Genomic DNA, 72,089 nt, shown 5'->3' with positions numbered 1-72,089 from the left:
TTGGTGCCCTTGGGTTCTGCTTTGTAGTAACCACACATCTTGTGCTTTGCATTGAAATCCCCGGTTATAATTAGTCGATCGCGGTGTTCCAGCATTCCCTGTAGCTGCCGGAACCATGACACAGTCAGCCTTTTTGCGCGGAGAGCGGGACTGTACACGATGCATACAACTTGTTTTGGTCTCCCCTTCTTGACAGGCCATATCGTGATGATTAGATGTGGGATTTCCTCACCGGGGAGTACTGTCAGAGTTGTTGCCAAATCTTTGCGGACGAGCGTGCCCACCTTAGAGTGGCTGGGGTCGTACTGTATTTTATACCCCATAATTGGCTTCGCTTGCTCTCCCGCCTCTTGCAGGCAGATGATTTCCAGGGGGACTAGCGCCGCCTGTACGTATAGCGAGAGGGATGCGTGCTTGCTTTTAATGTACCTACAGTTCCAGGACCAGATCGTGATGCTTTCGCTTTCCATTTGAGTTTTATGGGCCATGATGGGACTCAGACGGTATTGTGCTGTCTGTGTCGGAAGTTAACATGCTACCGTCCTCGGCCTGAGAGTGAACCCAATCGTACGTTTCCGTTTACGATTGGTTCCTTGTTTAGGGATTCGTTAACGTATTTCTTTATTTCTTGAAATTCCTCAAAAACCTGTTGAAATTGTTGCTGTATGTGTTGTATTATTTGTTATTGTCATTATTGTAGTGCTTGTTGCAATTGGTCTTGGGTTACCAGGTTTCTCTCAGACGGTGAGTGCGCCTGAGGCTGCTTTGGCGGTGTTGTTTGGGGGAAGGGGGCAGTGGTATTTGTAGTGGTGTATGCCCGGTGAGAGTGCTTAGCTGTGGTAATTGAGATTGGGACGATCGCTCACGGGTCGCAGCCTGTGCCGAATCAAGCATGGCCACTCGTTGCATTAAAGTTTCGATTTTGTGCTCGTAGTTGGTTAGGCGCGGTTTTTGCTGCCTATTTGCCTCAATGACTCTCTGGTATTCCGGACCTTGTGTGATCGGTGTGGATGTGTTTCGTGGCTTGGGAGAGACTGCTTCCCCACAGCTTACCTCGTGTGATGGCTTCTGCTTCCTTGCCGGAGGCGGCAGGTTCCTTTTGGGTGTCGGTGGTGCCCGATGCTCCCGGCTAGCTGACCGGGAGTGGGAACGTTGCTCGGTATTGACCGGCCGGCCGCGAGTGTCCGCCCTGTAGGTCTCTTCTTCGTTTTCCGAGGCGAACCATCGTGAAACTTTCGACTTCATCGGAGCTGACGATGGTGTGGGTTGGGGTCGAACCGGTTTGAGTCGCTGCTTGCATGAGTGGTCACCGGTTGGGAGAGCCTCCCCGCACGAGGCACAGTTTATCTCGCATTTGTGTCCATCGGTTGGATTAAGCAATCCGCACAATCTACAGAAGGGTCTTTCCGGGCTTGGACCCACGTCGGTACGGTTGCCTTTTTCCCTGCAGATCTTGCAGACTTGGAGCGTCGGTCTAAATGGGTAGCAACGAAGTTCACCTCCATAGTAGTACAAAAATCGTGGTAGATGGAAACCAATAAAGATCAGAGCTGCACTTTTAGTGGCACCGATCATGCTGGGTGTAAGGATTTCCGCGCCTTGTGTTCTCACTCTGAGGTGGGTCATGAGGGTTTCGGTGGTTGTGCGCAACGATATTCCATGTACCACTCCCCTAAGGGTGCCCTCTCCTCGGGCGGTGTATGTGCACACTGCGTGACTTCTGCCCTTAACTGTTAAGGTGGTGTGAATGTGTCGTGCTCTTTCGGCGACCACTTCGTACTGGGTCGATAGGATGGCCATGTTGGATCCCGGGTTGATTCTCAGAATGAATTTGTCATCCGTAAACACGTTCTGGCTCGTGTCGATGATCGCTCGTGCGAGTGTATGAGTGAGCACGTTTCTTATAGGTAGTCCTTGATTTGAACGAATGATTATTTTGGAGTCATTTTCGGGAAGCGGTGGAGGTCTAGCGACTCTCCGCGTTGTTGATGATATGTTAGTGGTGGTTGCAGGGTCTTGGGGCTTTACACTGTCGCGTCGCCTCTCCAAGGCTTCTTGCTTGAGTTGCTTTTGTGTTCGTACTGATTACCAGTTAATATCTTCTCTCGCGGTGTTTGGTACAGAGTCCCTTGGCTAACCGGTTCGGTAGTCTGGTCCATGCGTTCTTCTTCGGGTCCTCCAGAATTTCTATAGAGGGGGTCAACGATCGTAGTTGCTTCGTTCACCATGGTTAGGCCAAGTGCCGCCGCGGGAGTCCCCGTCGGCGAGGCAAGCGGCTGCCGCTGCCGGTTAGGGTTAGCGGCTCACCCGTGGTGATGAAACCTTCAAGAATCCTCCTGGGGTCGCTGCGGTGAACTTATAATGAACGTTACCCATATCGGTTCACCGCAGCGAATGTTTCGTCCTGTATCACCTCGCGCCGATAATTCAGGGCCGGATTAAGAAAAATAGGGACCCTGGGCTAACGCCCATGCAGGCCCCCTTTCCCTATACTAACCCCCCTGTCGCCTGCTACGCTACTGGAAATATGTCATGTTTCATTTTAATTCCACCAAATTAAAGAGAACGAAGTGCGATGAACTGGATTAATATTAATAATATTTGGGGTTTTACGTGCCAAAACCACTTTCTGATTATGAGGCACGCCGTAGTGGAGGACTCCGGAAATTTTGACCACCTGGGGTTCTTTAACGTGCACCTAAATCTAAGTACACGGGTGTTTTCGCATTTCGCCCCCATCGAAATGCGGCCGCCGTGGCCGGGATACGATCCCGCGACCTCGTGCTCAGCAGCCCAACACCATAGCCACTGAGCAACCACGGCGGGTATGGATTAATATTATTGTTATTATTATAAGGAAAACAACAAAACTTGCTTGAAACGCGGACTGTTGTAAACACCAACACATATGTTCACTTTGTGATTAATCTGCATTCTGTTTTCAGCAAAATCTAAGCATTATGGAAAAGTTTAGTGCACCCAAGACGAACAAGAACGTAGTAAAGAGAACACAGCTCAGATGTCGATCCTTCTGAAGCTAGGCTTTGTTTGCATAACTAAGTTTAATCCCGTGAGGGGACGCTTGGTTCTATCCAGAACATTCTTTATTAAAATTCAAGCATCAGACTACAGTAATCGTTATACACGTTACTCTATAAATATGCAATAGATATATACAATATTAGAGGCAATAGAAACACCACAATAATGCACTAGAATACAGATGAAAATTACCACCTGTAGTTAAGAAACATTATTTGAAAATATTTTCGTTAAAGGTAAGACCCCCCCCCCCCCCCAAGCAAGGACGACACCAAATAAACATGGCACTATCAAAAACAACAAAAATACAGTTCTTTATAAGCACGCTAAATATCACAAGAAGAACAAACAAGAGACGAGCAACGAAGACTTGCGTATCTTGAATTACACTGCTCAGCGTTTCATTGGCAACGTGGAGGCTGGGAGGTGGCACAACTAACTTATTGGAAATATTCATGCATAGCGCAAACAGTCCTCTTTTAAAATGGCATCTTTCGCGCCTTCGCTTTGGCAAAATCAGATATACTCTGTTCGAAGGAGAGATCGCGGAGGAGGTCACTTTCAATGGACATCATAGCAAGCTAGTTCACCTTGTCGTCAAAGTGGCTCGAACGAAGGCGATTTTTGATCAGCGACAACTTGAAAAACGATCGTTCGATCTCACAGTTTGCCACGGGTATGCTTAAGTACATTCACAAAGCAATAGAAAGGTTCGGAAACACATCACTAAGCTTTCTTTCGTGCAGTGACTTCATTATTCCCAGGGGACTCGTGTCCTGGCACACAGAGTTGTGCAGAGAGTTCGCAAACTGAACGATTTCAGCGGAAAATGCTGGCTCCAAATCATTTTTGTAGGTTTTCACCAGCTTCTCAGCCTGCTGTGCCAGAGAGGCCTCGCTCCCAACTTCTGTCAGGAATTTTAAGAATCCGAACCTACCGCAGAGTTCAGTGTAGGCAGCCTTTCGCACTCGCAAAGCAGAGCCTAGACGGTCAAGTACAACATTGTAAGTCTCTACGATAAACTTTTTTCTACCTTGTAGCGCACTATCGCTTTTGCCGTCCGGGTGCTTACTCAAAACGATGCGTTTGCCCTCATCCTGATAACATTGATTGGTACTTAGCGTACTCTCTTCGAAGGTATCAAAGAGAGGTCGCAAAGAATTAACAAAGATTTCTAGAGAGCTCAGCAGGTCTACAGCAGTTGAAATGTCTAGGCCTGGTTTCTGAAGTGCTACGCTCGTTTTCTCAAAGCCCTCCAAGATTTCACTCCAGAAAATCGCCATGAATGCAGTCTCTAGTATTGTCATTTTCTTGAATAGAGAGTGCACTTCGTTTCTAGTGCCACCGTTTTCTTCCTCGCTCTTTGATATAGCTTCAATTTTTCAGAATGGCCTTACATGATTCAGCGTGTCTGGACCAGCGCTTCTCAGAGAAACATTTTAAAACAAGCTGCTGGCCAGTTCCGCCCATGCTGTCCAAAGGATACCTCCATCGCTTAGGTGAGGCAGCAAAGAACACATACAGTCTCTGAATTACAGTGAAAACTTTGACTGCCTGTCAACTCTACACGCGTCAATTAAGTTGAGTGAATGACCAGCACACGGGACGTAGACTGCCAAATCATTCAGGTGTTTGATTTGAGCTTGCGGTCGTTTGTATTTTCTTGACGTATTACTCGCATTATCGTAAGCTTGGCCCCAACAATCATCAGTTGAGAGGCCATTGGTCGTCACTAGGGACATCACTGTATCGAAAAGATACAAGCCGGTATGCGATTCAATTGAAACAAATCCAAGAAAGCGTTCGTACACTTTCCCATTTATATAGTATCGCAAAACAACTGACAGCTGATAACGTGAGTAAGGTCTGGAGTCGAACCAACAATTAAATAAGTATTTTGCGCGTTTCACTTCGTCAACGAGGCGTTCCTTGACAGCCTTTGCCATATGCTCGATAAATTCATCACAAATGGCTTTTGACAGATACGATAGGTGAACTTTTCCTTTGTTCTCGTAGCGTTTGATGTGCTCCTCTAGAAATGGATCAAACTTGGCAATGGCCTCAAGCACTCCCATGTAATTGCCATTTCTCGGTGAACCAAAAATGTCCTCACTACCCCTAAACACTAGGTTGCGCTCAGCTAGAAGCCTAACTATAACGACTACGCGCTTCAATACCTCTGTCCAGTAAGCGGTCTCAGTGACAAGATGCTTAACCAACTCCTTGTCAATTGTGCTGCTCGAGTTAGAGTGGGCGAGCCATGCTACCACGTAGTTCCGGTGCTCGACGCTATTTTCATGTGCGCCAACCTTTTGTTCCGCTTTTTTCCAATCACAAAAGCCGGGCGTGGGGTAAGCACTGGGGTTGCTTAAAATCGAGAATATTTTGCACTTGAAACAGTAAACGGAAACTTTGGACTCCGAGTACATTAACTAGTGTCGCTCGTACGCCTCCCCATTTACAGCCTTTCGCACGAAAAGATGAGGTGACATATAGGGTGAGTTTCGTATTGCCTTTCGGAAGACGGAAAATTTTCTGCCCGATTTTGAAGATACAATGTCCCTTTCTCAAAGCATACACTCCGGAAGCTGCCAGTAATAACGTCCGGCCGCTTAGCAGGGTCACTTCGGAGAACCTCGAAACGTACCTCTTGCTGCGGGGGTGTCTGTACTTCTCTGTTGCCGCAACGACAAGCCGTCTCATTCGTCCTCTTGAGGCACACTTTGTGGGTGGGAACATGATTATTTGAAGCCAAACTAACAGGAAACAAGTGAGTCGGTTCTTGGAGTGATGTTTCCTGGCACTCGTCAGTAGAAGGAGGCTCATCGGGGAAATTTGGCACCTGTTGATCAGCAGTAGTAGAAATCGGGCGTGGCTGACCGGACACCTGCAGCTCTGTGGCAGGGGCCCGGCCGAGTAGCACAGATGTTGCTGACTTAGGAAAGGGACAGGGCTCGGTTAGTGTCGGTTGCTCAGAAATATGGAGGACCGAGGCTGGCACCGTTTTCACAGGATCCAGACAACCAAGATGAGTCAAACCTTGCTTCTTGCCAGGAAACCGTGGTGATGGAGTTGGCAAGTCCTCCACTGAAGCACAGTCGGTACTATTGGTAGTTTGACACGGACTCTGGGTAGAGCGATCATACTGCTCCGCGGAAGCTGCATTCAGTAGGTACTTTGTCATCTTTGGTAGCTTCTTTTCACGCTCTTCTCTTTCTGCGTCTTTCGTTTAAACGCACCACTTTGATGCTTCCGACCGAGCATTTTCGCATGAATGGATGCTAATTGTTCAATGGGCACTTCGTCAGTCCGACGCGACCGCAGGTGTCCAACGGTGGCCGTCCCGATGACTGGCGTACGCTGCATGGATGGTTCGTGGCTGGCCGAGAGTGGTGCGTCCGCCGGGAGCTCCTCAGCGGGCGGGCTTATGCAAGCTTAACCGGCGGCTCGTGGCTGAATCGCAGCCCGCGATCTACTTCCGTTAATAGACGCGCGCCGCGTCTGTCTGTTACTAGCGCCAAAGCTGGCGTTCACGTACGCATAGAGTTTCTGGTAAAAATTCCCTCCTCCGTACAAACTCACTCCTTCTCCCGTTACGGTCTCGTCTTCCTATTGGCTAGGAGCAACGTCTGTTCTGGGAGATTCTCGATTTTTCTTTCGCTCCGTCGACGCCGAGCGCGAGAACGAAGGGAAGAGGGCGACTCCTGGCGCGGGCGAAATTACGCGCTCTCCGTCGCTTCTGCGTCATCTTTTTCTACTTCTTTCTGGAAAGTTTGGCGGCCAGTCTGACTTACCTTTTCCGTCGAGCGCGCGCGAGGGTGCGCAGCCAGTAGGCAGGAATATGCCCTGGGGACAAGCCTTTGTGTCCAGCTCTCCAACTTCCCCCTTCAGTCTTCGACAACCCTAGCCCGAACAGTGAACATTCCATGCCCCACGGCACGTGGACAAAAGCACGTGTGATGTCTTCTTTCCTTTCCTGCCTAGACTCTGCCATCAGACTCATCATCATCTGCTATAAGACTCATCCTCCCCCACCCAAATTACCATCACGGTAAAGAAAAGTCGAATGGGAGGCACTGTTGGGTACTGCAGCACATCCTTTCTATGAGAAGGACAGCGGCGGAACTATTTGAGAGGTGGAGGGTGGCGTGGTGGTGCCGAGGGGCAAGGGAGATTTAGGTCCTCATCCCACATTACATGTTTTAGATGTTTCCCCCTTGTCCGGCTCTCCTCTTCAGACAGCACTGGACAGACGGACTGACAGGAAACCACAAAAACTCTTCCAAGCAAACGCACCTCGCTTCGTAACAAAGAGGGACCGCCGGTTGGCGAGGGATTCCTGTTTTTGCAGCTCGACAAGCTCTCCCCAAATGATCAGGCTAAACGCATGCTGTTACATTAGGCGGGGGGCACCGTCTGCTCGTTCTGGTTTTCTCGCTTCGTACATGCCGCTCGAAGTTCCTTTGCCCATGGTTCCATATACTAAGCAGGTTAGAATAAATGCCCCCCCCCTTCTCCTACTGTTCGAGGTGAGGCCCTGGGCTGCAGCCCCCTTACCCCCCCCTTTAATCTAGCGCTGCGCCGATTACGTAACAAAGCTTTTATTTCCAGTGTTATCACGGACAACACGGCGAACGTTTCTCACGACGGTAACTCCCTGGTGCAACAGGTTGATTCATACTAAATTGGAATTGGAGTCGGTCCAAACGACAATTAATTGTTTATTAAACGTGCATAAAAGAGGGTTACTTAAGTACTGCTGCCTGACGGGAATGCGTGCGTGTGACCTGTTCGCTTTTTTTATGCGACCGGGCAGGCTGTGCGTTTTTGTAGCTTTGCACGTTGCATACGCGTGAGGGCATTGTCTCGAAGCCACAAGGTTGACGGTTAGAAGAGCCTTCGCGCCCATATTCATATAAACTACCGTTTTCATCCTCCCCCCTCCCCCCCCCCACCAACTCGACACTTTCCTCGGCTTTTCCTTTTGCTACCATTCACCTTTACAGCCCAATGCCGAGTACCAGATCAGAATTTTCATTCAGGCCACTTTCTCAGCTTTGGTATCACACAAGTGTTTTTCTCTTACACTTGCGGTAATCTGATAGCGCGCCAGTGGAGTTCAACGTTCTTTTGTGAGGGCGGCTATATGCACGTTTCATGCGATGTGTTCAAAAGGGATGCGCGGTTTGACACCAAGACAGCTAACGGATAGTTATAGACGTCGGTTAACCTCCCTGCCTTTCCTTATCTCCTTCTCTCTCTCTCTCTCTATCTATAGACGTCGGGAGTGGGGGAGCTGCGGTTTACGGAGAGCGCGTAAGCGGGCTGACTGTGTGAGTTGCAATTTTCGCCATTTGGTTCGCGGAAGCAGTACCGTTGGCTTTGCAGTCAGTCCCTCGCCGGTGTACCGCACCCATGCCGAGTAATTGCGCGAACGGACCAGACATCCCAACAGGCTTGGAAGTGTATTCTTCGGGGGAGTTTGTCTTGCGAGATTGGGAGACAAGAGAGCCGTTGCACTGTAAAGGATTTGTGGCAACAGCCTTGACATATTGGAACACCGCATAGTGTCAAACTGGAGCAACGTTGTGTGCACACTGTGTGCACCGAAGTGTGATTGGATGAACGATGGGGTGAGGGTAATCTTGTGGATGCTTTTAGGCATTCGTCCTCCAACGTGCAGGGCTATTGGAGGGGGATTCCGTGGAGATTCGGCTAACAGAAAGAAGACAAAAATTGTAACTCCATTGTAACTTTTCACTCGTAGTCTTTTGATGTTTGTGTAAATAGTTTTCATTCTATCGCTTTACTATGCCAACTTAATAAACAGTTCACCCCTTGCAATCAGCGCCACAGCCTTGCCTACTGTAATGTGACTTCGCGACATCCACAAAAATTCAAGTTTCGCTCACCGAAATTGAGGCGAACATCAGTTCCGCCTTTGTCTCTTTCCGGCGTCACATTTCTTTTTGTCTCTCTTTATGCCCTATGGTTAGATTTCATCTTTTAGACATTGCTTTTGTGCGATCGAACAAAAAGTCTTCTTTTTCTAGAGCGTAGGCGCCCGTTCCTGTGGCGTGAGCCGGCGTTGCCCTAGTAACCGAGCGAACGAAGACAGCGAAGGATGAAAGCGAGCACAGAGCGCAGCGGAAGATGAAAGACGGCGAGAGCGGAAAGAGTGCGAGGAGCAAAGTGAATGAGGAGGCTGCAGTGGAACCATGAGGAGGAAAGCGGAGGAGGAGGCTATGACGAAAGCGTGAGAAGAAAAGCGTAGTGCCGCACAAGACGGCTTTGCGGGGAGAGTGGCTACGACATAGCGCCAGAGCAGCATGCGTTGTCTGTATGAAACCAAATCGCTGCACGAGCGGATGTCTGTCTGCCGCGGCTGCTGTGAATCGTGCCCATGCGGAACCCACGCGTATCCTCTGGCGAAGCAATGGTGCCACGCGAGACAGATTGTGCGCGCCAGGCAATATATTGCGAAACAAAAACACGCTTACAGCTGCGCTGCAATTTCGCATTAGGGCGTAGCGTAATCGTCGGTGAATATTCTTGTGCATATACAAGGCATTACATTTTTCGCACAACTTTTCACGCGACGGAGCTGGGCTACTCGCCAAAGAATGCTTACACATTAAAAAGCAACGCGTGCTGTACGCGTGCTGCACTCGAGAACCATATAACCGGGCGCCTGCAGTGTCATCCAAACAGCAACCATGATGGAGCTCTGGGCGGCTCCTGCGCGCCTTTACACGCACATAAACACACACGTTTTCTTTGCCAAGAGCTTGCGAGAGCCGCATTCCTCAAGGTGCCAGTGCCATCTACCGCACGTATTTTACGCCCAACGTTTCATCTGCTGCGTGGCGGACATGCATACTTCAACATGTGCCTGTGTCATTGCTAGCTCACGGAGCAAGGGAGAAGGCGTGGGCCCTAGATGCCTCAGAGTTCCTTTTCATGCGAGCACGTTTTACGTCATTGCCAACGACCGCATACAACACAATGTGCTCCCACTGGCAACGGAGCCGAATATATCTCGCCCTGTTAACGTATCCTACCTTAAAAACCCTCCATTCTAGTTCTGGTTATTTGTCAACATTTGCAAGCGTTTCAAAATAGTGTTCCGTACAAGTTCAATATGCGTATTGCGCTCTAGAGTTCGTTAACCTTGCTCCATATTTTTAAGCTAACGTCTTTATGCAAAGTAAATGTATGCCTAAAACTGTGCCGTTGAAGTGTTAGCTACTAAAGGATCGAGAAAGGAGCTGGTGTGAGGTCAAGGTTGGAACTTGTTTTTATGAAGTGAGCACCTTTCGGCCGCCTGCTCTCATTGTGAGTGCCTAAGCGCAAGAGTTTGAAGTTAGTTCACAGTGTTATTTATTTAGAAACCCAGTATTGGCCGGGTACTCATGCCAGATGCGATAAAGACAAAGCAGATAAATTATTATGGTTTGAATAATTGCTCTTGCATTCAATATACAGTAGACAGCCGTCGACCTTGTGTGTTTTGCGTTTGTGTCTGTTGCGGTGTTTTAGAGCGCAGCTCTAAGGTGTCCGCTCTTGTGTTGAGCGTCGGCGTGCTTCCGCGGCTCTCGTAACCGAGAGAACGCACATAGTGAAGAAGGAAAGCGCGAATGCAGAGCGCAGCGGGGGATGAAAGACGGTGATAGCGAAGGAAGAGAGAGAGAGAAAGAGATTCTTGGTTGGTGGGTGATAGGTGCGGCTGAGTGCATCCCGGTAACTGTGCGAGTAACCATGAGGCGGAAAGCGGAGGATGAGGGTAAGGAGAGAGCGTGAGAAGAAAAGCGTAGTGCCACGCAAGACGGATGCGTCGGCGACGACCGCTACGACATGGCGCCGGAGTAGCGCGCCGTCGTTTGTTCACCGATGGCATGCTGCGGGAACTGCGATCGATACCATATATGGAAACAAAACGCTGCATGAGCGGAAGCCTTTCTACGGCGGCTGCTGTGAATCGCGCCCACGCGTCACCCGCGCGCTGTCTCTCGAGATCTCCCGATTGGCGAGACAGTCGCGTCACACTTCGCTCCGTTCGCAATGAGCCGCACGACACAGATTGTCCGCACCAGCCAATATATCGCGAAATGAAAACATGCATAGAGCCACGCTCAAATTTCGCATTAGGGAGTATCGTAATCGTCGGTGAATTTTTGAATGCTTTTTTCATAGCATCCTATAGCTCTTACTACGTACTTCTAACATAGAGTAGCATTGTAGAACTTTAGCAGTAGATGTGTCCAAAAGACGCCACTTAGTTTTGCCTATATCCTCTAAGAACCTTTACATGATTTTTTTTTTCACATGTGCTATGACAGGCCTCAGGTATATGCAAACACAGTATATAACAATTATATCGCGAGTGCTAGGGAGTCTGGGGCACAGGATACGTGTCACTAGTGAGGTAAATAGCCCATAAGGCTTCCCAGGCTCGAACCGCTGGCCGCAAGCAACATCCCCTGCTCGTATTTACCCTCCTCGAGATACAAAATTGATGTGTACTGACTTTAATACTTCCATTTTGCTTCTCACAAAGGCCTCTAAGGCAAAGTGAGAATAAAGAATAGCCTTTTCATTTGTTTTCTTTAAACATATATAGCTCGCTGTTTTTAGATTTTGAACTTCGCCAGTGAGGAATATGAAAATATACGTCCATTTGGAACCTGCTAGCTAGCAGATGGCTCAGAGCTCATCCACTGCTGAGCACGAGGTCGCGAGATCGAATCCCGGCCACGGCGACCGCATTTCGATGGGGGCGAAATGCGAAAACACCCGTGTGCTTAGATTTAGGTGCACGTTAAAGAACCCCAGGTGGTCGAAATTTCCGGAGTCCTCCACTACGGCGTGCCTCATAATCAGAAAATTGTTTTGGCACGTAAAACCCCAGAATTAATTAGAGCTCATCCACCGCATGTTTGTCATAGCGGGCGCATATTAGAGAGTGACTACTGTAGAATTTATTTTGCACTTGATGCATACGCCATCAAGCAAGAAAAAATACGCCCAGCATACGAAATATAAATCATTTAGGAACTAAAAGAAAAATATAAAACAAAGGTGCTCCAGTGGGACTGGCTGTTCATCGCGAGGTTCAGTGTTCTGTATGTTGGTGTCTACAATTCACCTCTGAATTTCTTGTTCTCTGGCACTGCCGAACGTCAGTTCTTCGCTAGTTACGTTCATTGTGTTTTTTTTTCGCAAAGGCCGCAAGTAAGAAAACGCGTTTGATACTGCCTCTGCTAACTTTAACAAATGCGCAGCCTTTTGTTTTGTAGCCAAGAAGTCGTTTTTATTGGTGTTTACAGGTTATATAGCAACAGCGCCCATTCTTCGTGCGCGATTATGAACAGGCTTTGGCTGTACGCTAGGACACTGCTTTCACTGCATATCGCCGCTTATATTTCACCAAAATTCACATCCAAAAGCCACGCCTGCGCATCGTGTATGCAGCAATAGTGCTCTGTCAATTAATTTCGAAAACTACAGGGCTAAAGCACGCCCCAAAGTAAGCAGTGCACTGATTTCTCGCTGTACACCGCATTGTAAATTGAGGCTGGATGCCGATGAAAGCGTAGAACCTTATCTTTTATTATTGCATACCAGCTTCTAAATAACACAAGCAATTGATTAATCTGTTCTGGTTATATTTACGTACTCACACTCCTATAAGTACTACACATTTTTTGCGTATTTGACCAAATGCTATATTGACAGGTGTACATGTTTATCTTTTTCGGGCGACCACGTTTCACCGCTTAACAAATGTTATCGCACAGTGCAGGACGCGCCTGCATGTATCGGAAGTTTCTGGAATGTTATCGATGATTCTATCCGCTGTCTGTTGTCGCCGAACCTTGTGTAATCTGATTGCATGTATGTGCGACGCGAATAGTGTAGAACTTTGTGGAAGGCACGCGGGTCCCAGCGATTACTCTGGAACATTCGACGACTGATGCATAAAAGCTGACGCGCTCAACCCGCTGATCAGATATTCGACGATCGCCGACTGTGTTCGCCGCTATCGTTGTGCTAAAAGTGTGGCCTGTACTTCTGGGCACAGGTTCACCCAATAAAACCTAGTTTTGTCTTTTACAGTATTGTTACTGTAATCTGCATCGTCACCACCACGTGACATCTGGTGGAGGTGCTTTGCGTTCATGTACCGGACGCCACCACAAATCCGTGACCCAAGCCCGCACGCGGAAGACAACACCAACGTCGCCAAGAACCAGCGAGGTAGCCGCAGGCTGCAAAGACTGCCCCCAGAGCACGGACTTTTGCCTGAGACGACCAGGAAGATCGTCGCCCAGTCAACCCCAATGGCAGCCCCAGTGTCCCCCATCGTGCTGCAGCAGCCCAGGGAGCCTCCGACGTTCCGCGGTTCGACATTCGAGGAGCCGGAAACCTGGCTTAAGACATACGAGAGGGTCGCTGCTTTTAACAGCTGGAACAGCGACGACAAACTTGGACATGTCTTTTTCGCATTGCAAGACGCCGCCAGAACACAGTTCGAGAACCGAGAAGCCGCCTTAACGACATGGGACCTGTTCCGAAGCGGCTTCCTGCAGACATTCACAAGCGTCGTACGCCGAGAACGAGGCCAAGCAGTACTAGGAACCCGAGTGCAGCTGCCTATTCCGACCACCGCGGTCTTCACAGAAGAGATAAGCCGCCTATTTCGCCATGCCGACCCGTAAATGTCAGAGGAGAAGAAACTCCGCCTACTGATGCGTGCTGTAAAGTAGGCACTTTTCGCCGGAATGGTACGAAGGCCACCGAAGACTGTCGACGAGTTTCTTCGCAAGGCCACTAGCATCGAAAAGACACTGGAAATGTGGAACCGGCAATTCAACCACCGCACCAAGTCGACAAGCTACGCCGGAGTTCAGTCACTGGCCACCGACGACCTGCGCGAGACTATCCGAGCGGTCGTGCGGGAGGAGCTACAGAAGCTGTTCCCGTCATCACAGCCTGAAGTGGCTTCGATTGCCGAGGCTGTACGTGAGGAGCTCCAACAACAACTCTGAGTGGCCCCTGAATCGCCGCAGCCTCAGCCGTAGGCGATGACATACGCCGCTGCAGCCCGCCGTCAACGTTCCCCCTCTGCGCCCGCAGCAGGGCCCAGTGACGACACAGTTCCGTCGTCCACCACCACCCCCGCCGCCAGCACGCCAACCCGTTACCCCACGCGGCATTCCAGGAAGACTGACGTTTGGCGCGCCCCCGACCACCGTCCGCTTTGCTATCACTGCGCAGAAGCTGGGCACATCTACCGCCGATGCCCATACCGGTAGATGGCACTCCAAGGGTTCGCCTTTAACGCGCCGTAACCACAGATTGGCGAACGAACTACGATATCGCCCACTACCTCGCCGCGACTGCCCTCGACGACCGTCCAGTTCGCCGTCACCAGGTCGCTACCTGTCGCCGCAGCGCCGACCATACATCAGCCCAGGCCAGGGCCGCTCTGCGAGCCCATATCCGAAAAACTAAAAGCAGCAACCGATGGAGGTGCGGTGGCCGTTCGTCGAACTGACGACGATCCTCCGCCGCCGACGAAGACGACGAAGAGACCACCTCGACGACATAATAACGACACGCCGCCGTCCTGACGAAGTCAGGAAGCCAAGACTACACCGACGAAAGACGACTTGACGACGCGACGTTCCAGCTTCAGTTCAATAAGACGCAGCCGTGATCCGACGCCAAGACCTAACTACAACGACAAACAAAGAACCACCGACCTCGACGTGCTTCTCGACGGCCACGCAGTTACCGCCTTAGTGGACACAGGGGCCGATTACTCCGTAATGAGTGGACACATCGCCGCCCAATTTAAGAAAGTTAAAACTGCATGAGAAGGCCCTCAAATTCGAACCGCTGGAGGACACCTCATTACACCGACTGGAATCTACACGGCAAGGATTACCGTTCATGACCGGACTTATCCTGTCACCTTCGTTATCCTCCAACAGTGTCCACCGGACGTCGTTCTTGGCATGGACTTCCTGAACCAACACGGTGCAATCTAGACCTGAAGTCAAAATCAATAATGCTGTCGGAAGATCAAGCGATACCGCCGGAGGGCTCTCGTAGTCACCACGCCTTGAGTGTGCTCGAAGATCAAGCGAGCATCCCGCCACGCTCCAGCATTATTATTATTTCCGTCGGCAACGAAACACCCGCTGTCGTAGAAGCCGTTATCGAGGGCGACCAACATCTACTGCTCGACCGTGAAATTTGCGTCGCAAGAGGGATCGCTCGACTCCACGGAGGGAAAGCGGAAGTTATGCTAACCAACTTCAGCCAAGAGTTCAAGCACATCAACAAGCGCACAACAATCGCGTACATCGAGGAAAATGTGGGAACCAGCAATGCCTTTGTTCTCGCGGATTCTGCCACATCTACCCCGATGAAAATAGTCCCCGAACCAGACTTCGACGTAAATCCAAGTCTTCCTATGAGTAAGCAGCAACAGATCAGTAGTCTTTTCTAATGACTCAAAGACTGCTTTTCGAGGTCATCGAGGATTCGACAAACACCAGTTGCAAAGCATCGCATAATAACCAAAGAGTGTGCTCCACCACTCTGCCAGAGCCCTTACCGAGTTCCGACGCGAGAACGTGAAGCTATTAGGAAACAAGTCGACAAAATGCTGCGCGACGACATCATCCAGCCGTCGAAAAGCCCGTGGGCATCTCCTGTAGTCCTGGTCAAGAAAAAGGACGGAACCCTACGCTTCTGCGTCGAGTATCGTCGACTGCACAAGATCATGAAGAAGGATGCGTACCCCCTTCCACAGAAAGACGACGCATTGGATCGGTTCTGCAACGCTAAATACTTCTCGTCGATGGACCTCAAGTCTGGCTACTGGCGAATAGAAGTCGACGAGAGAGATCGCGAAAAGACCGCCTTCATCACGCCAGACGGCTCTACGAGTTCAATGTCGTGCCATTCGGACTATGCTCGGCGCCTGCAACGTTTCAGCACGTCATGGACACGGTGTTAGCAGGATTGAAGTGGCAGACATGTCTTGCTTACTTGGATGACGTCGTTGTCTCCGCCGGAAATTTCGACGATCACCTTAGGTGCCTTGCGACAGTATTAGAGGCCATCAAGTCATCAGGACTCACTCTGAATCCGGAAAAGTGCGCCTTCGCTTAGGATGAGCTTCTGTTCCTAGGCCACGTCATCAGCAAATCTGGAGTACGCCCCGACCCGCAGAAGACAGCTGCCATCGCAAAGTTCCCGCAGCCAATCGACAAGAAGGCAGTGCGCAGATTCCTTGGCATGTGCGCCTACTATTGGTGCTTTGTCAAGGACTTTTCACGCATCCCGGAGGCGCTAACACATCTAACCAAATGTGATGTCGAATTCAAGTGGGAAACGCCGCAGGCCAACGCATTTCAAGAACTCAAACGACGCATGCAGTCGTCGCCGGTACTTGCACACTTCGACGAGGACGCCGTTACCGAAATCCACACTCACGCCAGGAGCCTAGGCCTCGGTGCCGTCCTAGTGCAGAGGAAAGACGGACTTGAACGGGTAACATCTTATGCTAGCCGGTCGCTGCCAAAAGTGAAAGGCAATTATTCTATGACTGAAATGGAATGCCTCGCCATCATTTGGGCTATAGCAAAAGTCCGCTCTCACCTCTATGGCAGGCCATTCAAAGTCGTCAGCGACCATCGCGCGTTGTGTTGGCTAGCTAACTTAAAGGACCCTTCAGGACGGCTGGCGCGGTGGAGCCTCAGAGTGCAAGAATATGACTTCAGGGTAATATACAAGTCCGGAAGCAAACACTGTGACGCGTACTGCTTATCACGCACACCCATCAATCCCCCGCCGCAAGACGACGAGGACAACGACGCCTTCCTTGGAATAATAAGCGCGGAAGACTTCGCTAAACAGCAACGAGCAGACGCGGAGCTAAAGGGCCTCGTCGAGCATTTGGAAGGGAACGCCGACGTTGTCCCTAGGGCATTTAAGCGCGGGTTGTCTTCGTTCCCGTTACAAAATGACCTGCTCGTGAAGAAGAACTTTTCACCAGTCCGCGCCAGCTACCTTCTTGTTGTACCGCCAGCGCTGCGTCCAGAAATACTGCACGCCCTACACGACGATCCAACCGCTGGGCACCTCGCATTCTCCCGGACGCTGTCGAGAATGCAGGAAAGGTATTAGTGGCCGTGTCTGACCGCCGACGTCGCCCGTTACGTCAAGACATGCCGAGACTGTCAGCGACGCAAGACACCATCGACAAGGCCAGCAGGATTACTACAGCCGATCGAACCTCCTCGCCGACCATTCCAGCAGATTGGGATGGATTTGTTGCGGCCGTTTCCGACGTCAACATCCGGGAATAAGTGGCTGATCGTGGCGACGGACTATCTCACCCGCTTCGCTGAAACTAGAGCTTTACCAAAAGGCAGCGCAGCCGAAATGGTGAAATTTTTCGTCGCGAACATCCTGCAGCGTTATGGTGCCCAGAAGTCCTCATCACCGACAGAGGAACGGCCTTTACTGCAGAGCTCACCCAAGCCATTCTGCAATACAGCTAGACAAGTCACAGGAGGACAACTGCCTTCCATCCGCAAACGAATGGTCTCACGGAGCGCCTGAACAAGACCCTCGCCGACATGCTAGCAATGTACGTCGGCGTCGAGCACAAGACGTGGGACGCGGTCCTGCCGTATGTACCCTTCGCTTACAACACGGGGGTGCAAGAAACAACGCAGATCACGCCGTTAAAGTTGGTTTACGGCAGGAAACCGACGACAACGCTCGATGCGATGCTTCCGCACGTCACTGACGAGGAGAACGTTGACGTCGCTACCTATCTCCAGCGCGCCGAAGAAGCCTGACAGCTCGCCCGCCTACGGATCAAGAACCAGCAGCGTACCGACAGCCGACACTACAATCTCCCACGACGCTACGTCGAGTACCAGCCCGGTGACCGTGTTTGGGTTTGGACCGCGATACGCCGTCGAGGACTCAGTGAGAAACTATTGCGACGTTAACATCCGACGTATTGGCGCACTAGACTATGAGCTTGTGCCGGACGGCATTCCGCATTCACAGCGGCGCCGCGCACGATCTGAAGTGGCCCACGTGGTGCATCTTAAGCCCTTTTACGCATGCTGACGAACTTCCTTAGTTTGTTGTTTCTTTGCTACGGGTGTTTTTGTTTATTGCTTTCGTTTGTTTGCAGCATCGGGTCGATGCTTTTTAAGAGGGGGGTATACTGACACGTCGACATCTTTATCTTTTTCGGGTGACCACGTTTCACCGCTTAACAAACGTTATCGCACAGCGCAGGACGCGCCTGCATGTATCGGAAGTTTCTGGAATGCTATCAATGCTTCTATCCGCTGTCTGTGGTCGCCGAACCTTATGTAACTTGATTGCATGTATGTGCGACACGAATAGTGTAGAACTTTGTGGAAAGCACGCGGGTCCCAGCGATTACTCTGGAACATTCGACGACTGATGTATAAAATCCGACGCGCTTGACCCGCTGATCAGATTTTCGACGATCGCCGACCGTGTTCGCCGCTATCGTTGCGCTATAAGTTTAGCCTGTATTTTTGGGCACAGGTTCGCCCAATAAAAGTTAGTTTTGTCTTTCACAGTATTGCTACTGTGTTTTTCATCGTCACCACCACGTGACAGTATTTAAAACACCACCGTATAGAAGGCGACATTTTCAAGACTATATTTCGAGGTCGATAAGTGCAATCTGTAGTGCATTGCTAGTGCGAGTTACAACGTTAGTTGCCGAACGCTTGTCATTTAGGTTTGGGTGGACAGCGCTAAGGTGGCTTCCTGCAGAGGAACTTCAGTCATGGGGAGAGAACAGAAGCGTGCTCCTGAACGAGAACAGGCGTGAGTAGAACTCGCGTATACGCAACGCGTTCTACATGGAGCAGGATCAGTTCTCCGAAAACATCATTTTTTTTCTTTGTTTACAAATTTCGGGTTCAGCTTCTTAAAGTCGGCGCATGAGAGAGGCAACTTTATCTCTTTCCAAATTTACGGAAATAATTGTCTGCCAGTGCTTCGGCTTTAGAGTCATAGCAGACGCAGTAATATATTTATATACACCTGGAAATCCGCTCTGACACCTTGATTCTCTGTTGGGCTTAACACAGTCGACTGTTCGATTGCCTATTTTCACAGAGCTGTATACCTTACGGACGACAGCGTCATCTAATTTATCTACCAGCTACAACTATGGCGGCGTTTCGTCACTATTCATTCTTTTACACAGAGTGAGCTTTCTGTGAACGCCTAGTTATATGGTTTAAATGTTAATGAAACCCAGCCAGCCTCTTTCGCATGTCGCAGTACTTGTTATCTGGCTGTTTGGGGCAGCTTGGCCTGCTATTCTAGATGATTCAACAAAATAGAGGTGCTTCCACGCGGCTCGTGTCGTAAAAGACCGGCTGCTGAATTCATCCCTCTGCACATAATGGTGCAGCCTACCACCATTCCTTTTGACCCCATGTTATCGCACAGCACTCTAAAGGCCATCCCAGTCTTATGAAATTCTCGCTAGGGAGGGCGGCTGCATAATGCGTTGTAATATGGAGGGCCATGGCTAACCGACTGCAATCGTATTTATTGAACGTGCAAGCGAGGCCGACAGTAGGAAACATATCTACTCTCAGCTCCACCTCGTACCCGTGATCATTCTTTCTCGATGCGCTTGTCGGTCTATGTCCGTGACCTTCAAGCCAATCTTGGAAATCAAAGAGCAGGCCACCTTCGCTCTTGCGCCCAAGCGCTCATTTCCATCGAAGCTGCAATCACCAGGCACCAAGCGAAATGTAATCGAGTGGCTACTGTTTCGAGAAGCATAGCACAACGCCCCAACGTCTTGCGCAAGCGGAAATGGAGGCCGTCGTCCGAGGAAACATGAACGGAATCACAGCGCCGGATTCTGGATTGAGGAAAGTGTGCGCACTTTGGTCGTAAAAGCACACCAATCATCAAGGAAAGCTACAATAATGCAGGGAGATTGGTATATTATCTGATTGCGATGGCATAAATGAGACCATTCATGAGAACTACACTGAGAAATATAGCTACGCCGACTGCAGAGCACTATACCGCTCTGCAAACACAGAGAGGTCAGCCATAGTTGGATGCAGCTGGCTGCTCAGGTACCAGGGAAGAACCAATAAGTAATGAAGGATAACAGTAGCATGGACGCTACCCCCGCGAAAAAGGGCACACGCAAGGCTTCGGTGCTGTTCTTGGCGCGCCTCGACAAGGATATCCCCATTTACACGGCCTTTGCTGAACTGCTTTAGGACTTGAGCATGCTGAGCATTCACCAGCGTACTCGGCAATTTCTGGCATGATGTGTTGTCTCGGTAATGCTCCTTCGATGCCAGTACTTTATAGGAGACGTTGAATGTGTTACCTTGTCTATAGTAGATCAGGGATCTCAGATAAGTGCAACTGAAGCATAGGGACTTTTTTCAAATGACGCCTTGACCCCTCAATCTTAGGGAGAATTTTCGAGCCGGGGTACGCTCTTGAATACGCGGACTGATATACACACTATCCCTTCTTAGATGTTCTCAAACTGTAAGCGTTGTGCGCATGCGCAACGACCACTGTGGATGTAGAAAGGCAGAGAGGAGGAACACGGATTGGGTCTCAGGCTGCCGCCATTCGCTACGTGGTACGTCATATTTTGACGCTGCGTGGCTATAGTCGGCTACCACTTAAGTCAGGAGAGGACCCGCCCAGATGACGGAAGCGCGGCATGCGATTGCCTCAGCGACTAAAGAAATATGTCCACTCAAAAAATTGTGACTGCTCATAAAACGAGTATTTCTATGTATAAATAAGATTTTTGTATCTTGATGACTGGTCTCGCTTATCTCTCGTGATGGGAATGCTACAGCACAAGCGGTATCATGAGAGAAAAATAACCCCGTGCCTTCTACAACTCTGTGCGTCGTCTTGTTACGTCTCAACACCGCTGAGGGCATTAGACGTCTGCAAGGAGGCAACCCCAACCATCCATTAGCGCTTATGCAAAAGTCAACGCAGAGTTGCCACCATCTGTAGGCGGGTCCACAAAAGGCCCCTACAACTACCTGAAAGCGCCCCCCCCCTAATTCCAGTGTCATACCTCCCCCCCCCCCCCCCGCCCAAACCACCACTGCTCACACACATTCCTAAAGCGCCACCAAATAAAGCTTGGGACTTGACAGCTATTCGGCGGTCAACATTTTGCTGCCTCTTTAACTGCTTTCGGATGGCGGTAGTTATCGGCATCTCCTGGGGTGTAGAAGCCAGTTTTCTCATCGATCGCTGCCTGCGTGGTTAACTCTAGATGCATCAAGTTGTCACCATCCGTTGCACCGCTTACGCACATCGCTGTTCCTTCGCTAGTTCAACGTTCTTTGTTTAGACTCATCCACGGACCAGGAAAAGGGTTCAGTTCGAAGTAAGCTGGTATGTATGCTCTTAGAACGAGTTGCGGCCGGAGAAAACGCCAGCTGCGTTTAATGTTTTGTTTTTCCTGATTATACTTCGAGGGACGGCTCGCTGTGACGCTGGCACATCCTCGGAACCATATACCCATGATATGGGTTAGAACGGTGAAAAATAAGATAATGCGAAACAGCGTTCGTCATCAAACCCTGCAATAACCATTAAACCAAAAAGCAGTATGAAGGTCGCCCGTTACCTCGTCTGGTTTTTTTCCTAATTGTACAGAACTTTTCGCGCATATTGACAACTGGAAACAAGCATCGCAGGGAGTTCAGAAAATACGCGATCTACTAAGGGAAAGAGCCGGGGCAACAGCCAAACAGGAAGGAAAAGCAAAAATTAACCAACTTAACCGTTGTTTGTGAAAATATTTATGGATCAACATCTTTTTATTTAAAAAGGCAGTAGAAAAAACACCGCCGGAAATGGAGAATGATTCCGTGTGGTCTGGATGACGCTTCTACATTTATCAGTTGAGCCGCCTGACGAAGTCACAGCTCTTCTGTGCTTATGTGGGTTTTTTTTTCAAACCTCCTGCGGTGGGCGCAGTATGTCTAGAACCGTAGCCTCCGGCGCTCTAGGTGGTTGTACGGGACCGGCGGGCACGCATCGTTACGCAACTTCCAAAATAACAATGCGTGTCGGTTTTAAGGCCGAAGTCTTTAATGGCTCATTGTCAAGGTCATCTGCCGTTAGCAGAAACTGTCACAGCTTTCCGGCATCCTGATTTTGGTACTTGGTACAGCGCGAAACGAGGGATTCAAAAGAACTGTGATTGTGCCACAAATATATATTTATTTATAATTCTTCAAGACCTAATAAAAGAAACGCTACTAAAAATCTTTATCTTAGACTTTCGCTTGTTTAGTTGTTCTTGGAAGTGTTCTTCCTGCGCTTCTTTCCTGTGCGAGTCAACTTGATGTGGCTCCTCGTTTGTAAAGTAAAAGAGAGGTGCATCTCAAAGGCGTACCCGTGAGGTACCCCTTATTTCATTTTTTTGCGGGTTTACGCGTCATTTTCATTGAAAAGTTACCTAGGGTTTGCCCCCCCCCCCCGAAAATAAATCCTGAGTACGTGGCGCCTGGCAGTGGCCGACGTGTCCTGATGCGAACTCGGATGTTTAACATGCTCCTGCATTGAGTGGGCTTCCGTAACTGGGGCCGTGTGACTAATGTCAAATAAAACCCTCTTCCTTCATTCCTACTACCGGATGTATTCGTTGATGGTCTTGGAGGATTCTTTGCCCTCACCACAAGCCGCAACAATCTGCTGCGGAGCAAGAACGATTGCACAGGGCGTGTAATTATAAAGTGCAGTCACCGGTGTTCTCTCACAGGCGTACCGGTGTGCAAATAGGAAGCCGAAATGTTTGCTTTATTTCAAAAAAGACGACTACGTACGGTATAGCACGAGATCGTGGTTTACGATCCCGGCTAAAGTTGAGTTATAAGTTATACCTAAAAATTTTTGTTCATTCTTTGCTGGAAGTACGGTTTCATTTAGGTGCAGGGTGGGGTCAACCTGTAGGCCTCCTTTGAGTGAGAACAGCGACTCTTTTTTGTGGCGCAAACTTAAATCCATTTCTGTCTGCCCAAATCGCGAGCTTGTTCAATGTGAGCTGTATCTGTCTCTCGCACGTTGGCAAGCTGGAGGATGTGCATGCTCTTTGAAGACCATCGTCATATACGCAATACCCAAAGAACATTGGAGTGTTTTTTGCTATGGAGTTCATTTTTACTTTGAAAAGTGTCGCGCTTAAAATACAACCCTGCGGCACTCCATTCTCCTGCACAACGTCTTCGACAGGGTTGCACCCAGGCGTACATGAAATGAACGGTCGGGCAGGAAACCTTTCAGGCAGTTCAGCATCCTAACGCGGATACCAAGGTCAGTTAGGTCGCGGAGACTACCGAACCTCCAGGTTGTATCCTATGCCTTATCGATATCGAAGAAAACTGCTGGACAGTGCTGCTTGTGTACGAATGTTTCTCTGACTGTATTTTCCAGGCGGACAAGATGGTCGGTTGTTGAACACATTTTAATTAAATCTACAGTAGTCGGTGTCAAGAAGTTCACGTGATTAAAGAGTGAACATCAGCCTGATGTTCAGGACACTTTCCAATGATTTTGCGAGAGAGCTTGTGAGAGGTATGGGCTTAAACTGAGAGGGTAGGTCGGTGGTTTTGCAGGCTTCAGAAGCGGTACAATCACGGCTTTTTTCCAAGCCTCCGGTATTCTTCATGATACCCATCTTTTGTTGAAGAATTGCAAAATTGCATTTATGGCAGCTTCGGAGAGGTGAACCAACATTTCATAAGGTATTTCATCAGGGCCAGGTGCTGTCTGTTTACCGGCGGACAGTACCTTTTGGATTTACTGCAGTGTAATTAGTGTATTACAAGGCTCATTTGTACTACCACTTGTAAGAAGTCTAGTTTTCGGCTGCATGTTTGTACTTCAGGAGCGAGTGTGTGTAGTGTGAGAAACTCGAAACATTAGAGAAATGTTCCCCTAGTACGTATGCCTGTTCGTCTATACTTGTTTGTGTGCAGTAAGCTGTTAAAAACGCAACTTTGAAGGGGGAGAGCTGCCGTTTATTTTATGGACTTGTTCCCACATTTTTCGAAGTAATTGAACTGCTGATATGTAGGTCTTCCAGGAAGTTTTCTCAGTATCACGACGAATGCGGCGTGCGTTGGCTTCCGCCTTTTCAAAATTTACAAGATTATCGTGTGTTGGGTATCTGCAGGAAATTACCCAGGCTTTGTTTTGTTTCTTTTTTGCTTCCCTACATTCTTGCGTATACCAGATTTTGTGATTATGTTGAACCCCTCCCGAGGGTTGAGGAATAGCTAGCGGCGCAGCAGTAATGATACAGGTTGTGCACAATTCATTTAGGTAATCGACATAGAGATTCCATGAAAAAAACTTTATCCAGGCTGGCCTGTTCTCTAAACAGTACCCACTTTGCTAGGTGGAGCTTCCAACGGCGTGGTTTGCTTGCGATGATTTGTGGTGAGGATGATAAGTTACTTTCTATAGGAACGGGATCGCTTCCGTAGGCGTTGTCAAGAACATCCAATTTAATGTTGTTACAAACTGATGGAGAACTAGAAGATAAATCTAAGCAACTCATTTTTCTTGGGTTCGGAGAGTAATATGTGTGTTTTCCTGTATTGAGCAGGCAGACGTTATTAGATAGAATAAAATCTTCTAAGATGCGTTCTCTGGTGTCCGTTTGGTCACTGCCCCAAAAAGATGACTGCGCATTAATATCCCCTCCTACTAAATATGGCTCTGGTAGCTGTTTAAGAAGTGCTTCTAAATCAAGACGTGTGACATTTAAGTGTAGTTAGAGATACAGAGTACATGATGTAATAGTTATAAAATCAAGGACGGTCACTGCTACAGCTCCATATTACGTTTGAAGCCTGATTTGATGAATAGAAACGCCACTTTGCTCTAGCATTTTGCCACGTCTAGAGAGCCTACTCGCTTTCTGTCTGTCCATGGAAAGACATTGTATTTTTTTGAATGTTAGGTTGTCACCCTAGGTTAGTCTCTTGTAAGCATAAAGCCACAGGAGAAAATGAGTTTAAGATATAATTTGTCACTGTAGTTTTTAATGAGTCCACAACAATTCCAATCTATCAGGAACGGCGTTTAACTATTTTGCGGGAACGTGGCTGAAAGAAATTAAGTTCCTCGTTGTTGAGAGCCCGTTATTGGTTTTTTTTTCTTTTTTTCGTGAGAGTTGTGCCTTTCCGTTAGCGGGGGCGAACTAGCAGTCTCCATGGCCTCTCCTGAGGCGCTGGAGCTCCGCGAAACCGCGGGTGTGTGTGCTTCAGGCCTGTCCCATTGGAGAAGAGCCTTGTGAGCGGTTGACTGAGGGGCCAGCGGACCCTGTTTGGCAGGTGGCAGGACAGCTTGCACTGTCTCTGCCTGGGGCGTGGGTGGCTCTGCCGAACGAACGGCAACCATGGCCTAAGGAGGCACCGCAGGCTAGTGTGGTGCTACGCCAAGTCGCACCACATAGGCGAACTTGTTTCTTCCACTGAAGGAGAATGTATTTTTTGTCGCGATATGCCTTCTTGCTTCTCTGAATGAAATGTTCTCTTTGGTTTTCAACGTAATGATTTCTTTTTTTCTTTTTTTCAGGACGGACAAGCCTTGGTGTATGCGGCGTGTTCTCTTTCACAGTTTACGCAATGTGCCGCACCATCATTTTTCGGAAACATGTTCCTTCGAAGCACATTTCGCGCAAATTTTGCGGCCTCGGCAAATATGTGAGCAATGGCCGAACCTTTGACAATTGAAGCATCTGCGGGGGTAGGGAATGTAGGGTCTTACATATAATTTCAAGTAGCCCACTTCTATTTAATCAGGGAGTGTGTTGCTGTTGAACGTGAGGATGAAGTGCTTTGTGTCGATTTCCTTGTTTTCCTTCCGGATTTTGATACGGTAACCATCTCTGACATCTTGGACTAAACCCGTCACTTCAACTCAGACCTCCGGCCGGTCTGCACCGACGCGAAGCGTCTCTTCTGCGTCTGTTGTGGCTTGGCGTTGCCTTCACGAATGCCTACTCAGCACTAATTGGAATGGCGGATAGTCCTACATGTGATGTTTGCGGATGCGAGGAGAACATTGACCACTTATTGTGCCATTGTCCTCAATTTAAAACACAAAGACAATCTTTGTCTAACGCATTCAGGAAATTCGATGATCGTCCTCTGAGTGAACAGACAGTACTAGAGCACCGTCTCCAACGATTATCAGCCCAGAAGGCAGTTAAGGCACTTTTGTGCTTTCTCAGAACGTCTGGTTTGCGAGAGCGACTTTAACTCAAGTACTGTCCGCACACGTATCTACACCTTCTCTCTCCCTTCTCTCTTCCCCTTCTCCCTTCCCCAGTGTAGGGTAGCCAAACAGACGGTTGACTAGTTAACATCCCTGCCTTCATATATTCCTCTCTCTCTCTCTTTGGTCGGTGAGCCCTTCAAGCATTTCTTTTTCTGTTAGATGTACGAAATTGATTTCTGAAATTACACCGCGGACAGTGTTGAGGGATCTGTGGGATATGGCGGAGACAGGGATGTCCCCAATAGACGCAATGTTTGACAGTTTTGAGTATTGTACATTGTCTCGAAGTTTGAGTAGCAAATCGCCACTGCAGATTTTGGAAAGCTTGTAGCCAGGGCATAGGGCTTCTGTCAAGGACTTGGATACTCTGAATGGGGAAAAGATTCTTGCTGGCTTTTCTTCTGCTTCACTATGTACGACATGGTATTTTGGGATGGATATATTTCTTTTCTGAAAAAAAATGAGCTGCTTCGGTCCGCCCTCTTTTATAAGAGGGGCTATCATTTTGGGGGAAAGGAAAAGCCTTGTAAAAATTGTGTTGTTTGGCCACGGTGCCATTCGCCCACCATGGAGCCCAACGGGAGGGCGGGACAGGAATTTTCGAGCAAGTCCTGCCCACGCCAGCTGTACACCGAGACTATAACCTAGTACTACATAACCAAGGTACGTTACCCACACAATGTTAACCTGTGCCGCCTATGAAAATTTGAAGCGAATAGAATATACAAGAAGACAGAATCAGTTTGAAAGAAGAGAGTAAAGAAAAGGCGCGTGGAGGAAGAGGGCAGTAAAAGTTGACTGCAGATTTCCCCCGGGAGGGTCAGTCCGGACGTATCATGTACGTGAAGCAGAGGCCAAGGAGGTGTATTCTTTCTTCGGTTAGGGATCATAACCATACAAACACTCAGCGTAGGCTCAATCCCCAGGATCCCCTTTTCCCCGCACACGGCAAAGCCACGCACGCGGAGGCGCGGGAGGGGCTAACGCTCGAGTGCTCGGGTATGTGGTGTCGCACACACCAAACGCCTGCTGATGCAGACGCCTCTGCGGGGCTCCGTTATAATCAGAAAATGGTATTGGAACCTTGAAACCCATCAATGAACTTTTTTATCTTCGTTGCACACGTCAAAAGTAGAAAGAGCTGCACTGCATGGCTTTTGCGCTGGTTTACACGCACACGCAACATTTACTACTCCTTTTCCGAGCTTCAAGTGAATCGGCTGCTATTTAACGAGTAGTTAAAAAAAAGAAAAATGCACCCGAGGCGAGAAGACGATCGAGGCGGGAAATGCGCAAATTGCTTCATTCATCGTTTTAAAATAAATAATGCTGGTCTCTTGGTATTAAAGAGCATAGGATTTATATATTTTGTTTTGTGTTTTCACAAGCTTGGATAAAAAATGAAATAGGATTTTTTTATTTTACATTCTTTTCATGTTTTTTTTTTTTTTTTGCAAATCTGCAATCTCATGTTTTCGCACACGGCATTCCGTGCGAGGTTTTCACTATGAAGCCCAGCTAGGCGACATTCGAACGCGATGTTTTGTTGCCGAACGAGCCTTGTGTCGCCTCGATGTCCGTACCACCAACGAGCCTCGGCTACATTCTGAACAGCGAATCATGCAACATGAGCATCCACTGTAACACGTATCTGCGTAACAGGGAGCCTGAACGCAGCGTGGAGGACACCGGCAAGTTTGTCGCTGAGATGCTCGGTGTGAGCGAAAGGACAGTTTCAAGCTGAGGAAGGAAGTTAGGGCTTCCCCTTTTTTCGGGTGGCAAACTCTCGATGCCCTCGCGATAGCACCCACAAAATGCAGAGAGAACGAAGCGCGAAGTTTGACAGCTTCACGTTGTGCGCGCTGATGTCATGTGTGCTCGATTCCTTTCGCCGCAACGACATACCTACAGTCGAGAAGATAACTAACTAGTTCGCGAAGCGTATCGATCTCCCATCCCTAAAGCGGTGTACTGTGCGTCGCCTGCTTGCGGAAATTGGCTTGTAATACGAAAAGAGAAGCTGCAACTCACTACTTATCGACTGGGAGGACATCGCCGATTGGCGGAATTGCTACCTTCCTGAGGTGTAGCGCTGCCGGGCGGAAGGCCGAAAGATCTTCCTGGACGAGACATGGTTGACGGAGGGACACATACGGTCGATTGTATGGACAGACACCATGGGACAGAAGCGCGGGCGGCTGTGCGCTCGAGCCAATGGCTTGTCGACGGGTCTAAAACAACCCTTGAAAAAGGGCAGCGCCTGATCGTGAAGCACATCGGCAATCAGAATCACTTCGCCGACGGCTGCTCGGATGTATTCCGAGGCCAAAAGACAAGCAAATATCGCAAAGAAATGGACAGTAATCACTTCGAAGGATGGTTCAATGACATTCTGAAAGAGTTGCCAGCTCGTAGCGTCATTGTTATGGACAATGCACCGTACCATATCCTGCAAAAAGAGAAATTGCGGGCGACTGCCTGGAAGAAGGAAAAAAAATACAGGAATGGCTCAAGAACAAGGACATCACCTACAGTGAAATGATGGTAAAGAAGCAGATGCTTGAGCTGGTAGCTTCTGTGAAGTCACGTTTACTGATCTACAGCGTAGATAACGCCGCTGAAAGGGCGGGTTACATTGCACTCAGGATCCCGCCGTACCACTACGAGTTTAACCTCATTGGGCTTTGTGGGCCAAGGTCAAAAATGGCATCGCTGTGGACAACAGAGACTTCAAGCTGTCTGCGGTCAAAGACACCTTGGGGGCGACAGTCAAGCACCCGATGGCGAAAGACTGGAGGAAGAACATTCATCACGTAATGGACTTCGAACAAAGTTCACACTTGGCACGTCTGGGAGTGAGCACAGTGGGCGAAGATGACACTGAAGAAAGTGACTCCGACTGCGAGCTGTCTGGCATTGAACCTGTAGACAAAGCATAACGGTTTATTATCAACGAAACGACAGCCATTAATAGGGCTACCAAAATTTTGTCGGTGGGTACGCGGCAGCCAACCATCCCCCCATCCCGTGACCTTACAAATAAATAAGCAGTTCCTTTGATGGCATATTGCTTTTAATCGAAGCTGAATTCTCATAAGCAACATCCGGTACACATCGTGGTCACTTTAAGAATTGTCATGAAAACTTGCTTAAATGTTGGCAAATCTCACTGGAGACGCAACCCTTATTAACTTTATAGGGTCCAGAATGCTCATTCGAGCAACCACCGTCGAGTTTGATGGGCCCCAAGGTGAAATAGCAGTAGTCAGGGCGCGCTTAAAAAGCACCGTTAGTAGTGTGCACTTAAAATCGCAGTCATATCGTAGTCAATGTTGAAATAACAGTAGTCAACGTGAAATTGGCAGCCACTGTTAACAGCGTGCACGCCAAAGCACATTCATGTGTTTGCATTTTTTTATTTTGCTCATCTGGCTCAGACAAGTATTGCGAATAAGAGAACAGATGTAAAGCAGCATTAACTTATTGAGGCCCAAAACTCTCATCCGGGCAGCCACCGTAAGGTTTGACGGGCCCCATGGTGAAATAGCATTAGTCAGGTCATGCTTGAAAGGCACTGTAAGCAATCTCCAATTCAAGTCACAGTAATGTCATAGCTAATGTTCAATTTATTTATCTGACTCGGGCAAGCAACGCGAACGCGGGCACAATTATTAACGTGAATAACTTTGCTAGCATTTTTGTCGCTTTCTTTTTGTACCGAAGAATGCTCAGTAATGTTAAACGTATTTCAGTGAGGCACTTTCTGCATTTCAAAAGCCGTAGATGAAGTTATGGCCACATTCAGACAGTGAAATTGGTGAAGCAATATACGGCGAATGTTGCAAAAGCTCCCAGAGCAGAGCTTTGCTGGACTCCATTCAATGAAGAATGCCTTTGCAATGATGAAAGCCTAAAGACTGGAAATTGCAGCCCACTGCACTATGTTATAAATGTGTACCCCCCTATGTGATGGGCAGCGAAACCATCTGTTTACTAACACTGCTAGCGTGAAAAAAAGAAACAGCATAGCAAGGTGTGGTTTCACGATATGGCACCCTTTCATGTGCACTTCTGGCGAGCTACCGCATGCTATAATGCATATATAAACAATGGTAAGAGGCGAAGTTATTGTGCACGTCACATGAGCCTTTTAACATATTGTATCTGTCAACGTTTCTATTGTCATACCTGATAGAACTTTCTTTAGTGTAAGCTCATTCATCACATTACGGCAACAACACAAGAAGCAAGGTCAGAATAGTAGGAGAAATCATCACAAGATGTCAGACTGAGAAGACAATGTAGACGAAAGAGAAAGGTTTTAATGAGATCGACGAAGTCAGCCCAGCTACTCACAATGCTTAGTGCTTTGAATGAGACGAGTTCATGAAATTGTGAAGAAAGATGCGGCTGAAAGCATAGCAACAACGAGCGCAAAAATAAAGGGACAGAAATAATAATAAACACAAACACGCACGGAAGCATTCACATATTCACAGATATGCACAAAAACGCGAGCGCGAAAACTATAAAATATAAGAAGGGGAAAATAAAAAAACGTACACGAACACTCAAGGAAACATGCACGCACATTTACACAGAGACGCGGGTGGCGCTAGAAGGTGTCAATTGAGAAGCTACTATGCCTACTTTGTCGTACGTTTTTCTTTTTTCTATATTCGCCCTCTTACCTTTACTGTCATAGGAATCTTTAATTGCAACAAATCACGAGAATCGAAAAGCAGCGCGGAGCTGTGTTATGGATAAGCATCTCGAGCGCTGGCACCACACCTTATGCGTGATTGTGCCACAGTAGGCGTTCAACAACTGGCGCGTGCAGTGAGCAAACAGTACAAAGCTACACAGCGATGGCAAGTTATGCCAAGCGCGTTTTCAAGGTCACCAGTTTACCAGTCATGATTTTATATTAGTATTGGGGCTGACATTAAGGCAACAAACACTGCTACCAAACGCCCTACCGCTACTAATTCAATGGCACTCGATCAAGCAGTACGTACTGATTGTTAGCATTGGTGGACAGCAATAAATCGACGATGCCACACAGCGCTCTAACGACGCTGCTAGTGGCTCGGCTATCTTATCATACTGCTGCCAACGACCGGTTGCGCGCTGAGCTGGCAGCAACGTTTCTTTTGAGTTCAAGGTTGCTTTCGGAAATCGTTTCTATTGAGACACTCGTACGTTTGTTTCATCCGCGTGCGCTTTTCTAATTTGCTCTGAGAACGGTTTTGCTTCATCACTACACCCCGTCCGACGAAAAATATAGCGACACAATAGGCGAACACACCCGCCGGAAACAGTAGGTACCAGACTGTGGCCAACTCTCCTCGTCGTAACTTCCACTTTCGGGCAAAACAAAACATCACGTAACCAACACGCAGGATGTTTGTTTGCAAAGGTGTCTCGCTGCGGGATCCTGTTTTCAGACGAAGCGCAGCGCAGCGTCAGCGATGCTCGCTGCAATCTTTCTTCGCCTGATCAAGGCTAAGAACAAGCGCACGTGGCAAAAATTGTGCATCGTAAGCTCGCAATAATATTTCCGGCAGAATAGACCACCACAAACAATTTGAGAATTCACTCTGACGAAGGGCACGCGCACACAGCCGACGCGACTCGGCCCAGTTCGAAGCGCGGGCGACCATGTTCTCCGTCGGCGGGTACACCAGCCGTCCGACCCATTACGTCAGTCTGAAGTGCACGCCCATTGGTGTAGGCTCGTGTGAATCCACCTTTGAGAGGCAAATGTTGCTCACTTTTAAAGTTGTACGCTGTTATAGATCATCGGGGTCGCAAATTTGGCGACTTCACATCCCGATGGCCATGTCGCTGCCACACTCCTGTTTTAACGCGATATCGTTAAGGGCTCCGTCGATCGCAGAAAATACGGTGTTGACGTCCGGAGCCGGGCGTCTCGTGAGCGAAAAATCCTTCCGAACCACGCAGGCCCACCTCATGGCGCAGAGTCGTTACTGAACTAATATAATTTCTCAAAGTAAAATGCGTCAGAAAGGGTCATAAAGCACGACTTACACACAACCCACAGGCATGATGCGCCGGATTGTAGTTTGAATATACGAGAATACGTATGTATGTTACGCGGAAACTCAAACACAAACCCCTTTCCAGCGTTTCTACTATTCGTAGAGGGGCGTGCCCCGCTCGGTTCTTTGCAACACCCTCCAGATGGCGCTCGCCTCCGCCCATCCACGGGAACAGCGCGCGGAGGCAAAGAAGGATAAAAAAGGAAGAACTTTAAAGCTCGCCTTCATGTATAGAGTTCGCCGCCAGCGTTTCCCGGCACACATTATGGTTACAGAAGCTGCAGTTTCCGGGAAGCGTGAGAAGCAATCAGGGCTCTTTGAATGCTATCGCGTTCCACTTTTAAAGGCGAAGTTTAAGCGTCCTCCAATTTTTAATTTCACTATGCTGCTTCACCATACTGCCTGCTCAAACATTCGCTTCTGAAACAGATGTGCTGTGTTGCAACCAGCACCCACCTGCTCCTCTGCATAACACAAAATGATGTGCTGTTCAGCGTAATCTGAAGCGACTTCCGCTAGTTTTTATAACTACAAACTGAAGGTGGAACTTAACTGGAAAGTCAAAGCATTTAGTGCCAGCAGCCTCTGATATATATTAGTCCACCACATTAGTCGTCCCTACAGGCCTTGACGCACAATTACAAGCCTTAAACGGCACCTTACCAATCACGCCGTAACATTTATAAAGCAACTGTAACGTATAACAGCCCCTACATACCAGTGGTGACAAGATGCCTAAGTAGGAAGTTATAGTTCAAACGTTCTTTGATCTTTACTGAATGAATTGTACACTTTCATAATGTTAAGATGGCAAGTGTCACATGATGGCAGCACACGGATGCTAGTCTCTTTTCTCAATTTGAAGTGTGCGCCACTATCCTGCTGCTTGCTGCTGCTTGCTTGCTTGCTTGCTTGCTTGCTTGCTTGCTTACTGCTCTTGCTGGCTTGCATGCTGCTGTTGCTTGTTGCTCCTGCTGTGCACGCGTGTGCGTGCGTATGTGTGTTACGACTCATTACGACTCGACTAAAGCAAAAAAAAAAAAGTTGCGAGCCCTACCAATATACCCCACGGTCATGACCATTCTTTATTTTTTATTTATAAATACTGCAATCTTAAACAAGATCTTAGCAGCGTGGTATACGAGTAAGTTTGCAAAACAAACTAAATGCAAAAATTTGGAACTGCACTACAAAAAATCTTCGCACAAGCGCTTCAGACAAGCGCAAAAACAGGCGCAAATAAAAGGGCTTCAACGTTACTTCAGCGATCTTTCCCAATCATACACTCAAACAGTGCTATCACTAACAATCTCATGGCCTGCTTACACTATAACTAGCTGATATAGTAAAATGTTATGCACGAAGAGGTCCATGTGCGAACACAATTTTCAGAGCGACACTGTCTGCGGCTAGGGTCCCGGAATCTTTTCGCGTCCGTCAGGTCGAGAGAAAATCCAAGGCGGGCCGATCCCGGTGGCCGTGCAGGGCCAGGAGCACCATAAGTCAGAGGCGGGAAACGAACACGCAGCGCAACTTTCGTATCTATATGAAACGCAAGAAAAAGAAGCCATCAAACCACATGATTCACCAAGTCGAGCGCGCACTTCTGTGTTAATCAACGTACACTACCGCCCATCCCTAGCCGCTTGTCGTTGCCAGAGGTTGTAACGCAGACATCCCAAACCTGAAACAAAGCAGTGGCTCACCCACTTTGTGGTAGAGTTTGGCCTTAGTTACAACAACGATACATTGATTTAACATTGGCCAAAAAACATTTTTTCGATGAGAACGGAAAACGCCAGTGTGTATTATAGCTACCACGAATCAGTTATAGCAGTCATTTCGAAGTAATAAATAAAATAAAGGCTTTATCAACTGCATTTATTCGTTCGTCTGTGTCATACCTCACATTGAGGAGCAGTGTTCGTCATGGCCGCACATCATGGGATCGGTGTTTAACAAGTTGCCCTACATTAGGCGCAAATATATATACAGCTTCCCTGGCCAATCACCATCACAGGAGTGGATTGGTGGTGATTTTTGTTTAGTGCGCTGCCTCAGAAGAACCTGACACTTAGTATAAGGCGGGTCTGACCTGTTTGGTTGACGTCTAGTCTGTCTGTAGCGACATGGTCATGTGTTACAACATATTGTGTGAGCCCCAAATCTGTATAGTCACAAAATAAAACTGAATCAACAGTTTGACTGCGCCTTCTTGGTCATTATAGTGTGGATGCTTCCTCAAAAGTAATTTAGATACGAAAATGTGTCTTTCTTTTATTTTATGAATTTGGTACAAGCCGAAAGTTGCACAGAACATTAAGTTCATAGGCGACTATTCCGCGAAATGAGACTCGTATATGCCCAGCCAAAGTAATTGGGCGGCAACGCACGCTGTTTTCCCCATGAACGACAGTATAATGAATGAAAGCTGAATAAATCCACGAGGAATGCTATGTAAGAGTCATGAAATCTTTCCCTTCGAAACCGTGTTCAATCCAGAGCTCGTGGGCAGCGGTGTTTCTCACAACTCCGGCTTTGACAGTTCAAACTACATTTGTGTGAGCTAGACCAAGCAATAATCAGTGACGTGCTAACAATTTCACAAGTGGGAGGACAAGCCACAAACAATCTGACCCTCTCGCTCTTTCTGCATATGTATATGTTATTTGAATTTCTGTTTATTTATTTCAAATATATAACATCTCATGATGGTGCAGGGGCAAAAGGCAGAGCGTGGCTGACAGAGGTCGCTGGTCCCGCCTAGCAAGAGCAGTACAGCTAACATAAAAAATTCACATTTCCTACAAACTGTCTCAACTATTAAACAAAGAAGCGTACTTGGTGTAAACGCGTACAGTACATCGCCACTTTAGGTAACAGCATTGTCGAGGTTATACGCAAAGAAGTACAATCAACATAAATGACTTTCAATAATTCACTAGAACAAAAAGACAGCAGACGTGTACGATCTAGGAGAATTACAATTTCCTTCAAAACAGTTTCTTTGGAACAGTTGCAATAAAGGTTTCAGTTTCTTATAATTGTACGGCGTACACTAAAATGTTGCCCGTTCCGTGAGAAACCTTGCCTGCTTGTGACGCTTTGGAGCATTTAGTACTAGAAATTTCTAAAAAGCCAGTTATTCGTCAACACACATGTTAATTCGCCGTAACGCTTGCTATGGTGTCCCCCCTTCCCTCCCTCTCGCCCTCCTTCATCCTCAATTTGCGCTAGATTCGATATTCGTTGAGTTCCCAGTTCTCCCAGGGCAGTGGGATAAATCCTTATTTATTCGTAAAACGCATTCATAAATCGCCGGCTCGCTTGCATGCGTAATTTACTGCAAATGTCCTCATTAGTCCCCGGTGTTTGAAGTTTACCCACATATGGCCTTTCACTCACCCTTTATTTTCTCTAAACATAAACAAAGTATGTTGCTTAGTTCACTGAGGATACCGCTGAAACCAACGAGGAACGTCTTGTGGCGCATGAAAATAGTGTGAGGGGGGGGGGGGGGGGGGCGACTTCTGCTCAGTAATTATTTGCAGTATGCTTCTAACAAGACTGCAAAACTAACTAGGAATGTAAAAATTATGCCTTACATTGCACTTACCTTAACTCCCCTTCCCCTTCCACGAAATATAAACCTGTGGTAACCTACAGTTATGTCGGCCAACTGGCATACATAGCGGATAGCGGCCATATCACACGCTCTAACACTTGAAGAAGAATCTATACATGGCGACAGTGATTAAGAAATTCAAGCTCATTCTTAAATCAGCAGGAAACAGAGTTTTAAAATGTGTAAGGGCCCCATTGGTGTTCCTGACCAAGAAAAAGCTTGAATTTCTTTAGCGATATCGCCGTGCATAAAGTGTTTACCGTGTATATGATATGTTGTGACTTGCGCATGTTCAGTACGGACTTGGGGGGGCTTCGTTTCAACGAATAAGCTTCAATTGTTAGTCCAGCCGCCTTCCTGTAGCTTTGTCTATGTCTGCCTCTGGATTTTCTTCCCTTTTTTCAAGTTTGCTGGCATCCTCTTATAGTATAACTATGTACCAGCTAGCGCAACAAGCCGCTCCTGTGCACTTTATCCGGACCTTTCCCTAGCCCGCAGGTTAAATACAGAAAGCTGACTGTGTTTTAAAATACGGATATAGCGGTGCCAACAAACTGGGCGTGTTTCAAGCTGATCCAGCGGACATTTGTTAGGGTGGCAGCTGCCCAGAGCCAGGTCTCCTCCGCAACGCCAGCGTGTGTAAGGCGAATCCCACGTGTCGTCCGCTACAGCGCGTCCCGAGGAGGCGCAAAATCCAGTACTCGTTGCCCAAGCAGGAGATACGTAGTAAAGAAAGGCATTCAGCACGTGACCAATCTATCAAGAAATAAAATTTAGCTGCAACTGTATTTTTGTTGGACTTTCCGGCATGCAGCCCGAAGGGCTCCCTTTCAGATGTGGGGGACAAATGGCATATCTTGATCCCCCACTTCGGACAGGGGGGAGGGGAGGATGCCAGTGACCCCTCCTGCTTCCCCATCCTCCCAGTAAGTACGCCTATGACAGTAATCTAATAATTGGTATTCCTTAGTTCTGTAGTATTTGCTACACCTAATAGTGCGACATTAGAATAGAATATCGTTGAACTTTGGCCAATGGTTGTAAGCAGACAGTGAAATTTATTGAACAAGAAAACAAGGTTGAAAAAAAACGAGAAAGGTAGAAAGATCATTATAAAGACTGAATTACAAGATGCAAACAGGTGTACTTAACTGTTCGTGTTATTCTGCCAATAATATACGTCGAGCAATAAAGTCCTCATACAGACAGAAATATCCCTTGTAATTCTCTATACCTGAGTCGTCACCCCATATCACTTTTATAAAACAAAAATCACAACATGCGACGAAGAAGCGCCCGCTACGGTAAAGACAATCAGGATACACGTGCTAACTTGTTTACATAAGTTGCTTGTGCACATTGGGAACACGTTGCAGTTGCAGAACTACGTATTTTGAGTTTCACTATACAGCTGTAGCCTTACTTTGTTGTGCGTGACCTCGCGTTGTCCATGTTTGGTGCGAAATCGTACATACTGGCGAAATACGCTAAGGAAGCTCCGCTAGGATATCTTTACGAAGCACACCGCTTATCGGTCACTTTTCTCCTTTCACGTCTTATTTACTTCAGATAGCGTCAGATAACGGGAAGTGCAGAGAAGAAGAGGCAATGGCCCTAGATATTACGGTATTCATTGTATTTTACCCGTCCTAACCTAACGGCGGAAGCCTGACTGCTAAAAAGAACGAAAAACTTTTGAAGACTGCGAGGAAGGTGCAAGGACATGTGAAAGGGAAGGCAATAGGCCGGATGTCAAAACAAAAAGACGCGAACAAAGATTACGCATACAACGGAAATACGCGATATTGCAGTACCAGAGAAAAGGACGAAGGCGTGCAGTTGGCTAGGCCATCTAACGCCTAGAGCAAGTAACCATAACACTCCAGTAGGCAAACATGGTGGGTCACAACGAAAAGGTAAAAGGTGAGTAGGCAAGGAAATTCGCTGACCTAAGATGGGCTTCGAAGGTCGAAAAAAAGTCGGCAACTTGAAAACCCCTGGAAAGCATTTTGTGCAGCTCCTTGCCTACTTGGTTAATGAATGGGTAATATGATAAAGAAGATAGTCGTCAGAGCAAATTATTGCTGCGAATGATACTTGCGATGTAGACCCCTCAGCGCCGTTTATATCAAAGTGAGCCAAATTTTTTCACTGTGCCAGATTCTCTTTTATCGGTGCGTACGCTATCATACATTTCTCAACCAAGAGGGCATGCGCGAGAAACAAGAACTACGGCACTACCGTATTTCGACGCTAAATCAAGATAGCACCGCAAATCGTTGAGCATGAGAAGCATCTCGCAAATCTTCGCTGCAACAGGATCCATACCTTGACACCATTTCCGTAATTGCCAGATTTTGGGCTTCCGTTGCTTTCTTGCACTCAAACGTGACAATTGCAGGAACAAGTATTTGTCACATGCGCGATTAGCCATTGTCCAACGAAACCATTTGATAGTGTGAGTTTTTAAGAAGATACCATGTGATAACGTGGTATTTTACATATATATAGAGAGAAAGCATTGTTTTAATAGCAAGCAAATACACCCAGAACGGAAGATGAATATAGGCGAAGGGCCCAGCGCGTGCACTCTGGTATTGAGTGCAAGCCTGTTAATGAATATACCGCAGACGCTTTTCATCACGTCACTTACCTATTGTGTAATTCTTTTATTTTGCAGAGCGAACATCGGCTCTAGCTGTGGCCAGCAGTGACGCTCCAGGTCACGAACGATGTGTTTTCGCCGTTGTCTGTGGTACAACGGGGTCACAGCATGCATGGGACGAAGATCCAAGTATACTGTGCTTGCTTCGTTGCTTGTGAGTTTTTTGACGTGGCAAAATTAACATTAATAGTTTGAGCATTTTCTGCGTGCGAATGTGCTCGTTGTATGCCGACACTAAGCACGAAATGAAGGCATGAAAACTATCTGCCTAAAGCATGGCGTAGCAATTACTTTGGAACTTCGTGTTATATTTCTTTGTTTTGAGAAAAGTCTGTGGTCAAAATGCCAAATGTAAGGGAGTGTTCTCAAGGTAAGACACGATATATGGCTAAATGAACTCGTAGGAAGTTGATTTCTTTTTTTTGACATATTTTATGAGCTTTAACAATTTCGTTGGGCTCCGTAATGTGGCCAAAGTTTGTATGTACCACATAAAGCTTACATTAAACATGAACTTCAACTACAACACCGAAAAATAAGAAAAATCGCTCCCTGCAGCTCTCCGAATCGCATGTATTCGTAGTTTCGTCGTTGCCATTACAAAATGCATCTGACCTCACAATGGGAGTTTATTTGACGTTGCACGAATCCCGCAACTGGCGGCACAAATACGCGATACGTCGGCGTGCAGGACCACCGCAACTAATCCGACGGTTGCTACTTCCGCGAGCTTCCCTCCGATAACATGACCTCCCTGGAAAGGAAGCTACGACGAAGGGCCACGCTATAAAAGAGCAAAGCTGGACGTGCCCTAGACGAACGCGGAAGTTTGGCTTCCAGGTTGGATTGCGAGGTTTCCTTGCCTTGAAGAGAATCGGGTGTCTTTTCCAGCAAATACAGAAAATGAACGAGGAATTCGGTACTGGTACCTCTGGCGACCTTGTTGGAGAAACTTCCGATACGATCATGCTCAGCCGCCTAGTGTTTCCAGTCACACCACGGTTCCGCAACCGCTTCCAGGGAACAGCCAAGCGGCTAGCTCCATCGAACTGCTTCGAAAGCGTCATCTACCGCTAACTCTTTTTCTGCAGAACGAAGTTGCCGAAACTCGAGCTAGCCATACTTGACGGAGATCGCCATGAGTGGCTTGAATTCTGAAGCTAAATTTCAATATGCCCTAAATACGAACCGTTAGCTGAGAGCGTATTAAAGTGGTGAGTTTTCAAACATGATTGGCTGCGTCTGCAGTGTGCGGACTGCCGGCAAACGATGAATGCAACATTCTGGAATTCTTTGAAATAGATTTTGTGATATCCAAACCATTGTAAAAAAGGATTCGAGACCATTTAAGATCGGTCATCGATTTGAAATATGAAAGCACAAGGCTTTGGAAGCTTTATGACAAGGAATATTTATATATATATATATATATATATATATATATATATATATATATATATATATATATATATATATATATATGTATAGCTGAAGGAAAAGGAAAGGCAGGGAGGTTAGCACAGGCTGTACCCAGTTCGCTACCCTACACATAGAAAAGGGTTAAGGAGGAAATATAGAAAAAAAGAAAGGTACGACAAAGCAGAAAGAAAAAGTCAGTATGCACATATTCGTAGTGCCTGTTCACTGATGGTCACAAGTGCATGGGCAATTCAGTCGCCTTCAAAAAGCACAAAAGGGTTTTTGGGGCCTTGCGGATGCATGAGTGCTTCGGTCAAGGCCCACACCATTTACTTTCTTGAGTGATTGAGACCAACAGTAACTGGCTTGCAGAGTACGTCATTGAGCGCTGAAGGATGGGAAGTGGCGCAGTAGGTGCTGTGATGTTTCATAAGAGGCGGAAGATTTGCATGCGACGCTGTTAACGATTGCGATGAGGGAATAACTACTGATGAAGGCGACGCCCAACAACATGGTACGGGACGAATTGAGGTACTGCTCGCTCAGGCTATGGCCTTCAGATACTATCAACTCTTGTAGGAGAGTACTGCATCGACCAGTCCATGAAACAACGAGCGGCACATGAATTTCAAGGAATTATTTCCGCCTGGACCTTGAGTATCGCGAACATGTGGCATCAGTAGGGTTCAGTCTCGAGCTCGAGACACCACAGGGAGCCCACTCGGCCAACAATGACCATCAAACACCAGCTCGCATCCTTTTGATGCAGTACGTCATGCAGATATGGGCAACTCAAGGACATCTCTGTAGTGTTCAGCACTGCATGACACCGCCGATTGCCCGACAAAGAGCTATCAGACTTCTGCAACTTCCCGGGCTCTGAACTTATTTACTGCGACAGTTGGTTATTAATCCAGGTATCCGTACGCTGTTTCAGTGTTTCAAGCGCACCGTGTGCATATAACCTGCGCATCCTCCAGCGCTTACGCAGTATTCACTCTATCTTTTAAAATCTTTTCCTGCTTCCTTTTCATTGATTCCTCGTGCAGAGGATCAAACCGGGAGCTTGTCTGGTCAACATCCCTACCTTACCTCTCCATGTTTTCTTTCTCTTTCACAAACCTGTGTGAACACCCTCAACTCTGAGCAACGCCGAAAAAAAGTCAATAACAGTGGTGGCGGTACGACGACAGACATGGCGGTGGCATGGTGACAATGGCACTAGGACCACAGTACAATTACGATGATGGAATGGCAATGTTGTCCACAACGACAATACGTAGCTGTCGATGACAGTGACAGGATACTAAGACGATGCCGGCGGGACAATTCATCTGCATTCGCAACAAGATATTACATGCGGTATACACGTTATATGCTAAACAGAAGATGAATCAATGAGCTCTTGATTAAGTTTAGCTCCATTAAAATTATAGCGAACGCTACTAATGAAGATAAACAAATAGTCTCTACCCATCTGGTCTCTACCCATCGGGTCACCTTAACGTCACTCGAGTGCAAAATCATATCAATGATACTTCTAGACGCAGACGGCCAATAAAACGTCACATTTCCGCCATTTGCGATCGATTGCTGTCAACATCCACGGCATTCGAAGTCTTGTCACGCTGCGATGTGTGTTGTGTATTCAGTTCTCTACAATGATGCATGACACTGGACAACGATCCCGCAGAAATTTTTCAATTTGACTTTTTTTTAGTGGGTACGCATATACAGATGCAACACGAATTTTTTTATACCCCAGCTGCATCCTGACCGTAGAAATTTCCACGACTTCGGAGCTGACAGCATGCGTTGCATGTGGTAACTCTCATTGAACATATGCACAATGCGATACTTCTGTAAGCCCAGGGAGCACCTTAACTACCATGCTGCAAGCGTTGAACGCGCTTCCCTACACCGGACTTGAAGGTTCGTAAGTTGTGCGGTGCACTTAATAGGTCAGAAAGGCAGCTTATGAGGAAGAATGAGGATTCATTCAAGACTACAGGCTCACTTTGGCTATACGCAGACGAAGTAGGAGCTACAATGGACAGTCTTTTATGCAAAGTTGAGCTCTTTTATTTTTTTGGCAAGAATATAGCTTAGGGTTATAGTAAAGTCTTGAAAGCACACCTAAGCCCCTTACGCCTCAGCTGCTCTTACCGTGTGAAAAAGTAAGGCCATGTCATCTCTAGCCGACGACATTGGGGATGGTTACCTATATACTCATAAGGTCAAATGGAATGCTTTCCTTCCTTCCACCTCCTATTTTATCTGCCATAGACACATATTTTATGCTGAGAACTACTGTCGACCATAACCTCTCTCTGTTGACTTCGGCCCTTGAATTCAATGACATTGCCAGCGAAATGATTTCCACCTTGCTTGAGCAACTGATTCAGCCCTTTAACTTATTTTAATTACGTCCGAAACGCTGGAAACATATCTTTGTTACGAAAGGGGGAAAGCGTTTTGCCGGCGAAACACAGGACCGACCTGACAACTTATCTACCGCTATCCCCGACTTCATGTGTAGCGATACTGATGCAGAAGCATGCCTGTATCCGACTAACATGTTGACTTGAGACTCAGAAGGCTCTTCGAGCATTCATGACTGACTTTCAGCAATGTTTGAGTGCCAAAGTTAATGTCATCTACTTGGTAATCAACAATGACCCGCAGCGCATGTATGGTTTTTCAATGTCTATATTTCTTAGCGTTACCATAGCGTGCGATTGTGTGATCCAACGTTCAATAATTTCTCATTTTATGACTATGAGGCAAACAGGACACCGTCACCGCTTTGTGCTCTCATTTTCAGTGGCTGCACACTGTAGGCGAAGTTAGGCAATATTCAGCAACTTGAGTGCAATCGTGAGTCCTGCCGCATGGTAAAATCAGTACATGATGCCATTCATTGTGACCGTGCCTAGGTTACACGATGCCTTGAAAAAACTGCGCCAGATGATCCCAGTACCGATATACAGCTACGCCATCTGTACTGGGTTCTCGGCTTATCAGTATAAGCGGCTGGAAAGGATAGCTCAGGTTAGGGTTCTGACTGGGCAGACTTTTCTTGCCCCGATAAGCTGAGCAATCTCCCGGATGTTTATCGAAAATACGCCAACTGAACAAGTTTGTCGACGCTGTTATGTGGGCTGGGCGGCCTCACAAGCTACAGGTTTTGCGTCCTGTTTCGCTTCACTGTTCGTGTCGTCTTGTTGGCCCGCCTCGCACTGCGCTTGGAATGATGACGCACTGAACGACATACCTATAGATATTAGTTTTATTACAAGCTGCTCCAAAGTGGCACAGGAGCGGAGTAATTGCCGGAAATCCCCGCAAGTCTAGATCCCCCTATAACTAAAAAAAAATCCTCTTCATGAAACAAGGCAAAGTTACGAATGACGTATCACTTAGCGACGGATGGATGGACGGACGAACGGCCAGTTCAAATTGGGTTTTGAGTTCTTAACTTATACCTCAGTGAAAACGTCCACTCCGAAGAAAACAAGGCTCGGCTAAAGAAGAAGAGGCATTGTTTTCGGTGACTGACACCGGCTCACTTCGCGAATTAGTGCAAGAGGTGCGTTCGCGGCCACGGTTAAGGTCCGATACGTTAAAGTGCGATACGAATTAAGCATCGAATGCATATGTTACTGGGACCACCAGTGACTCTCTTGTTTCGGCCATCTTGAGCACCATACTACGCCACTATCTCGTGGCTAAGGTTTCTGGAGTGTAAAACTTGGATAAACCTAAATCTTCTGCCCCGTAGGGTAAGCCAGAGTAGCTTCGTATTGAACGACGACTGCAGAAGACTTAGCTGCAAAGTAATCGGCAAATAATCGCCTACAGTAGCAATATTTGAAGCCAAGACCAACAATATTGGGAATGGAGTTCGCACCTTCCTTTACGTTGCGATCGAAGCACTGGATATTGACTCGAGCTCATTCCCTCTCATGACAACCAATCAAAGACGCAACGCGATGCGATTCTATGGTGTACTATGGATTCTCTTGTAACCCTGAAGACAGGAGCAGCATCTGCATTTTGATTAGCTTTAACTTCTTTCGGAAGAGCGTAAATATAGCCAGGTGAACACAATTGACTACGGTATGAATGGTATACACAAAAGCATTGATTGATCAGTTCAGCGTCCGACATGAGCCATTTCATGAATTTTTAACTGCTCTAGTGTCACTGTATCATGCTCGTGCATCAAAAGGTAACATTCGACGCTGAACCCAGTTACTCTGAGAGCCACTAACGACCTGAATCAAAGATCGAACGCAGCCTTCAACCCTTGATTGCCTACTAGGAGGTTTCATTAAGAAACGCTCATACGTTTTAAATAAGAAGAAATGTTCGCACTACTTGAGGATGCATGTAAAACTGCAGGTCCAATTCGACTGCGACAGTCGAACGTTGCCGAAACGCCAGACAAACCGCTGCAAGCAAAGGAGGGTTTCTGAAATTAGAAAGAAACACGAAGGGAACGCAAACTACTCTATCGCAAAACCGTAAAGTCGAACAACGAGCAAGAAGGTTCTGCATAACACTACGGCCAACCGACCAGAGAGCGCTTCATAATGAAGAAACTAAATCTTCGAATGGACGTCACACACAAAAAGGCATAACAATTGGATAAAGTGAACGAAGTCTATTGCCCAGATACCGTTGGATGTCGCAACATAATCGAAGTAAAGTGTCTGAACACTATTTCTCATAACATATTAACTCCACGATTATTGAGAATATATCATCGCTAAACTGCAAGACACCGCTGCACTGGCGTGTGCATGCTGGTGAGGAAACCCAGCTGCCAGGAGGATACTTCTTCCAAGTCAAATTACCATGAATATCAAACAGGACGCTGCAGTTAAGCATGACGATATGTACCAACTGCAGTAAATCTGTAGTTGTGGAAGAAGTGCAAGCCCGAGTTGCACGTAAAACTCGGCGGAAAAGATCAGGCTTACGTACGGAAAACTGATAACAAGGTCTCTGGAATACACAGCCACCAACGTCGAAGACGCAACAATAAGCTGCAGCAGCAACGGAATCCATTCAACACAACAAACATAAAAAGTTGAAGACAGCATTGTTTGTATTCCTCAATCACTTTATGTCATGTGCTAAAGACAGCTCCATCAAAAATAACTTGAACAGGTCAGAAATGAAAATGACTGACGAAATATGTTTTCCACCAGTCTAGGTAAACCAATTTTAATCAAGTTTATTGTCGTAGAAATCATGCCTCACGTCATCACCGCTACTTTTTGAATGTGTGGAGTGCTCACGCAGCCATAACGAGTGTGACTATCTAGGATAGCCTGATACCGACAGACTTCAGTAGTTGTGTTGGAACATCGCCGCTAAGAAGAATGTTGTGGACTTTCGCTGGCATCGTACTTGCCAATGGACTAAACAACACAGTTTATTCGCAGACCGCCTGTGCTCTCAACACCGTCGTTACGGCAACAATTCAGCTCTGACTACCCCTAAAAGCAACCTTCACTTCTCAAGTGAATGTGTGAGAATAACGTTATCCTTTAATATGATTATTACTATTAGCATCGCATCCCACTGCTGAAAAAAAAAAAGACTACACAAGTGTCTTGCCAGAGTTTCAAGCTTAGTTTGTTTCTTTTTTTCACACACAATCTGGAAGAAAACCGAGTAATGACCTCGAATCTGGGAATTTCTGCCCTTCTACCAGCGACGAACCGCGAACACCATTTGCGCTAGACGAATTATGACAGCGAGACTCGTCTCTGACCTGGCTGGTGGACTACGGAAAGAAGTGCGATTTAAATTCACCCCTACTTGAATGACTGTCCTGAGATGAAGCTTGGCTGCTCGATCATTTAGTTCGGCCATGCTCTTATGACTTCCGGCAATGCCTGGAATGTCAACGTTCAGTCAGCGATTACGCTCATTCAGTATGTCCTAATCAAGCTTGGCAACATTAACATCCGGGCCAGCCTTCTGCCAGTAGTCAACACTTCTTGTCAAATCTTCAGCAGAATCGCGGACTCCTGAGCGGTGAGGTGCTTTTGTAATCTTCGATATCTATTACAGAGCATCGGCAAGGAAGGCAATGTTGCCTTCAATATGATTTCTTTTTCAGGGCAGGACACAATTAGAGACTCAAACTGTATTATACAAACCAAGTCAAAATTTCTTGATCTACTTTGCGAATCATCGCTTCACTTGCAGCTACACTGTGTCACCGATGCTTTCTGACGCCATCTTTGACCTGTCGTTTGAGAACTCTTCAGCACTACAAAGCTGTGCAGGACAACATTCAAGCTACACAGTCATCAAAAGCAGCGTGTAACAGTGATAATAAAACTTGATTATATTCATCGCAGCTCGCCAAGTCTTGCAGCGAAGCACTATGGAATGACCAGTTGAATTCGCAGTCAGAATTTGGGCCTTTCGATTGCATTACATTTAACGCAATAGTTTGCATCCTGGGCGGGTAATTAAAATTAAACTTTCGGCGAAAGGCAGTCGGAAAGCACAATTGCACGACGTGTCTGTCAGGGGCGACGCAGAACTATGACTTTTAAATAAAGACGTTCAAAGAAACTGTGACCAACCTTCGAAATGCAGATGAGCTGAAGGCGACGTGTCCCCTGTGGTGCGGGCAAAACGAGGAAATGCCACTCGATGAACGCTGAAGATTGCCGGGGTCACTTAACTATCCACAGTTCATCGAGCACTTGCGCTATATAGCACCGCCTGTCATCGGCATTTAGTTCCAAATACAGCACAGCTGCACAACAGCTGCACAACAGCAGCAACGAAGGCGCCGCCGTAATAGCACGCTACAGGTTGCGTCAATCCGGTTTCGGCAGCTGCAAAAAAAAATACGTTAGGTCTGAGTGCAACCTGGCCGCACTGGGCTGCCTCTGTTACAAAAGTATACGTCCGTAAACAGCGTTATGAACACAAGTTCCACTGTCATTGCACGCTAGTCCCGCTCCTTACCTTCCTCCGTGTCATATCTTATCTCTTGTCGGTACATAAGGGGCACCGGACCCCTCGCCCATTGGCCATGCGACGGTAAGTACGACGAGTGGCCCACAGCGACAAGCAGCTTTGAAACGACCCACCAGAAGAACGTATTCACCGTAACATAACCCCCACCAAACCAAGAGCAAGAATTCCTAAGGCCAGAAAGGTTTGTAAGCGCTCTCCTCCTCACGGAGCCAGAGTGCAATTGACTATATCGCATTTTCTTCTTTCCACGGTGACAATGTTTGAACTTATGTTGTTGTGGGCAAACCACATTTATAAGCGCCGCCACTCAGTATGCTTGTTTTCATACATGTTGTACAGGTGCTTTTTTATTGTTCTTCTTCTATTGCAAATTCTCTGCATCGTAGGTAAACAGTTTCACAAAAGAGTAGTAGCTCCTAAAATCAGTGCAGAAAAGATTGGCAGAGTATCTTTTCCAAGACACTAACTCCTGTCGGGGTAAACTAGAAAGTCTGTGGTAACGACTCCAACTCTTCAGCTCGAGTTCACTTACTTTTTAATAGTTAGTGCAGGTCAGAAATAGAGGGCCTGAAATTAAAGTCGGGTCAGCGCTGAAGGCACGTCAGTATGATCTGAACTGTGACGCTACCAGCATATTGGAAACTTTCGTCCTGACATTTCACTAAGAAATGCGATGTTGCTCTAGATCATTTTCTCCCACATGATGATAGGTAACTAATATAAACAACGCGAAACCGCTGACTCCTGTTGTACCTAAATGCTTCTTTCCCTGCTCCTAGCCCTTCACACTAGTCTCCCGCCCTACACATGTCGCTCCCAGTCTAGTTGTCCCTCCCCCGTAACCTCACAAATGAGCAGGAAGTGTTTCTCAGATCTCTGGTCTCCGCAGTTACCAGTCTGGTGACAGCCACATATATGCTCCACAGATACTTCATATATAGTCCCACTTCCCTACATAAGTTCCTTCATGGTGCACCGACAGCTCCCATTGGCATTTATTGTGGTGTCCTACTTTAATTTTATAGTGTTTTACGGGCCAAAACAAAGATAGGATTGTGACGCACGCCGTAGTAGAGGACTCGGGATTTTGACGACCTGGGGTTCTTTAACGTGCACCTAAATCTAAGTACACGGGTCTTTCCGCAACTGCCCCCCATTGAAATGCGGCCGTCTTGACCGGGATTTGATCCGGCGACCCTGTGCTTAGCAGCGCGATGCCAAAACCACTAGGCAACCACGGCTCGTGCACGATATTAGAAGCCGAGCCCATTAAATTATCTTCCGTATTTTTTTATTCACCACAGCAATGCCCAGACATTCGGGCGCTCTTAGAGTAAAACTGCTGTTGGCGATATTTACGCGTGAGCACATGCCCCGCCTGCGGAATAAGCGATATTATGTGTGTCGCCGCGAGGGAAACGAGCGCTGGAGCAGGAAGGCGCCTGGACGTAGAGGAGAGAATCATGCACCGGGGAATGTATGGATGTATGGAGGCGCGGGCTGAGCGCGCGGAGAGCGAGCGGCAAAGCAGCGCCACCTAGAGACAAGAGGAAACTTTAGCTCCGCCCCAACTCCGACGCGGCCTGTTCAAAGACATGTAAAACACAAAAACGTTTTTCTGAGATAACCCCTCAACCGATTTTCATGAAGTTTGTTGCATTTGAAAGAGAAAGTTAAATTCTAGGGGCTGTTGAAGCGTAATATGAATTTAGGGGCTGAATTTTGTTAAGAGCCTTTCAAAAATTAGCATGTTTGAAAAAAATAGAAGCATTAAGTTAAAGAAAGATAGCTCTGCATCAAGATCAGATATCGCGGTTCTGTAAACGACACCCATTAGATCATTAAAAGCGGACAAATTCAATATGTCATTTTATATGTTACATGAATTCGTTAGGTTGTGCACAAGGGTTCTGCAAAAGCTGTATTTTCATGTTACTAAACTTTTTGAGATTGAGGTGTAACATATCAGTATTGTCCGCTTTAGATGTACTATTAGAGGCAATAAATAGAACTGTGACATCATTTTTCACTGCTGAGTTACAGAGTTGTAAACTTAGTACTTTCATTTTCTGAAAATACTTGATTTTTGCAAATTTTTAATAAAAAATTGACAACCTAAATCAAAAATTTGAAACCAGCAGTCACTAGAATTTAAGGTTTACTTTCAAATGCAACGAATCACCAAAATTGGTGCAGTGGTTGCCGAGAAAAACGAATTCTCATTTCACATGTATTTAGATAGGAGCACCCGAGCTAAAGCTTCCTCTTGAGGAGGTTCTTAAATAAGGGAGGTAAAAGTTGGGTAAAGTGCAGCGCGGTAACTGTCTCCCTGTAGAGGACACCTGAACCGCGCTGCACAGAGGGAGGGAGGGGACGAGAGTAGCAGGTGTAAAGGTGCCGTTGATAAAAGCGGGGAATGAGAAAGGAGGCGAAGCGTGGCGCAGGAGGAGGGTAGGCGGAGGCACGCTGGTTTGACACCCTCTGGCAGTTGCTACGGGTTTTGTGTGCGCTGTGGACGTATGGGGTTCGTTTTGTGATTGAGACCGAGCGAGAAGGACGAACCAGCGACGCAACCGGGCAGCAGGCCGAGCGCGAGTCGACCGACCCAGAAGAGGTCGCCAAACGCCAGGCACAAGCTAAACAAGCCAGACAAAAGGCGTGGGCTTGGCGTGCCCAGGAGACTCCAGAGGAGGAAGAAGAGAGAAAAGGGGGAAGTGAACAGTGTGAATTGTACAGTACCAACAGACAGACAGACAAAGAACTTTAATAACAAGGTCCTGAGAAGCTTTGCCCTAGGGCAGAGCTGCGGGCCGCTCCCACGTGGGGACGGGTAGGCCGAGCCTAACCGCCGCATCGTGGGCTCTCTGGACCGCCCAAGTTTGACGTGCATACTCTGAGCTCCGGATGGCAGAGCTCCATTCTTGTTCTGTGATGCGATTGGGTCCCTGTAACGAGGGGCATCGCCAGAGCATGTGTGCCAAATTGCTAACAGCCCCACAGTCGGGGCAAGTAGAGCTGAAAGCCTCTGGAGTGATTGTGTGGAAAAGGGCCAGGTTTGGATAGCACTGCGTCTGAAGCATGCGTAAAGTGGACGCCAGAGGTCTAGCCAGTTTGCAGTGAGGGGGAGGATAAGTCCTCCTACCCAGGTGATAGTGCGTAGTAATTTCGCTGAAAGTAGTGAGAGTGTCCCGAAACTCGAGAACACCGGAGTCTGAGCTCAATCTTGCTTGAAATATTAAAGACTCTGCATTTCCTTACCGTGACTTACCATCCTTTCTAATGGTCCTTTACACTTCATAAAAAAATTTAAAAAGGGGCATAAAACAAACAAAATAAACAATAAGCCTAAAAAAAACCGCCGTACTTACGCACAGTGAAGGCGTTTTTAAAGGACTTTACGTGCAATGTAGAAAAACGGAGTTTCACCCAAACGCTTGCGCGTATCCCGCGCTCACCAACTGAAACGTTACTCTAACTTCTTGTCTTTCTCTTAAATGCAATCCCTTCTGTTAAACGGAGCACAATTCTCAGTCCGTTCGAGTTCTGCACAAGCGGAGGCTACCATATATCAAAGTGAAGTGCGGGGCATCCGTTCAGGGATTATAAAAGACCACTTTCATGGCTAAGAACATCTGCATTTTCTTCTTTTCTTTTTCTACAACAATTGGTCAGAGGGGGTCGCTTGCTGGAACCTCATGTAACGAAAACATGTTATACCCCACAGCCTTAATATGGTATAGTTTGGTAGTGGAAAATCGTCATTACTCGTTCATGCCTGTGCGCAGTGCATAGATGGCACCGTAGCCGCGCTATGCATGACGCGTCGAACCTAGACTTATAATTTAGAGAGGCCTAGCTCGGCATTACGCTTGCCGATCGGAGAGAGAGTGGTCCCATTTAAGTGAGCTCATGGAACCGTAATAGGTATAATCCGTAAATCTCAAACTTGCGCTCATCAATAAGACATAAAAACGTGTAATTCTTTATCGCAGAAACTTCATGCTTCAGGCACGTACCCAGGATTTCCTTTTTCCAGGAAGGGGGGGGGGGGGTGAACCCAAGGATGTAATTTTTTTATGCAAATGAAGCGCTGTTCTACTTTTGCGAGTACAAACGTTAATGATTCCCACCGCTCGCTACAAAAGCGTCTAAACATCCAAAACAGGAATGAAATAAGGTGTATCTCACAAGTGCACCTGCGATATACATCTCTATTTTACTTGGCAAACCAGGAGCCACATCAAATTGATTCGCTCAGGAAAGAAACGCAGGAAGGACACAACCAACAATAAGTCAACAAGCGAATAGATAAAATGAAGATTTCTAGTAGTTTTTTTAGGATGAGCTCTAGAGGAATTACAGTGAAAGATATATTTGCGGAACAATCACAGCTTCTTTGGGTCCCTCGTTTGCTGCTCTACCAAGTGAAGTGCCAAGGCCCATACAGTTTCATACAGCAATTACTAGAAAGAACACTGGGGGTATTGGCTACTGAAGCTGCAATGGGAGTGGTTGAGCCAGCATGGGAATTGTGGGAAGTACAGGGATTTGTCTAAACTTCGTTCTTCCGGCTTCATACGGCTTCGTGACTTTGTAAACTCGTCATTTTCAACAATGTACTATGCAGTAAATAATTAAATAAACATTATTAAAATTGTCCAACCACAGGATTCAAACACACGACCTCTACGCGCAGACGCCCGATATTGAAACCATTACTCCACGGAAGCATGCATCGACAAGTGGCATATAACGATGTCAGTGCCTTCAGACGCTATGTGCGTTTCGATTTGGTCACCTCGACAAGCTGAGCCGTTGCTATTAGCAGGGATTGTTTGTGTTCGCAGCGTCTTCTACACTTAGAAAAGTATACAGTGCTCAGAAATTTAAGACAATGAACGCATACAAAGCGTAATAAGCGAATCCACAAGCACGATCGAAGATCAGACAAATCCATGCACTTCCCATAATTCTCATGGTAGCTCAACGATTGAAGCGCCAGAGTTCCCTTTAGTACATCGTAGGAAACTATGCCAAAAGCAACTCGTATTGGTTATTGGGAAGTTACATAATGAAGCGTGGCCGCTAGACCAGTACAACCACGTAGAACGCAGGATGCTGTTGTTCTAGACGTGCTGCGCCCTTTGCGGAAATTTAGAAAAACACCCACATAAGCACAGCAGAGAAGTGCCTACGTTGGGTGGTTCGACTGGTAACTGTAGAAGCGCCATTCAAAACACACGGAATCATTCTCCACTTCTGGTGGCGTTTTTTCTACTGCCTTTCCAAATAAAAAGATTTTCATACATAAATATTTTCACATACTGATAAATTTGTTAATTTTTGCTTTTCCTTCCTGTTCGGCTGTTGAGTCATCTCTCCCTTAGTAGATTGCTTAATTTTGTTCATTTTCTTGCGACTCCTGTTCTCGTTGCCGCTTTTGCACGAAAAATACTCTACAATTAGGGGAGAAACCTGACGAGGTAACGGGTGACATTCATATTGCTTATGGGTTCAGTGGTTATTGCAGGGTTTGATCGAAATTTGGCATTTTTAGGGATGATCATGAAACGTAAATCGTTTGAAAGATATCAGTAGGGAATTTCTTGCAGCCAGCACCTTCAGATTTCGAAACAAACATCGAAATAATGAAAAACGTGAAAGCATCCCGGCATTTTTTTAGCTGGGAGAATATCAATCTGTTTCAATCCCTCAGTTTTAGTGCCCTTTTCCTTGACCCGATCAGCGATCGCTTCTACGCCTCGGCCATAATGAGACTGTAACAGCAGCCCAGTCTCGACCACCGAAAAGCTGTCAAGTCTGAAGATTGAGTTGGCGGCGCTCTAGGAGTGGTGGCGTAGTCAGCGGGGGGTAGGTGTGGAAAAGTATTCCGCTTAATCTCGGGGGCGGGGGGGGTGGTTCGCGGGCGCCTCTTCGCCCCCCCTTCCCTCTCTCACCCCGTGCACGTGCCTGCTGCGCTTGATCGGCTATGGCGCTCCCACTTCCGACTCGTGCGGTTCAGAAATTGTGGGAAGAGGCCCCTGCAGCAAAACAGAGGGATGCCAATGCGCGCCGACCGCTTTTGACCACGTAGGGCCCAGTGTCCAATAAGGAGTGAGCGCGATTGCAAGATTTGACCGTTGGACCCTGACTGCGCGCATCAAGTTAATCATGCCAGATTTATCATGCGTGAAGAAATGTCATGCGCCTTACTTTGGGTGCACTAGATGCCCGTGTACCGTGCATCGGGTGCACGTTAAGGAACGCCAGGCGGCCATACTTATTCCGAAGTCCCCAATGTGGCGCACCTTGTGATGAGAGCGTGGTTTCGGCACGTAAAACCCAGAATTAATGGATTAATTACTTTGGTGTCATTCCGTAGAGGAAACAAGTCAATACTCGATAATGCAACTGTCGCTCGCGTGCGCAGATGGCGTTGTTGTCGTGTTACGCATGGTGCTATCTGAGCTAAATTTAACCTTGTGCAGACACGCGCTGTGCGGCAGCGCGTTTTTGCATCAGAGCAGGAATGGTCCGCTTGCTTTGAGAGAGTTACTATACTTACTTTTATACCTACTATGCTATATTACACATAAACTCGTGGGATGCTGCCCCTCCTGTGTGAAGTTTAGTTGACTTGTTTTAGGAAACATACGGCGCTTCCAGGCACCCTGTACTCTCGTCTATATATTACTGATTACAATTCGGTGTGGCCGTCTGGCTAAGTTTGGGCCAAATAGGGCATGACTGAGCGGCCAGACATCAAGTGGGGGCCTGGAACGTGAACGTGTTTAGCGCCAGACGCCCGTATGATTATCCGCATTACATTCTTTAACTGGGACGCGCATTAACTAAAGTCATCGCATTATGTTCTCGAATAAACACTGACAAGCGCGAATTGTTTATTTTGTAGATGAAGCAACTGTGCGTCTTTTTGCTGCCATGTAAATGTGTCTGTCCACGACGATAAACATTGGGACTCGAGTACTGCCCCAAGTATATTTTGGCGCATATCCTTGAATTCATATGGCTGAATTAGTTTTTGTAGAGCAGAGCCGACTGAGCCTACTCACTTTGTTGCTAAAGGGGCACACAGACTGCAATGCAGATGACGTTCCACAGGTCCCTCCCTCCCCCCCCCCCAAAATATAAAGCATAGCCAATTACATTAACCCCAACGACTGAGGTATTACATTTGCCGATAAAAAATGCCATCAATAACACTTCAGCATGCTGTAACCCTGGCTATTCCAATAATAGTCGACAATATCGCATTACACGTACTCTATTTAGCATCTCTGCAAGGATTTTCAAAAAAGCTGTCTCTCTCTCTCTCTCTCTCTCTCTCTCTCTCTCTGCGCTAAGGTTAATCGCAGCTGGTTCTTATAATTCCACTCGAAGTATTGATGATAATGAGGTTGACAATAACAAAGAGTAATTCCCACCTTGTTTCACTTTGAAAGCTCTTTTATCTAATGCAACAAAAGAGAAAATATTGGTACGTAACTTCGGAAAAGAAGACGATTTGTGTGCCGCAATTCTTGTCTCCTTAATTTGGTAACATATTTGGTTTACTACTTTCGAGCAAAGTGTCCATGTGCGTGGACATTAATTTCCTTTTGAACTACTAGCAAGTAAAAACATATGGCTTCATAAATGGTCTATGGAAATTCCTGCAATGAAGTTAAGAGTAATAAATGAATAATAGTACAGCAGGGTTTTTCTCGGAGCCCACAATGATAATTTATCAAACTAATACTGGTGCTCATCAGCAGTTTGTAAGGCCGACGAGTGGATAGCTTTTTGCACAAATTTCCCGCTTGCTCGACTATGCCCCCTGCGTTGCGAATGGCGTATGCAACGTTTCACAGTGATGGCTGTTATAGGTACTTTCAGGTGACATTCGCGTCGAAGCAGCATTATGTAGTTGCCCCAAACAAACAATCATGAAGTATGAGTGGAAAAAAAGGCACCAAGCGTCAAACGACTCCGAACATGGCCCTTCCATTCAAAAATTAATGCTGCGATGAGCGGCACTATCGCGGTTCCGTTTTCCATGCTTTCTCCTTCTTAGCTGCACAACACTGTATTTTAAGTTTATTTCAATCTACACAGTACATTCTCTATCGTTTCTGTCCTACTAGAGTGCATTTGTCGCTCCCATGTTGGTACTTTAGTAGACCACCGGTTATTTGCTGTATGCATTACATAACCTGCCCAACTCCACCTCTTTGTACCCTATCACCAACCCAGAAAGCTACACGGGCTTGTATGACTTCTATAACGACAACGTACTTGAGAAGACGCTTATGTACACCCTGTGTCTACTACTGTGCGCATGAACTGTGTATCTCTTTCTATATTTCTTTTTTCTGTCAAGCCTTTTTGTCAAACCAATTTTGTCATATATTATACAAAAATTACAAATATTCGTTTGAGGCATGAAACCCATTTATCTTAACTTAAAACGCGGAAGGGGGTGTTTGGAAATGATTGGAGGTTTCGCCTAACTTAGAGACCATGAACGACGGAGGCGCACAAAAACAATCTTGCTAGTAATGGTTCAGATAGTTTGATGCTGGGAATTCTTTGTGCACTTTTTATAAAGGTAAGTTAGTTAAATGCGGCTTTTAGTGGCGCAAGAGTGGCTGAGGCTATGCTGCGCCGAACACAATGTATTTTAAAATCCAATTTAAAAAGAAAAAGGCTATGTTGATCTATATTTTATATGAAAAGCCAGTGTCATCTAGAAATTTACGCACGTCAAGAAATGTAACTAACGGATCATCTATAATTAAAGCAGGGTGTAAAGCTAGGTGTAATTTACATAAATGATGCAAAAGGTTTCGTCTGTGTACTTCAATGTGTGTGCATATCAGTAATATATGAATAACTGTTAGTGGTTCTTGGCGTTTCTCGCATGTTGGTTGGTTGGTTGATTGGTTATTTGGAGTTTAATGAGCAAAGGCTAGAACGACAGAAAGCTGAGCTGGTTGGTAAGGATTCATTATGCAAAAAAGAAGTGAGGCGTGCAGACAGGGCACAAGAGTAGAGAAGTGGACAACACGAACGCCGACTATCAACTGAAGGGAGCATTGAGGCGAAAAAAGAACGAAGACACAAAACTCATCTCCGCATGCTCAGGAATGGTAACACCACGTGTCAGTCGGGTACACGTGCCGGTCTACGTGAGAGATAACTGTTAAGGCACTTAATCTCTTCCTTATGTAATATAATCGCCGTAATCGTAAAGTAAAGTAATCGTATGTAAAGTAATCGCCGTGCAGAATAAAAAGGAGCGGGTAAAAGGCAAAAAACGAACAGAAAGCCTTCGGTGTGCTTAATGATTCAGTGTATATGACAGTTTTCGTGTATGTCAGTGATGATCTATTTAACTACAGTCTATACTGCGTCGACTTCGGCTATGCAGGCAGAGGCATGCTGTGGTAATCGAATACTTGTTTCCCACTTTTCCGTTACGGCTCCTACACTCACGTGCTCTTTTGATTTAGAGCCATCAGTGTAAAATTTCATGTAGTTTGGATATTTGTCCTGAAGAGCGCGGGATGCTTGTATCATGTGTTCAGGGGGGGGGGGGGGGGGGACTGGAGGTGTCTTTTTGCTTTAAATGTGTCAATGTACAATCACATAACGGTGTAAAATCGAAAAACGGGGGAAAATGACGTGGCTTTATGGCAACGTGGAGGAGTTCGCGAGGAATGTCATAATCCCGACAATAGTCCTCATATCGCAGGACAAGCGGCCTAATCATGGGCGCTATAACATAAAACTATTCCAAACTTTTCTATCCCATCCTGCTATCAGCCCTCCACGATTGGTCAAAAACTTTTTTCGACCACGCCCACTTCCCCTGTCTGTCATGCGACGTCACGAAAACCGCGATACCTCCCGATCTGATATGACGTGTACACAGTGATTATGCATGATTTGACAGAAAAAAGAAAAACAGTTATTTCTGATTCAACCCCTTTTCGCCATTAGCCCTCGGCTATTGGTAAAAAGTTTTCGGGCTGCACCCACTTCACCTGCCTGTAACGCGACGTCACAAAACCGCACAAACTCACCGCGTCAAAGTGACGTGTACGCGATAAAGATGCATTAATATGCCGAACCAAACTGAATTTTCTTCGGAATAGCCGCAGGCTGCCCCGTTCCGAAAGGAATAAAAGATGGCTGCCGCCGATCGCTGAGACGCTGGCTACTCGCACCTGCCGGAGAGCATGGCTGCATTTGCGTATAATAACACTTCTTGCGTGGCCGTGCAACATTTTCGAGCCCTTTCGGCACGTTTACCACCTCATTCTGCGAACTCTTCTCTGCTGAAGGTCAGTTTTAGCGCCATTCTTAAGCTTCCGTTGCATGCCGCCGTGATTTTCGACCAGCCACCACAAGCTAAGTAAGGGAAAGCCGACCAAACGCAGACGCTGGCACCACCCTCTTCATCCGGTTATCGATTTTCAGAGCACTGGCTCTGCCCCAGTGAATCCCTCTCCACTTAAGCGTTCTCCTCGCCTCTTGTCAGCCAATTAGATACGACAAGCGGCTCAGTGTAGGCAATGTTATTCGTTTTTCAAGCAAACAAAAGTGACCTCCTATCCTCCTATGAACGAGGAGAGCGTTTGACTGGTCTGTTCAGACAACCCTGCGGGTGACCGCCTGGGGCTTGCTTCGGTGGTGACACAAATTTGACGTCAGGAGATTGGAATAGAAACACATTGGAATAGTTTTACGTTATAGGGCCCCATGTTCCGTTTATTTCTGTAGTGTAAGCGTTAGTTGCACTGTTTGAAGATATTGTAGCATATGTGTTGTGGTGAAGACTCGATTGAGAGTATGTAGGAAAAAGTTAGTTGCACTCTGGACTGCTGTAAAGGAGGTTCATTACAGTCAACGTATAAACTCTGAACATGTGATGTTCTGTAAGCACCACTTGCCACTCGTAGCCGAAAGTTATGAACTGGATCAATTCGAGGGATGTAAGACTGTCTAGCTGAACCATTTATGATGCTACCACAGTCTAATATGCTACGTATCAAAGTGCGGTAAATGTGCAGCAGGGATTTCCGATCAGAGCCCCAGTGCTTCCAGGACAGGACTTTGAGGATGTTAAGTGCATTGTTCGCTTTAATGACTCTTCATGTGCTTGATAAAGTTCAACTATTTATCAAACGGAGCAACCAGAAATTTGTGTCCTTGTTTTACCGGTAGTGTGGCTTCGTGCTGCTTGAGGATAGGATCTGGTTGTAGGCCTCCTTTTTGTGAGAAGACAACACTAATAATTTTTTTCAGTTGAGAAGTGAAAAGTGTTTTCAGATGCCCACTGCATGAGTTTGTTCAATGTAATTTGAATTTGTCGTTCGCAGTTTGCAAAGTTCGACGCACCAAACGCAATTTGTAAATCATCCACATATAATGAGTTCATTACAGAGAATGTAATTACATTATTGACTTTGCAATAATACTTTGCAAGACAGCTTGTAAGTGCTATAGGTCTGTAGCTGGTTGCCGTTGTAAGATGCTTTCCAGCTTTCAAGAAAGGGAATATGATGGCTCCTTCCACTCATTTGGCAGTTTTCCCTTTTCCCAGATAAGGTTTAAAAAACTGAGCAAAGTATCAACTGCTTTAAGGGATATGTGAGCGAGCATTGTGTAATGTACTCTGTACTGATCGGGTGCTGTTTTTGCCAGTAGAGAGTACTATGTTGATTTCCGGGAGCGTTAAGGGGGCATTATACGATCTCTCGGAACTTCCTATTGTCGGAAACTTTGGTTTTTCTGCTGATTGCTTATATTTTTTAAATGTAGCAGAATAGTTTACTGAGCTTGATATGTTATGGAACTGCTGTCCTAATATGCTTGCTTATTCTAAGTTCGTTTGCGTATCTGGGGGCGACAGTATAGGGATGATGTAAGGAGCGTAGTCGGCTCTAAACTTACGGAACTGATTCCACATTCTTTTGGATGTTGTCGAGCTATTTACGGGCGATGCATAGGTTTTCAAAGACTGTCTTTCTGCTTGCCTGCGCGTGTACCTGGCTTTCGCTCTTGCGTTTTTAAAAGAGAGGACGTTGTCTCGTGTTGGATATCGCCGGAAGATACACCACGCTTTGTTTTGTAGATTTTTGGTTTCTGTACATTCATTCGTCCACCAGGGTATTTCTTTTTTCGTAAGGAGCCGGAGAATTGTGGGATGGTTTGTTCTGATGTAGCAAGTATAGAGACAGTAATCTTTTCATTCATTTTGTCTATCGTTAACTCAGCTAGGATGTTCGTTAACAGACTGTCCTTTTCACTGACGAGAGGCCAGTCTGTTAGATGGAGTTTCGAACGGGGTAATCTTAATGGATTGTAGGGAAAGGAGATATTTTTCTAATTACAGAAGGCATATAGTCACTACCATAGGGATTGCCAATACCACGCCATTGAAAATCGCCAAAGAGAGATGAAGAGCACAGCACCAGGTCTACACAGCTCATAGCTCCTGCGCTTGTGGAACAATAGGTTACAGTACCAGTGTTTAAAAGGCATGTGTCATAATTAGAATAATATCTTCAAGTATTTGACCCCTGGTGTCGGTTGTTTTACTACCCCATAACGTGTTACGTGCGTTAAAATTACCCGCTAATAAAAAAGGTTCAGGTAGGTCGATTAAAATTAACTCTAGATCTCTTACAGTAAAATGTGAATGTGGTGGAATGTATATTTAACAGATGGTGATGATTTTTTCAGCTAAAACGGTGATAGCAACGGCTTCTATGTGACTGGTAATGTGAACTTCTCTAGCTGCGATGCCGCCCTGCAGAACAATGGCTACATCACCCGAAAGCCTGTTCACCTGAGTACGGTCGCGCCGTACAACAGCGAAGCCTTTTAAAATATTTTGTGTGCTTCGCCTAGGTTTCTTTCCTGCAAACATAAGGCCACAGAAGAGAAGTTATTTACATGCCTTTGATGTCACTTAAGTTGTGTAAGAGCCCTCTACAATTCCAGTAGATAATAAAGGCCATCTTAAAACCGAAAGGTAAAATATGGTATTACGAAAGTATAAGAGGTAAGAAGCTGTTAGGTAACGTAGATTTACAGAAGGTTAACACAAAGCAGCGATAACCTTTAGGTTATCGCTTTGTTATATAACGCGGTTATTGGGGCTTTGTCCCTCTTTCGCCGCTCGAGCGAACGCTTATCCTTCGGGGTCGATGACACCAGGGTTTTTGCGTCGACCTCCATCGCTCTCTCTGAGGTGCTGCAGGAGCGGGACATGGGCGCCGAAACACGTGTTTCGGGGCCTTGAAGTTCGGTGATGCATGCCTACTTCGCTACGGGAATTGAATTCTTTTAATGAAAAAACGGAACCTCACGGGCTCCGTTCTCGCAATGGAGTCCTCCAGCGCTTTGTAATAAAAGTGCGTAACTTTCAAAGCATTTATCGACAGTCCATCGTAGTTGATTACTAAAGCGGACATTACAGCGCCTTGCTTTTCTATGGATAACGCGCCTGCGAGTGCAGTCGAGTTAGTTCACTCAGCGTCTCGACTTTCATTGCAATTTTGTGCGAATCGTTTCTTTTTTAGATAATCCCGGGTCGTCAACTGCAATCTTCTGTTTTGTGGAACAGGCAGCTAAACAAGGTGTGTGCGATTTAATTGCTCAGTAAAAAATCACTATTATAACTTTCTTTTTAAGTTTGCTCTATCTGATAGCTGTCGACCCCGCAACTATACTATTGTGGCACACTTTCTTGAATGCGCGATAAATTACCCTATATGTGCTCTTTTAATGTAACCATTCCAAAAATGCGCGCCAAATATAGAGCGCAGCTTCTTGACGTACGTTTTTTTTTTTTAGAAAACATGTTTGCTGGCTACGAAAATCGGAAATGGTGATACCGAACCACTGACGCACATGCCCGTACGTAGGGCCAATGGTCGCATGTCATACAACTACCGTGTCATGCCGAAAGCAGGACGCACGCTGCATAAACCACACTTTCCCTTTTCACTCTCCGCTCTTCCTTATTCTACAAGGGATGATGAGATTAGTCGGTTGTTGTCGCTGCTGTCAAAACACTTCGCGCCCTTCGTACTTTTCACATTTTCTCCCCCAACATTCCTTAGCCTCAAACATTGGGCAAAGTGATCCCAATGGCGGCTTCGACTACTGCACCAACCTGCGTATCAGTATTACCACGTGACAACTATCAGCTATTTTCTGCGACACAGAGATACCATGCAAACGAATCCTACGTGAAGAAATGTGGTGCTCTCTTTCACTTTGTCACATTGAAGGATGTTGTAGTTCATGATTTGGCACATGCCGCAGGAGTTGAGACATCGTACTGTGATTCAGGGGTCCGCAGCTATCTGACAGGGCAAGAAAAACCAGGAGATAAATTTTTTGCCAGATGTCCTGTATATTTTTTCCCCTGAATTAAGAAGTTCGAAGAACCATGCAATCACTGGACTTATGTCATGCGACTGGTTCTTCCAACTTGTGTCGAAATAGCGACATTCGTGGGGAAATTGCGAATAAAATTGGAAAGCAGGGAAGTATGTGCTGTCGTTAATTTTCTATGATCGTGCTCCCTCTTGAAGTAGAATGATTTCATTTAGTTACATCTTTTTTTCTATCAACAAGCAGTATATTGCACAGAACTTTGAGCAAGTTGCATGCCTTGCTACTCGCTTTCATTTCGTTTCGTCGCATTATTTTATATTTCATTGTTTTCCTTTAAAGGGTTCAGTTGAAGTTCGGTGTATTCATTTTATTACAGCTGGTTCTTTGTCAGCATCCTGCTCTGTGTACCAATTTGTATTTCCTTTGATTTTTCCCTTCGATCTTCAACCAGGTGAGTGTAGGCTGATCATATAAATGAAGCTTTTATTGCTTGACCCATTTTCTAACAAATTTCCAACAAATGTGTGCTTAGGCGCACTTAGCCTTCTGTAAGGAGGAGCGATCTCTTTACCACAATTTAACTGGGCTTATTATCACCATCATTACACAAAGTAACGAGCCACATATTACACCTTTTTGTACCCATTTCTCTTGCGAATAGAATCACGTGACAAGCAGGCAACACTACCTTACGTCTAACAGCTTAGCTACTTAACCTGAGTTGGTTAACCGAGACACTTCCCATTATTGCAGGTGGTTACATGGGACATATGCGCACAGTGGTCCAGCCGGTTGAAATTCGGCGGACAACGATATTCCCGTCAGAGACGGCTGGTAGTGTTGCGCCATCTCGGTTCAGCGGTAGAGAACATGCACCGCTTGCTATGCATAGCCTACGAGATTGCGCACGCGTCGCAGGTTTGCGAGCGTTTTTAATCTTCGAGTCCGTACGCTCGTACTCCTGTCCTCCCGCGATGGCGCTCTGCAGCTTCACATTTCAGAGCGCGGGAGTGCGAATAGAGGCTCGTTTCTAAATCGCCAGAGAATTAGACTAAACTTAAGGCCAGCGCTGCCGCAACCCCGCAGCTGCTATCGAGAAAATTTTGCCATTTTTCTTTTTCAAATTTTAACGATCCAGTACCAACATTTCTAAAGCCCATTGTGTTGCTCCCCGTTATGGAAGTACGGCAACCATAACTGCCACGCTCTTTTCTTCTCTCACAGAACATCTTTTTGATTTCGCCACAATATTTGGTGTTGAGAAAGCAGAACTGTGATCCAGAACTGTGATGCATTACGGTGGTCGAATAGAATATGTCACTAATTTTAAGGCACTGCTGCACAAAAAAAACATAGAGAGTCGCTACAGCTTGTGCGCTTTGCCTGGCCTCGCAGTGACGCCGGCGTTACCTCCATTGTGTTTGCTAAAATGCCTTGGAACATGGGTTCCCAAGCTGGGTTCCGCAAACGGCATTTTATGCCTCAACGAGCGGCCAAGACGAATCCCAGCCCATTAACCTACTGGATGATTTTTACTTTAGCGCTTGAATTTAAGAAATAAACATACCACATCTTCACGTCATATGTTCAATTTATTCATCGTTCTTTTCGTTGTCGCAACAATCATCGAGACGCCGTGGATAAGCACATCGGTTGGAAAAAGAACTAGTGGAGGGCGGGCCCGCGTCCATCTGGGAATGAAGGCAGATAGGGTTCCCCAAGAACAAATAGCTTGGGAACCCTCCCCTTCCTCCCCACCCCCCCTGCTGTGGAGTATGCAAACCGCTGGCATGTGCGATTTATAGTTTTCAAGCCATGCCTGATAAACGGTGCATAAGGCACTTATACCATAGAGTAGCATAGTAAACGACAAGAGCAGACACACAAGCGGTTTCGCGGCCGAGCTATGGAGCTTCCCCGATTCCGCTAGGTGGCAGAGCATATCAAGAAAAATGCGGCTGCAGCTGCGGCTAGCAGCTTGACCGGCGGCACTACCCAACACGTACGAAGCCTAGACAGGTCTCGTCCCCGGCCTCACGGTTCTGTAAAATGTGCTCCAGGATCGTTGCTGGGTTCTGCTAGAGTCTGACACCACTGCTTCGTCGCCGTTCCATGGTAAGGCTACAAGAAGTTCTTTTGCACATGTTTTGTACGTTGTTAAAGGCTCACCCCCGTATCACAAACGCGCCTCGACTTGACCCTCCACTCGAACTGCTCCTTGAGTGCGGGTTTTCGTTTCACAAATCGCCCTCCACACGAAACGCGCCTTGAGTGAAGGAAAGCTCGGACGTTTTACTCGAAAATGCCAAGGTAGCCTCGCAACTACCTTGAGTCGCTCCTTGAGTGAAGTTAGTGCGTAAACATGGCGGCCTTGTTATCTGTCGCTCGCCTCGTCAGCTTTTTCGGATGGATGCCAGTTGCCTCTGTAGCTTTCCTTTAGTTAACGCTGCTACGCATTTTCAAAGGCTTCGTTTTCGGGACCGCTGCAGTCCTTTGGAGCGCTTCGTCAACGGGATTATTCCACTGCGGCGCCGAGACAGATCGGCTGTCCTGTCAAGAAGACTGTGAGCTAGTGCAGTGACTGTCGCATTACTCCTGGCATGAGCCAGTTGCTGAGCTGCATACAGGTAGGTATTCTTCGCGCCAGTGCTCCATAACTACTATTGCCACCAGAGCATTTGCGTGTTTCTCGTGGCTGATCGTACAAGGCTGCATCAGTTCAAGCACGGCGCGATACATAACTGCGGCGGACTTCAATCCTATGAAAAGAATACAACGACGAAGACTCCTGTGATTAGTGCGTGTATTGCCTGTGTGCGTGCATTGCTTGTGCAAGCGCCGGTAGTCGCCCGCGTTCGCGCCGTTTGCACTAGGGTAGCTCGTCACTGACTACTCCAATCAAAGGACGGCGAAGCACACCGCAGCAAGGCGATCATCTCTATAACCGAGCAGGTGCGGTCACTGTATATTCTTTTTTTTCCAATTTTCTTGAATTCCATGCAGCTAGTTGCGCTAGGGAAAACAAAATAATGTACTGTAATTTTGCGTAGACAATGCGCAGTTGGTGGAATTTAACGTCGTAACCAATAATTACGTGAGCCTTGCTTCAAAATAGTCAGTTTAATTAGCTTATCATGCCTATGAACATCCGAGCCCAACGAGGAAGTGGCCAGTTATGAAACGGCACCCAGATTTATACCTGCATGTATACACAAGTGAATGAAATGTTTTATTTGAATAAAAAACACAAAAACAATACAACAGAGTATGCTTTTTGCATATCACGTTGTTTCTATCGCTATAAAAAAAGCTGTAGCAGTGCAGTGACAGCTCCTAGTAAAGACATTGCTAGCAAGTGGTAGCACATATATCTCGCATATCTTTGTTGCAAACATTCCAGCCCTCTAGAAGGTTCATTATATAAGTGTTACATTATGTCGGTCTGGCTGCGCAAGCGCCAAACCAGCTGAAAAATGTTTCTTTGCAAATATAAATAAAATGAGTATGAGCTTATTATAGTAAAAAAAATCGCGCTCTTGAACACAAAAGTCTTAAACGAATTTAATTAGTACGAGAGGTAAAATAAAGAAAACAAACACAGTACCTAAGCTCCTTTTCATGCGCCTAAACACCATTGTATATTTAACACCAACCTCTTGTGCAGGAACCAGCCTGCCAACACAAGCATGCAGAGCAACTGCCTTTCTCAGTGTGCTGTGTGTGATGCGCTTGCATTGGTCTGCAATTGAAGAGCTCCAGTTAATGTGTCCATCTGCACTACAATACTTGTCGCAATATTCTGGCTAAGATGCCTGTCCTACCGCATCTGACATCCTATCAGCTCATTTCATATCAGCTATTTGCCTTCATAGGCACGTTGTAGCTGAAATGATTGTATCTTTTATCCAGGTTGTTTTGTTCAGCCATATTTATTAAAATAGTATGTACCCCTCAATAATTACTGCTCAATCCAAGTGCCATTATTTTTTCTAAAACAACTCAACATTATGCTCGTCTTTTTCTACTTTAATAGCATGCAAATGCAGCGCAAACTCTGAAGTTGCAAACAGAAGCAGTAGTATTGCTTACAAATATATTCTAGAATAAAACTCCGCCTGTATTCTAGACAGTAGCCTGTCGGGTGTAGGCACCCGACGGCGTGTAATGGTAAACGCATGCAGAATATAGGCTGTTTCTGCCCTGGTTCTAGCTTCAGCTTAAGATGAATTATGAGGGTCTGAATTTCTTCCGTCGGATAAGGATGACAGCTGGCTTCCATAAAGCTTGCAGAACTTCACCAATTGACCGAGGAACAAAACGCGGAGTAGCAGCGTGTCTTGTAGGATACCTAATTAGGCCAAATGATGATGCATACTGTCACAATGACGATCCTGAAAAATACAGTATAGAGTACATCACTACCGTTACTTCAGACAAGCTGCGATTAACTATAAAATTATGAAATATTTCTTAATGTGAACTAGCTCATGCTAAAGTAGCTTCAGCATACTAAAATGCTGGCTACAAATGCTACGAAACTGCTACATCACAAATTGTGGGCAGCAAAAAGCTCACATGGCAATCGCAACCCATCATGGGCCACTGATGACTTCGCACATCATAACCATGAATTTATGGTCTCCAAAACAATCTTATATGACAGTTGAACAGAAACAAAATGTGCATTTGATTTCATTATGGTATGGCTGTTTCATGTTTGTGGTTCGAAATAACACAGTGTCCATTTGGCTATTTTCTTAATTAGGGAGACGTAACATCAATATTTTTACAATGTTGGTGAAAAATAGCCCAGACTAATTGCCGGGTAGGTTAGTCAAGTACTTCTTGAGCACCTAGGCTCTTTCAGGGAAGTTGGCTGGTGCAACTCCAAAAGGGATCGACGCTTTCAGGTCTGCCACAAGCCTTGCTGTGCAGCACAGATATTGATTTTTTTCATCAACTGGTCCTTCCAAAGTCCACATCCTTCACCAGAATGCCAAAAATTTTTACGTACACTGGGCGTTCGCGCGCTAAGTAAAATCAGTGTATACCTAAGCAACGTAAATGAAAAGACACAGCACAACTAAAAAATGTGGCCACATCGTGAACTTAAAGCACAGTTCATAGAACGTGCATCAGAGGCTACCACATAACACATTGAAAAAAGTAAGGCGATAAAACACTAATGCTGGTGGAGAACTACTGAGAAGTGAATTTTCAGAAGTTTAAAACATTGCGTAGCGCATATGTGAAGGGAGGAAGCACTGGAAATGTAGGCACCAGTGCTGGTTCATTGACCACGTGTGCTACAATTTGAACAAACCGACTAACTACCACGGCTCCTATAACAAAGTACAGTACTCAAAGACGCTTTTCTTCAACCTGCCGTTGCTACGCACACAACCATATGCATTCTGCCACATGTATACTATAACGGCTTCTCCTCAATCCTCAAAGATTTCGTACGCGATACTAGAATGATCGTTGGACATAGGCGCCGACAGGTACATTCTGCATTCTTGTTTAAAAAAGCGGAACCAATAGCAGACTGTCGTGCCGAATCTCCCACAAGCTCCGATTAGCAAACAAGAACATGTTTTGCGCAAGTTTATGCTGCCTCATATATGCTTCAGGTGTTAATGCCCGTAACATGAGCAACAGCCATGGTTGAGCACATTGGAAAGGTTTTATCGACAGCGCCGCAGCAACATCGCGAAAACCGCATCAACATACTGTGCGTCTATGCAAAAATGGTTCACTCACCCCTATTTTCTGTCCTCTTGTTGCTTTCAGCAAAATTTCAGCCCCAATCGGTCTTGAATCTTGAAGGTAAACAAAACTGCCTATCGGCCGTTCCATCCGTGGCCTCCTTCGAAGTCAACTCGGTCATCATACACACACGGAGGAAATCACCCATACTAACCGCGATCAACAACCGCAGCGTGAACTACCAATGAAGCACGAGGAAACAAAGAGCAGCGGACAAATGCCGGCATAAATTTTCTTGGTTTTCAGCCATGCGCCATACTCTCAGCTGTTGGGGTGCGATTGTTGCCAGATCTCAAACACAGCTCCGCTTGATCTATCAGTCGAATGATCGCAGTGGCAGCGTTGCCGAGCTAAAGTTGTGCATTGCTCCATGTAAAGCGAAGACCTCATAGAAACGTGGGGGGCCGAGCTCGTCTACGAGGACCTGGAACAACAATGACGCCTCAACGCCACGACCAAGGAGGCACCGAAGGCCAGGGGGTTCCTGGAATGAGGAGACCTCCCACCGAGAGTAGAACCGGGGCTTACCCCGGGATACTGTTTCGTAAATGTGTAAAACCAAGGGGAATATAACCATGAACGTTCACTAACTAGCCCCCTTCATTGCTTTACTCAAATATAAAAGTTTATTCCTCCTCCTTGCTCCATGTAGTCGTTTGATTAGGAAGACGAATTAACGGGAACACATATGTCACTGTTAGCCGCATGAACGAGTCACGGTGGCCTTGAAGCCTTAAAAAGCTGCTGCCCATTTGCAGCGCTGAATTTCATTTCGCATTCATTTTCTTTTATCATGCGCAGCAATGAGTGGTGATGCTAGCGATAACAGCGACGCGGCAGCGTCCGAGCTGCGACGCACGTTAGAAACAATGCCGAAGTTAGAAAAGAAAATTGTTCGTTAAGAAATGCTGCTTATGAACACATGCCGTTCGGTGCAGATATCTTTATGTTACGCACAGCAGCTTCTGAAAAAGTATGGTGCTCGACTTTTGCCAAAGAAATGTAGCTATTTCTGAAGCGGTACGCGTGCAATATTTGCAGTATGGCAGTAATGCGCGCTCTCTCAGCCTCTGTAGCAGGCTATGTTCGCTCGAGCGTTGTTAGCTATTTTGCATTGGGCTGAAGATACGTGTTTTCAAGTTTTAATTGTGCACGGAGTCCTTACCGTAGAAAGTTTCTTGTTTTTATTAGCATTTATAACACTGTTTCATTGACCTTAGATCAGAAAAAATATGCATTACACGAAGTAACGCAGCATTTCCTTTGTAAAGCTTTGAAGGCTGTGTATTGCTTACACGAAGAAACGTAGCGTCTACATTCAATGGCTTTGAAGCCTCCAGTATTGCTTACCTTCTGCCTGTCATTCTATACGTATTGCAGGAATCTCCACCATTTCCTCCAAATATGCTCTACATCCAAAGGACATCATCCATATTCAAGCGCAAGTTTCCAAGTATCAGAAGAATTGAAGACGATTGCAAGGCTTCGAAGACAGCAAGTGATGACCCTCAACACAGTCAAAGGGTTTAACTGATTGAGATGCCAATATCTTGCAGCTATTTAATGACGGACGCACGAACTTACACATTCGAGATGAGGAGGCTGGTGCGTGCCCAATTGTTTTTGTAGCCATTTTATTTTGGCGTGCAACCAGTCACATAATTTTGCTACCTTAATTCACCCTCCTTCGCGAAAGTACAAGAAAAAGCGTAGTATATTTTCCTTCTAAAGCTATCCCATTTTGAGCAAATTAATTGCTGGCGTGTTTGTGTAGCTGTTTTTTTTTTGTTCTTTGGATAGTTGCAACTCGTTTTGTATGTGTTTTCCTTGTGTGAAATTATTGCCATCACGCCATTAATTTCCGACTATTCTCCATTACTTGCATTTTGCAGTTTCTTCCCGTTTTCATGTCTGCCACTTTTCTCACAATCTTGCTGCAATAAATTGTCTGCTATTTTCGTGTCCTTGGCTGTGCAGCAAGCTGATTTATATTGAAGGAACATGGCACATTTATTTATGATAGTCCTTTTGGTGTGAGTTACTAGAAGTACAATATCACAAAGGATAAAGTTCTACTTCCTCAACAGTTGGCATGATTGTTGTACTAAGTTACAGCTCGAACCAGCAAATATGAATTTGAATGAAACTAACATCAAGTGAAACATCAAGTAACATCAAGCGCTTGTCGTCGCGACATGTAAACAGCGGCAGAAGCACCTGCATTAAATCACTCGATTTATGCGACGTTATGAATCACACAAAAAAAATTAAAGAAACGAAACTGAAATCATGGCCTCCGAGATTCGGCGCTGTGCCGTGGCCATCTTGGAGGCTGGCGCGTTTCGCCGATTCCGCTAGGTGTGCTGAGAGCCAAAGTCGGCCGCAGGCGCCTACGGGAGTGTCCACTCTTTACTTTTACTATATTACTCTATGTTTATACATCAGAGTGCCATTAGTTCAGCGGAAACACGTTTTCTGTCTGCGCAGATTGTAATCTACGTACTTCCACAAAAAAGTACATTGCGTGCTGGGCCCCATTGTCTCAGGCGTTTAAACTAGCACCACAAGGCGTGAATCACGTACCGCGATGTTCGTTCGTTCCCGATGAGCTGTTGTTTGACCTCGGTAGCGAATCTACTTATGAAAATTATACAGGTGCATATATGCCGCCTCGCCGAAGCTGGTCACGCTCGGGTGATCGTAGCATCTATCATCTTCCCTGCATTGTTTCGTACTGCGTCTTCCCCGCATCACTGCAGGTTCTGCAGTGAAGACACAAAGCGAGAGAAGGTTATTGGGGATAACACTTGGAAACTAACATAAATTATTTAGGAGCTAAAAGAGAAATATAAAAGAAAGGTGCTCCAGCAGCCAGAACGTGTCAATTTGTTCGTCCCTTCTCAACGAGCCACTATTGAGCGTATATACTGTACATAGTGGATCAGGATTGGCTGCGCCGCAGTTAAATAAGCATGGTGCGCACCTCCAGTGCTTCTGACGCTCGCGTTCTTCTTTATTCAGCATTGCTCCGCACGCCGTCTTATCTGCGTACTTCAATCTGTGTAGCGAAGACATACGTGACAAAAGGTGGGACGCTTCCATGACTCTACTGCGAACAGCAGTTACGAGCAGGCAGACGGCCCTGAACGTCTTGGTTCGTTTGTCCACTCGCAACAATCACAACTTCTTGGAGGAGCCCGGCAGAAGAAACTTGCGCTGGGAGTTCTCCGTCGTTGTAAATTACAGCTTCTACGGAGTTGACATGTCGGCAAGTCGATGCTCGTGCGATACTGCTAAAGTCAAATTTTATTCTAGCACACCCGTTTAGAGCAACCTCATTTAATTGCGATCCCTATCTCCGCTGTCGGCGCAGCTCGCGCTTCGCTGCAATTTTGATGACGTCGCCACTGACGACAATGCTATGGCGAGCGAACACTTGAAATAATCATGCGATAAGTAAATACTTTGCACTATGTGTGCTGTTATTTCATTCCTTCTGCCACCTGCCGCAGTCCCTTGTCAAATATGGTTCCCCCTATAGAACCGTTGCAAATTTTGCTCTGTAGAAGTCTTGTATCGGATGCTAATTGATCGTGATGGTATAACCACCATAACCACCGCCGGTGGAGCTGGTCTGAGTGGAAGAGCCATACATATATATGGGGACTCTGTCAAAGTAAAAAATGTTCAAACAATCCAGAGCTGCTTGCTTCAGGGCCAAGGTAGACAGGTCGGTCTTCTTTCTTATCCCTGGAACCGTAAGACGCACTTGAGGTTGTTTTAAACACCACAAAGCTGATGTTGAACGTGCTGAGGGTGTGAAGCCCGATGGTAGACAGGCACGATTGATGCTGACCTCGCTAGAGAAGGACGCCTGTGGTCGTCGTTCTGGCAGGCGGGCAGGAGAGATTGATTACATGCGTGAAACATGACGAACATGCGCCCTAAGCGTGTCGGTGCTAATGTAAATCGTGATCGGATGGTCTTGAGCCATTATAATGGTTCCTGCTGTTGAGGCGCTCCGCGGAAGGCCTAGGCAAACACGTAGTGCCTGTGCTTGCACGCTCTGAAGTTCTCGAAGATTTGACTTGAATGTTTTAGCAAGCACGGGAGAACTATAATGTCGCAATGCGATAAAGAGTGCTCGATGTAACTGTAGCATGGAGCCCACTGACGATCCCCTTGTTTTCCCGGCGATGAACTTGAAGACATGAACAATAGATGTGAGCTTCTTCTTCAAGTGGGCAACGTGAGGGCTCCAAGAGAAGTCCCGGTCCACAATGACACCCAAAAACCGATGATTTCTCTTGTAGGAGATAGGCTGGCCATTGATGCATACTGGATAACGAGACATCGCTATTCGTGTAAAAGCGACTAACGCACATTTTTCTGTTGGGATGGTAAGGCCGTGTGTGTGAAGATAGTGAGATGCCTGTGTTGCTGCTTTCTGTAGCCTTGCGCGAACCTGCAGGCGAGTGACCGCTGACCACCAGATGCAGATGTCGTCGGCGTAGATTGAGACACTCATTGTTTCTGGTAAGGATTCGTCCAGCCCAACAAGCACGAGGTTGAAAATAATAGGGCTTAGAACACCACCTTGGAGAACTCCTTGACAACACTTGAACTCACTTGACCACATCGACCGGGTCGGAGCTTGTTGCCCTCCGAGGCGCCGTTGATTACA

The 72,089-nt window shown here is 46.5% G+C and overlaps 1 long non-coding RNA gene across 1 annotated transcript; it reads left to right on the top strand.

Annotated features, from left to right (window-relative positions):
* Positions 1–38,807: 38,807 nt before the first annotated feature.
* LOC142581967 (uncharacterized) lies at positions 38,808–69,369 on the top strand. The gene is made up of 2 exons (XR_012828333.1): positions 38,808–38,942; positions 68,786–69,369. It is a non-coding gene; the product is annotated as an uncharacterized LOC142581967 (long non-coding RNA).
* The last annotated feature ends 2,720 nt before the right edge of the window (positions 69,370–72,089 follow it).

The sequence above is a fragment of the Dermacentor variabilis genome, chromosome 5 (genome assembly GCF_050947875.1).
Source record: "Dermacentor variabilis isolate Ectoservices chromosome 5, ASM5094787v1, whole genome shotgun sequence".
Classification (NCBI taxonomy): domain Eukaryota; kingdom Metazoa; phylum Arthropoda; class Arachnida; order Ixodida; family Ixodidae; genus Dermacentor; species Dermacentor variabilis.
The sequence above is the reverse complement of the archived record's forward strand: the minus strand, read 5'-3'. Positions and strand labels throughout refer to the sequence as shown.